The sequence below is a fragment of the Mizuhopecten yessoensis genome, unplaced genomic scaffold (assembly GCF_002113885.1).
Source record: "Mizuhopecten yessoensis strain PY_sf001 unplaced genomic scaffold, ASM211388v2 scaffold8151, whole genome shotgun sequence".
Lineage (NCBI taxonomy): Eukaryota > Metazoa > Mollusca > Bivalvia > Pectinida > Pectinidae > Mizuhopecten > Mizuhopecten yessoensis.
Genome location: NW_018407404.1, coordinates 203,194 through 265,696, shown reverse-complemented (window position 1 = coordinate 265,696; position 62,503 = coordinate 203,194). Strand labels below are relative to the sequence as shown.

The 62,503-nt window shown below is 35.1% G+C and overlaps 3 protein-coding genes and 1 long non-coding RNA gene across 4 annotated transcripts in view; 2 read left to right on the top strand and 2 right to left on the bottom strand.

Moving 5' to 3' along the window:
• Positions 1-6,400, bottom strand: part of LOC110455196 — a gene marked incomplete at its 3' end in the record, with an annotated part of 21,494 nt that extends 15,094 nt beyond the window's left edge. The window contains exons 1-2 of the mRNA XM_021505178.1: positions 6,201-6,400; positions 3,289-3,386 (exon numbers count right to left, since the gene is read on the bottom strand). The remainder of the gene's footprint in view (positions 1-3,288; positions 3,387-6,200) is intronic.
• A 4,529-nt stretch (positions 6,401-10,929) lies between these two features.
• Positions 10,930-27,027, top strand: LOC110455195 (sialin-like). Its single transcript, XM_021505177.1, has 11 exons — positions 10,930-11,066; positions 13,439-13,626; positions 15,401-15,634; positions 17,917-18,004; positions 19,243-19,338; positions 19,499-19,641; positions 20,467-20,616; positions 21,745-21,877; positions 22,767-22,922; positions 25,554-25,639; positions 26,839-27,027. Exons 1-11 carry the CDS (start codon positions 10,964-10,966, stop codon positions 27,025-27,027), a joined length of 1,566 nt encoding a protein of 521 aa, XP_021360852.1. The 5' UTR covers positions 10,930-10,963.
• Positions 27,028-29,337: 2,310 nt separating this feature from the next.
• Positions 29,338-32,827, top strand: LOC110455201. The gene is made up of 3 exons (XR_002463430.1): positions 29,338-29,500; positions 31,164-31,357; positions 32,596-32,827. It is a non-coding gene; the product is annotated as an uncharacterized LOC110455201 (long non-coding RNA).
• A 22,920-nt stretch (positions 32,828-55,747) lies between these two features.
• Positions 55,748-59,088, bottom strand: LOC110455194. The gene is made up of 3 exons (XM_021505176.1): positions 58,695-59,088; positions 58,139-58,257; positions 55,748-55,990 (listed from the first exon to the last, which is right to left on the bottom strand). Exons 1-3 carry the CDS (start codon positions 59,086-59,088, stop codon positions 55,748-55,750), a joined length of 756 nt encoding a protein of 251 aa, XP_021360851.1.
• Between the last annotated feature and the right edge of the window lie 3,415 nt (positions 59,089-62,503).

Here is a 62,503-nt window from a genome sequence, read left to right as displayed (position 1 = left end):
ACACATAACGCCGTAATCTAGGTTAGTTTTTGTCTGATCTAGACTTTAACATACTAGGCTGTACACCGTATACCGTACACATAACGCCATGATCTAGGTTTGGTTTTGTCTGATATAGACTATAACATACTAGGCTGTACACCGTATCCCGTACACATAACGCCGTAATCTATGTTAGTTTTTGTCTGATCTAGACTTTCGCATACTAGGCTGTACACCGCATATATAACGCCCTGTTCTAGGGTTGGTTTTGTCTGAGCTAGAATATAACATAATAGGCTGTACACCGTACACATACCGCCGTGATCTAGGTTTGGTTTTGTCTGATCTAGACTATCACATACTAGGCTGTACACCGTATATATAACGCCCTGATCTAGGGTTGGTTTTGTCTGAGCTAGACTATAACATAATAGGCTGTACACCGTACACATAAAACCCTGATCAAGGGTTGGTTTTGTCTGATCTAGACTATCACGTACTAGGCTGTACACCGTACACATAACGCCCTGATCTAGGTTTTGTTTTAGTCTGATCTAGACTATAACATAATAGCCTGTACACCGTACATATAACGCCCTGATCTAGGGTTGGTTTTGTCTGATCTAGACTATCACATACTAGGCTGTATACCGTATATATAACGCCCTGATCTAGGGTTGGGTTTGTCTGATCTATACTATAGCATAATAGGCTGTACACCGTACACATAAAACCCTGATCTAGGGTTGGTTTTGTCTGATCTAGACTATCACATTCTAGGCTGTACACCGTACATATAACGCCCTGATCTACGTTTGGTTTTGTCTGATTTAGACTATCACATACTAGTCTGTCCACCGTACACATAACGCCATGACCTAGGTTTGGTTTTGTCTGTTCTAGACTATCACATACTAGTTGTCTGATCTAAACTATCACATACTAGGCTATACACCGTACACATAACGCCTTGATCTAGGTTTGTTCTAGTCTGATCTAGACTATAACATACTAGGCTGTACACCGCAAACATAACGCCCTGATCCAGGTTTGGTTTTGTCTGATCTGGACTATCACATACTAGGCTATACACCGTACACATAACGCCCTGATCTGATCTAGACTATCACATACTAGGCTGTACACCGTACACATAACGACTTGATCTAGGTTTGTTTTAGTCTGATCTAGACTATCACATACTAGGCTGTACACCGTAAACATAACGCCCTGATCTAAGTTTCGTTTTGTCTGATCTAGACTATCACATACTAGGCTGTACACCGTACACATAACGCCCTGATCTAGAGTTGGTTTTGTCTGATCTAGACTATCACATACTAGGTTGTACACCGTACACATAACGCCCTGATCTAGGTTTGGTTTAGTCTGATCTAGACTATCACATACTAGGCTGTACACCGTACACATAACGCCGTAATCTAGGTTAGCTTTTGTCTGATCTAGACTATAACATACTAGGCTTTACACCGTATACCGTACACATAACGCCATGATCTATGTTTGGTTTTGTCTGATCTAGACTTTCACATACTAGGCTGTACACCGTACACATAACGCCGTAATCTAAGTTAGCTTTTGTCTGATCTAGACTATCACATACTAGGCTGTACACCGTACAGATAACGCCCTGATCTAGAGTTGGTTTTGTCTGATCTAGACTATCACATGCTAGGCTGTACACCGTACAGATAACGCCCTGATCTAGAGTTGGTTTTGTCTGATCTAGACTATCACATACCTAGGCTGTACACCGTACACATACCGCCGTGATCTAGGTTTGGTTTTGTCTGATCTAGACGATCACATACTAGGCTGTACACCGTACACATAAAGCCGTAATCTAAGTTAGCTTTTGTCTGATCTAGACTATCACATACTAGGCTGTACCCCGTACACATAACGCCGTAATCTAAGTTAGTTTTTGTCTGATCTAGACTATCACATACTAGGCTGTACTCCGTACACATAACGCCGTGATCTAGGTTTGGTTTTGTCTGATCTAGACTATCACATGCTAGGCTGTACACCGTACAGATAACGCCCTGATCTAGAGTTGGTTTTGTCTGATCTAGACTATCACATACTAGGCTGTACATCGTACACATAACGCCCTGATCTAGGTTTGGTTAATCTGATCTAGACTATCACATACTAGGCTGTACACCGTACACATAACGCCCTGATCCAGGTTTGGTTTTGTCTGATCTGGACTATCACATACTAGGCTGTCCACAGTCCACATAACGCCCTGATCTAGGTTTGGTTTTGTCTGACCTAGACTATCACATACTAGGCTGTACACCGTATACCGTACACATAACGCCATGACCTAGGTTTGGTTTTGTCTGATCTAGACTATCACATACCTAGGCTGTACACCGTACACATACCGCCGTGATCTAGGTTTGGTTTTGTCTGATCTAGACTATCACATACTAGGCTGTACACCGTACACATAACGCCGTGATCGAGGTTTGGTTTGTCTGATCTAGACTATTACATACTAGGCTGTACACCGTACACATAACGCCGTGATCGAGGTTTGGCTTGTCTGATCTAGACTATTACATACTGGGCTGTACACCGTACACATAACGCCCTGATCTAGGTTTGGTTTTGTACTGTTAAGGGTCCTGTGGACAGCTGAGGTAACTTAAGGACATGTCTCGAGGTGATTAACGCATGCGTGTTTGTATGTAATAATTACTGGAAGTGGTATGTTGATAGACAGAATTTTCCACCCCACTGAAATACCACACTAAAGACACTTAGCACAATATTCCACCCGATCACATTGCACTGAAAACGGGGAGACCATTTGTAGCCATTATCCAGAATGATGAACAGTTAGAAGATAATGCTGTATATAATTTACTTCCATTTAGGTAACACATTTGGTTTTTTTCAATTTCCAAATTCATATAGGGTGATAAATACATTTCCCATCATTCGATGTCTTCATTCATGAAGACAATCTAGTGTTAAACCATGTTAAATAGATAACCAAGAGAGGTTTGAAAAATTTAAAAATCCTAAGTAGCTTTAGATATTTACACAAACGATGTTGCAAACAGCAGCAAAAAGAAAAACCTTTTGACCTAAATTAGACATATTAAGCACAGATGAGAGATTTTTAATGCTAATTTCGAGTTGATATGCTTATCACTTGAAGTTTATTAAAGCAACGGACGAACGCATCCCGCAAATGTGAAACAATCTCAGAAAATTGTCGGATTTACCAAATAGTAAACTTCCAAGTAATTTAAGATTCCTCGGACTCACCTTCAAATCTAGACTCTTTCTGTGTTATATCTTCAAGGTTGTGGTCTCTGACAGTTTTTCCATAGTAAGGTAATACATCCATGGTAAGATATCAGCATCTAAATAATAGAAACAAAGTTATGTTGATATGAACATATAACACTTTTTCTAATAGGTCAATATTCGGGGGTATTTTCACTTCTAATCCTGCGCATGCTCGCACATCGTCATCACCCCTTAGGCGCAAAATGATTAGCCTAGCAAGTGCGTATTCCACTATTCTGTCTTTGTTTAATATACTGCTTGTTCGTATATGGATACATATATATATATTTACGTTTGTCCCTTCTTCTCCTTAGTTATTTCTGACTGCGTATAAATTAGCGTATACGCAATGAAAAAATACTCGGCGGATTGATATCTGTTTCGAATATGGCGCCGTTCACGTTTCAGCGCGATAACTGTTCGATGACAGCCATTGTTTGGTTCTTTCAATATCAAGAAACATGGAACATATGTTGTATTCACTATATCTAATGATACCGAAAAGGTATGCTGGCTAACTTCTTATTCCATGGATGCACATTCAAAATTCTTTGACGGTAAAGCAAACAATTGCGGCTTACTTTTGCGACATTCGATCGCATCATTACCAGAACAGTATGTCAATGCGTGTACATAACGGCCGTTATTTATGAATAAATATGTTCGAAGTGCTATTAATATCACTTAATTGAAAATACACAAGCGATCAATGGAGAAAAATAGTGTTGTTTACTGCGTATTTTCTAAATTTACCAATATATCGATGTACATTCACTGGAATTATATTATCCTAGCAAATCATGCTAACGCGCACCATATAAAATGTTCGTTGCCAACTGCGTTCATACTACCGTATACGCCGTCAAAATGAAGGCCAATCCTTAAATACATAGCACAGCAAGGGATATAACTCCTACGTCTTTTTAAAACACCTCATATTACATCATTGGAGACGTTTAAGAATTTTTGAGGAACAGTTTACCTAGAGCTTAAATAATTTAACACGCATTCTCAGATATATTGTACATATTTTATGTAATAAAAATGATGATTATACTAAAACTGAAATGATTTACCACGCAATATCATAATCATCATTATGCATAACACGACAGAATCTGTTTTACCTGGCTTTCAGTACTTTGGATTTTATCTAGATTGTCAGATAGTATTGTGCGTAAAAGTTTTGATCAAATGTCATCAACATAACCTTTTGACGACAGAACTTCTCAATAAGTTCAGCCGTGTGTGTTTAAATTCCTACACTACACTACCTAAGCTTCCATAAATTAAGTCATTGGCCTCTAATTGGTTATTTAACTTTCGTTTTAGTAACGTCAAGCTGTAGAAGTTTGTAAGTTTAATAAACCTCCTGACTATCATATTCTCTGAATAACTTTAGGAACACACATAAACAAAGAGAAGTAAAACACACAAAACTGAATCGACATTTCATGTAAACAAGGAAGTTAAATTCCACTGACTCACCTTTAGATATTGACTTTTGTTGAACCTTCCAAGGTAGGATTCAACCCCTCCACGACCACATATCTTTATCAAAGATATGGAGTCATTGTGAGAGGGGTCATAGTCGAGAGGAGGTAAATTATCATCTCACAATTATTTTCTATTGACGTAGGTCCGTGTCTAGTCCCAGTTAGTCTCGTTCCACCAGACTCTTGTTGCCTGCGCAATTTACGCCGAACAGAGAGTCTGGTAAAACCAAGTGCTTTCGTTTTGTGACATCATACCAAGGCTTACCAGGATTCTGGTAAATTATTTCATTGGTCAAAGGTTGACACACCCATTTCAACTTTTGAAGTCAGAATTTGAGTGTCGCAAAATTTCATTGAATATTTTACTTCATAAAAAACTTGATTTTACTGTTAACGAGAAAAATGTAAGAAAATGCTTCAAAAAGAATGATTTCATGTGTTTTCATTTGATATTTTACAATAATTTATGAAGCTAACAAGGCTATTGATACAAGTCAAGCCAGATAACCCGAGTGAGAACTTGTAAGTGTTTTGAATGGTGTACAGGTAAAATCTGACTTGCTTTGCATGCTTTTTAACCTCAGTCAGCCTTGTTGGCTTTGTGCTCAGTTATGATTTATTCAGTGGAAATGTATGGCATTATTCTGGAGATTTGACACATTTTCTTACATTGTTCTCGATACTAGTGAATACACGGGTACTTCAGGAATGCATGTATCGGAGATTTGTTTTCATTTATTGCATTATTCATTGAAATGTTTAATGACGTTGACATAACGTCCGAAAACGAAAGTAAAAGCACTGCCCTCTAGTGATGGTAATTTTAAAGTACTGTGTTTGACCCGACTCTTGAATTACAAGTGATCAAGCGTCCGGTTGAACGATACTAAGTCCAGTGGACTAGGGCGCCACTAGTACGGTTTCGGGTTACAACACTTGGTAAGGGGGAACAAATCGATTGTATCATGTACTAATAATACAGATTATCGGGGGCACATGCCACTATGCTGTGTTGTTCTTTCATGCGTTGATACATACAATATACCACGGCAAGGGATATAACCCCCGTGTGTGTTACATGTAGATAACACGACTCCCATTAACATACACAAACTATTAACTATCGCGGTAGATATTTGCAAATAGTGAATATATCTTTGGTATAACTTACATAATTTAGTGTATGTATATTAACTTTATATATATGATATATATGGTGGGGGGATTCAATTCGTTTTAATAACGTCAAGCTGTAGAAAATGTGCAAGTGTAATAAACCTCATGTCATTCCATGACTATCATCTTCTCTGAATAACTTTAGGAACACACATTAACAAAGAGAAGTAAAACACTCATAACTGTAAACAAGGAAGTTAAACTTCGCTGACTCACCTTGAGATCCTGACTGTTGTTGAACCTTCCAACTTATGATTCAACCCCTCCACGACCACATATCTTTATCAAAGATATGGAGTCATTGTGAGAGGGGTCATAGTCGAGTGGAGGTAAATTATCATCTCACAATCATTTTTTAGTGTCGTAGGTCCGTATCTCGTCTCAGTTCCTGGTAGTCTAGGTCAACAAGTGATCAAGCGTCTGGTTGAACGAGACTAGGTTTCGGGTTACAACACTTGGTTAGGGGGAACAACTCGATCGTACCCTGTATCATCGGGTGCACATGCCACTATGCTGTATTGTTCTTTCATGCGTGGAAACATACAATATACCACGGCAAGGGATATAACCCCCGTGTGTGTTACATGTAGATAACACGACTCACATACACAAACTATTAACTATCGCGTTAGATATTTGCGAATAGAGTATGTATCATTTTTATAACTTACATAATTTAGTGTATGTATATTTACTTAGGTTCAATGATTTAACACTCATTTTTTTGTGTAAATAAAATTACCAGACAAATTATTCAAAATCGGTTATAGGTAAATATAATATCGGTATCAAAACATCTGTATTCTTGGTGGCAAGAATAACTCATACAGAGCGATATTTATTTTTAGTCGTCCATATGACGGTAGATTTATAAACAAAACACACACCGAAGACTGGATTTCGCTAGTACTTTCGTCCATCTTGAGGCTCTTCAGACGAAAGTACTTGCGAAAATCAGTCTTCGGAGTGTTGTTTTATTTATATTTACATACATACATTATATGAAATAATATCAGAAATATGTTATACTATCATTATCCAGTATTGGGTGTATATTTAACATTTATCATACGTTATTTCTAGCATTGGTTTGGTTTGTTTGTGATTTACGTCCTATCATATATAATTACCAGCTATGGTCATTTAAGGGGGTGCCAGGTTTTGGTGGTGGAGGAAAACCGGAGTTCCCGGAGACAATCCACCAACCTACAGCCAGTACCTGGTGACTCTCCCACGTAGGTCTCGAACTCGCGACCCAGTGGTGGAGGGCTAGTGGTAGCAGAATGTTATACGCCTTTGGTCACCGCGGCCCACAAGTATTTCAAGCATGCAATTTGCAAGTCTCGTTTTAAATTACAACAAAACGTTACTGTATCTTTTTTATGTAAAATACATTTAAACTGCTATAAGTAAACAGCATTTAGTCTGTTATAAGTAAAATACATGTATTCTGTTATAAGTACAACACATTTACTCTGTTATAAGTACAATACATTTAGTCTGTTATAAGTAAGATACATTTTCTCTAACATGAGTAAAATACATTTACTCTATTATAAGTAAAAGTACATTTACTCTGTTATAAGTGCAATATATGTACACTAGCTGTTATAAGTAAACGATATTTACTTTGTTATAAATAAAATACAATTACTATGTTATAAACAAAATACAATTACTCTTTTATAAGTAAAATACACATGTTGTGTTATAAATAAAATGCATTTACTGTATCATACATTTAAGTAAATTTACTCTGTTAAAAGTAAAATACATTTACTCGGTTATAAATAAAAATAAGTTACTCTATTGTAAGTAAAATATATTATGTACTCTGTTATAAGTAAAAAAAACATTTACTATGTTATAAGTACATTACATCTAATCTATTATAAGTACAATACATTTCTTAAATACTTGATAATTGTTTGTATCTTTAATATACAATCTTATAATAATTGTAACTCACACATAACTATTTTGTAATTAACTCATTAAGTTCTTAATAAATAATACATGATGTCAGCTAAAAGAGGAAACAAATACGGAAAAATAGAACCACCGACAGGTATGGTCTGTGAATGTTATTCTGGCTGTGAATTGGAAACGGTTCAAAAGTCGGATTGGCTTTCCTGACAGTCGTCTAGATAAGTAAAATACGGAATCCGGATGGCGGATTCCGGAAAGTTTTCATATGGCGATAGTTATTGTTTGTATGCTGTTGTGCATATCCGGATAGGGCTAAGAACAATCAATTTAAGCATTGCTCAACAATAAAACTAAATCAATAACCTGGTGATTAAGTTAATCAATGTCTTTATGAAACGTTGTTTTAGTAGATGTTTGTCTAGTTTTAAACATAAGGACGTCACTCATGATATTTATGATAACCCATTTGAGGTAAGTCACGTAAACGTCGACAGAATTCAGTGAAGCGTAGCATTGTGCTTGACCCATAATATGCAGAGGAATTTGCACGTGTACAATGTATACAAAGTGTGTAAAGGACTCTTTTCTTGCTACCGGTTCACGTAGTCAGTCTATTCATGGAAACACGTCGTTGTGTTGGTGTCTAAGCTAAATCAGCAATGGCTCGGCTTGATGACGTAAGATGTGAAAGGATCAATGGTATGATACAGGGTGGAGTAAGATACGTTTAGGTCGCCGGGCGGTTTTGTGAATTTTTAAAACACGAGATGTATTGTTTTGACAACAACAAAATATCTGAATCAATCAGCGATTATGATATGAAACCACCTCAATATATATTTGCAGATTTGTGACCATACAATTGGAAAATCTTAGATAGGCTACTAGTCCCCGATGTGGCTGTAACCTTACAATCGAATTTATTATGACCGGGTTTACATGAAATATTAGTTTAAGAATAAAAAGTATGTTGTAGCCTAAAGTTGTTTATTTTTTATCGTTTAACGGGTTTGTCACGTAACTCCTATTTTGCTCTATCCTACATATGTTTTGGAACATATTAGACGTGTCGTACATTTTCATTTGTCCTTTGTTACCACTGATTAACCAAACATTGACGAAATGGCCAAACATAGCTGACTAAATTTACTTGGGCAATGTATATTCACCAACATTTTTCAATAGGTATTCCTCCTTTAACATTACAAGGCTATTAGTTTTGAGAGCAGATAAAAGATTGTGTCTTAGTCAGAATAAGATGTATTCACAAACCATCTTTTCACTCTTTAGTACATGTATCCCCTTCTTCCCCTTCGTCAGACACAAACGTGGTTATAAAGTTACGAAATTCACACACTTTACAGGTTATTAAATTAGGAATTCATAAGTACTCATTTAAATTTCTATATTCATAATTAAGGATTGTACACGACTGTCCCTCTGTTTATAAACCTTTTTGGCACCTAGCATCAACGATATCGGTCCTAGAAGGACGAAGCAGTAGTATGATGCAGTGTAATTCATTTTATCATATTTGATCTGTTACCCATTTTTGAGGTGCCATCACCTCTGCGTGTGAAATGTTCATCGTGCAGGTACAATGATGTTTTCCTTTTGTCACACAACGTCGTACATAATGTATTTGTTAGACTAAACAGCCTATATGAATACCAGGGCCTTTGTTTTGATAGTTAGTTTTTCTTCGGAAAATATTATCCCAATATCAATTTAGTACAGATAGGTTGTCAAAAAGCTCAATAAGTGGCTTATTAACAGTATTTTGTGTGCATGTATTAAGGTTTATAACAAATGATGATTCTCCTTATCACAAGCAGCCGGTTTGTAGACTGTATTAAGATTATACGTACAATGCAATTAGGTTCATAGTAAACGATTCTCCCTAATACTTACAACTGGCTGATATACTGTATTAAGCGTGTACTTATTAATGTGTACAATAACATATTCTCCATATCACTCAACAACCGTCTTATATACTGTATTAAGTGTGTACTTATTAATGTTTATAATAACATATTCTCCCTATCACCCAACAACCGTCTTACATACTGTATTAAGTGTGTACTTATTAATGTTTACAATAACATATTCTCCCTATCACTCAACAACCGTCATATATACTGTATTAGGTGTACGTATTAATGTTTATAATATCATATTCTCACTATCACTCAACAACCGTCTTATATACTGTATTAAGTGTGTACTTATTAATGTTTATAATAACATATTCTCCCTATCACCCAACAACCGTCTTACATACTGTATTAAGTGTGTACTTATTAATGTTTACAATAACATATTCTCCCTATCACTCAACAACCGTCATATATACTGTATTAGGTGTACGTATTAATGTTTATAATAACATATTCTCCCTATCACTCAACAACCGTCTTATATACTGTATTAAGTGTGTACGTATTTAAGTTTATAATAACATATTCTCCATATCACTCAACAACCGTCTGATATACTGTATTAAGAGTGTACTTATTAATGTTTATAATAACATATTCTCCCTATCACTCAACAACCGTCTTATATACTGTATTAGGTGTGTACTTATTAATGTTTATACTAACATATTCTCCCTATCACTCAACAACCGTCTTACATACTGTATTAAGTGTACTTATTAATGTTTATAATAACATATTCTCCCTATCACTCAAAAAACGTCTTATATACTGTATTAAGTGTGTACGTATTAATGTTTACAATAACATATTTTCCCTATCACCGAACAACCGTCTTATATACTGTATTTAGTGTGTACGTATTAATGTGTACAATAACATATTCTCACTATCACTCAACAACCGTCTTATATACTGTATTAAGTGTGTGTGTATTAAGGTTTATAATATCATCAATTAACAGCCGGTTTATATATTATATTATTAGTATGCACCTATTCAGTTTTATATCAACAGCTTATCCCTATATAAATATCAGTAATTTTTTGTCAGTCACATGCGGCTAATCAGCAGACGATACAAGTCAGATGATGAGCAGTAGAGACCAACATGTCCATCAATGCTGACGATGAAACGAGTAAACTTCTTCGATATGGAGCGTCTGAAAATGAAAAGAGTTTGGGGACTCGTAATAATGTTCCTCCTCACAAAGGTATGTGCTTTGTTTCATTTATATATAGTTCAGCTTATATGTGTTCGACAGTAACGCGCCTAACATCGTTTATAACTAACTGCTATGTTTGAGATATTTATATATATGAAACAAATTATTATTTGAAATCAAGTCATGGCATTTAACTGCATTTATAACATCATTTGATTGTATAGACTCTTGTTTGATTAACCTGACAAATCTACTATTCGATTTGCGTGGACAACTCGTAAATATTTTACACCTTTGTGTATATACGCTTCACTGGTCATTTGCCTGAATAAGGTGACAAGGTACATACCGTACTTGTAATCGAAATATCACATATACACACTTTTGGTTGTGTTACAGGAATCTTACCACAACCCAAACTTAACAACATGAAACAAATGTTTAGAAAAAATCAATCTTCTTATGAATGAACAAAACTAGTTCATGAATATTTGAAATATTTAATCAAGCTGCCTATGCTTACGTGGTTCAGACTCGACCGTGGGCTTCCTATCTGTAATAGATAATCAAATCTTGATACATAAAGTTTAAAGGTTAAATTGTTGATTTCCCACATCAGCTTAACATCATGTTAATGCAGTACATTTTAATTGATTTTTCGGGGAAAACAATGAATTCAAATCAAAACGACACGTTTAAAGTATTTCCATTGATAAAAATGTAATTTAGAATGTTAATTTATGCATTGTTTAGTGATTATTTCAAACATTTTTATTGCAAATCAATATACCATTTGGTGCTTGTCGTTAAGTTGATATAAATTTCAACAACTGCACTTTGTTATTGTTGATAAATTCAGGCCAACTTTGAAAAAAAATATGTTCCTCTTTCGACCATTATATTTCGGTGGGTATAAAAATAAACTTAGTGATAAAGTGACAAATTTTACGCTTTATGTGATTTTAAATTTACCAGTGCTGCTCCATAGTTTGAAATTCGTAAAATATAGGGCTTTAAAAAATTGCAGTAATAAGATTTCGTTGAATTGTTAATGTATTGTTAGCGAGGCAATATAAATGTAATCAACAAGGAAGAAAATCGGATTTGTTAGCACAAACAGTACACACTTTCCTGTACATTTGAAATTCCTATTACTAAAATGTTTCATCCACATCCCCTTCAGTTGCAACAGTAGTTAAGACAAAACATTCATTGTTGATATACTCTATAACGAAATTTTGAAGGTGCTATCACATGTGTGTGTCTAACATCCATCTGTAAAATGTATTGCTCACTAAAACATATTTATAAAATATCTAATAAGGGTTATAAGAAATGCTCAAGACAGCACAAATATTTTTACAAATTGTACACTGTTAGATGTTCAATATAAACAAACGAAGTTTTAAGATATTAACTGAAAGTGAAACATAATAGTTTTAATTTGTGACAGTTAGAACATTTAATGATGTAATATATGGCGGTATACTACAAGGTTCAATCTTTGCATTATTACTTTATCTATCAACAGATAAAGGTAGAACCCCTTACCTTTTGTTTCCTTCGGACTTTTCGGTATAATTTCGTACTAATCACTTGATGAAACAGACAGATGATCGAAAATGAAATTGCAAAAAATCCAAACACTGGACAGACACATGCGTTGTAACATTCCATCCCAAAAATGAAGTGTTTTTATTACTTATACTAATTGATTAAAAAAAGTCAATAATGTTAGCATTACATTTAAAACAAATCTACAATTTTACTGGTATTTCATGTTCAAATCGCAAAGGAAAACTATCATAAAGTTCGAATCTAAACCTAAAATTTGTAGAAACATACCTTTGTATAATAACCTATAAATATTTCAGAAATTTAAGAAAAAAAACACCAAATTAATGATTAGTATCACCTACCAGATCAGGTGTCTTTCTCTGGGTACTCCGGTTTCCTCTCCCCGCCATCATCCAGGTCAACACGAATGATTAATATAAGTCGCAATGACTTATTCATAATTATTGTAAAATATATAGCGTTTATGTTCAACGATTATTATTATATCACGACGAGATATGGAACGGATATGACTGTGATGATAATACCTAGCAAATATAACAAGTATGTAATTATTGAGGCCGATATAGGTATAGGGGTATACAATTACAATGCCGGAAAAATATAGCAAATAAAAAGTAAAATACATTGTTAATTGTCTACTTCGTATACTATGATTTTGCACCGACTTATATATGTTAGTATTCACGCTAGAAGGAAAGTAAGTATATCCATAACTATATAAACAGTTCCTTGTATATTGTAATTTTGATAGATATTTGTTAATATGGGTGTATGTTTGATGATTTCCCTAATAACAAGTCCTCTCTTCGATAAGAAAACGTATTTTGTTATCATGCTAGGATACGGAGCCCGCCACACCCTAGCTGTCCTCGCATTCCTGGGGTGTTTTAACACCTATGCCATGAGATTCAATCTCAGCGTTGCTATGGTTGCGATGACAAACCATACGGATATTCGATCTGATTCGAATCTTACAACCGGAAGTGAATGTTCAAGCATGAATCAAACAAAGAAGGCAGTAAATCAGGTAAGCTTTGTAAACAAATTCATGTTCGAAATCCAAGGATTGCGATCTCAGCAGACATCCTCACCTCAACCCGGGGAAAATATCATAAATAGATAAATACATCTACAAATATATTTTATAAAGGTTCTGACAAAAATAAAGCATGCAGTTAGTTATTTGATTTATGTAAGGTGTAAGAAACTGGCCAGTTGTCATGCTGATTTCTGGACTTCAAAGTCAGTCATTGTTACGGTTATGCTCCCTTTCGGTTCTATGGATGTTCACCAAAGAGTCAAACTAGCCTGCCGGTACATGTTTCATCAAGATACAACCAGATATTACAAAAACGTATATAACCAGATATTCCATAACCTGTATATATAACCAGATATCCCATAATCCGTATATAACCAAACATCTCATAGCCCGTATGTAACCAGATACCCCATAATCCGTGCATAAAAAAAGATACCCCATTACCCGTATTTAACAAGATACCCCATAACCCGTATATAACCAGATACCCCGTAATCCGTATATAACCAGACATCCCATAACCCGTATGTAACCAGATACCCCATAACCCGTACATAACAAGATACCCCATAATCCGTATTTAACAAGATATCCCATAACTCGTATATAACCAGATACCCCGTCACCCGTACATAACCAGATATCCCATAACCTATACATAGCTAGATATCCCATAACCCGTATACATAACCAGATATGAGATAAACAGATTTCATTGTATTTCACGGCAAATGTTTACAGCAAGTATTGCAGTTTTTCAAAACTCCCTCCTTCAAATGTAATAATAATGTTAAAAAAATACATGAAATAAATATGTATTTGTACAATGGTATGGAAGTGAAGAAAACCTATCATATAGAAGGTAGCAGAATCACAATTTTAATTCTTGTGGGATGATATATAACAAATATATAGCTAGATATTTAAAGCTATGCATACTTTTTCCAACTTACTGAAAGATAATAACAAATAAAGATTTATAGAACACTTCGTCTATATTTGTGTAAAGCCTGAAATCAAACAAAACAGTCAAATAATTGAACTATGGACCTCTAAATTGTAGACAGACGTTATTTGATAGAATGATACCTCTTTCAAAAATCCTGTAGTCTGATTGGTTGAGGCAAATTATTCATTTCACACTATCACACTCGCTTTAACATTGAGTCGATGGCAGGGTCCTTTCGAACGCCCTAGCAACGAGTGACAGTGTGTGACAGAGCAAAATAGTGACCGTGCAATATAGTGAAGAAATTGCGCATACGGTTCGTGTCAGCCGCCATGCGTTTGCATTCCGAATCATTGCGCATGAACAACTATGAAGGTCCGAAGAAACATAATTTGTTACAAATTTAAAACTTTGTTTATTATTGACTTTTGGTAAAATAAAATGAATACTACATTACTTACGATAGGGTGAAAGTGATACCCTCATGATGACATTAGGAACTATCACACTCTGATGAATGCAGTATTTATATACAAGTGTAATAATACATGTTTCAATCCACAAAAGTGGTAATTGGCTAAGACCCCAATTAAGAAGTTTTTTAATGTAGCGCAAAAGGACTATTTTTTCACTGACATATTCCCCACATTTCATCACACAGTAAAGAACTTGGATACTACTTAAATTGTTCTTCTAGCGAAACAAAAACAAAAATCAAATTAAGCATCAATTTCCTTATGAATTGTACATCTATACGTTCGACACTACGTCCCATTCTGTTTTCAATTTTGTTTTGTTTTGGTATAACAGGCTCCAGAATTTGATTGGGATGAGGCGACGCAGGGATTCATATTGAGCTCGTTTTTCTACGGGTATGTCGTCACTCAGATACCTGGGGGTTGGCTAGCAGGACGATTTGGCGGAAAACAACTTTTCGGACTGAGTGTCTTGATACCGGGGATTCTGACTCTTCTCACACCCCTGGTTACAAAACTAGGACCAGCTGCGCTCATAGTTACCCGGGTTTTAGAGGGATTAGCTGGCGTAAGTATTACTTGAGAGGATAGGGTTAAGTGACCTATCAACAGCTAAGGTGAATTAATGACGTTTTGGTAAAGGTAAACAAAAATTCACAGCGCCCGCGGACAAGGGCACAACTCATAAAAAAACCTCATTATAATATTCAATATTGATCAATTGGAATAAAAATAATGGCTGAGCTTTATCTCCATTTTATCATATTTATTGCAATTTATCCGTACTACAATGTTTAGACTTTTCTTAAGATTAATTCGAAATGGTATGCGAAAAGATATTCGCAGCAAGCTTTTGAGTACTGAATCAACTGAAACATGAAAACACCATAAATAGGTGATAAGGGGTATCGCTACCAAGAAAATGAAAAATTACTATCGGAAAGTTAATCGTACAGCTAAGCAACAAGCTGTCCACATTGATAATTTTGTTCGTAAAGATTGAGGAATGCAACTAAAGAATACATTGTATGAAGTGTCCTTGATTCTAAGCCCTGGAGGATATATTACGATCGATGGTGCTCTATTTTTTTTAAGATATTCAAAGACAGCACATCGTCAATATATCTGCTTTGCTTGGTTTTTGTAACCAGCCCTGATAAGCGTATCGATAAATTCACCTTTATGTGAAAACAAAACCAAATCGGCAAAAAGATGGTCACAGTTTGTTCCCTAAGAAATGCATAATCTGCTAGGAATCTTGTAATCGAACTCAACAAAGATGTTGTCAATCATGAATTAATTCATTACCACAATACCATTCTCAGTATATATCATTTTGGCCCTATGTGTACTCTTCACAAAACTTGCTCCAAATGTGTACAAAAACAAGTTACAACCTCCTATTTATATATGAAGGTTCGCCTTTTTCTTGAAAAGGATGCTTTCGTAACTGGAAAACGAATGCGTTCCTTGTTTGGTATTAGGAAAGGTAGTGTAAATGGTCGAAAATCTAACAATTTGTTAGACGCAACAATTTTCAAAAGAGGATGATTAAGATTCATCGAAAAATCTTTTGATTTCTTCAGCATTCTATTTATTTCACTTCTAAAGTGTCATAATACGACCCAAATTATATAGTAATGAGAATTGTACAGGTAACTGAGAGGTTTAGCTAATTGATTGGCTGAGCAACTAGAAAAGTTAGCGATAAAACGGTATCCATAAGAATTATATTGGAAGGTTTGGAATCCAATACAAAAGAGGTAGGTCTATATATTATTCATTGGTGGCTATTTGGAAATATTGTCATACATAACTGTGCTCGTATTTCGTCATTCGAAAAATTCGAAAATGTGTAAAGATTTTTTGGGGATTATTTCTTTCTCGAAACAGGTTATGTAATCGGGTTTGCAGACACACATTATGCTATTATATGCTTTGTCTGCAGAAACAATTTCAATCATCTAATTCTTTTTAGAATGATGAACCTGATGGATTTGACCCTCTATGAACACGGGAATCCAATTCAACATGCTCTCGATTTGCCCATTGTCTGGCGTAGTCTTCCACAGAATGCATAAGTATATTGAAATTATCATTCCAATTGATAGTAGGGTTTCTCGATACTTATGACACTTCTTGGAAGGCTCCCTTATCTTTACATAATGGATAATATTTAGATCGCCAGTTACTACGTTTCCAGGCGAACCATGGTGATAATGGGACGTCGAGTAAAAACATGCTGAGGGGGAGTTATTCTAAGGTCATCTAAGATCGGGCTAAAAATAAACCGTGATTCTTAGTAAACGTAAGATGAACATGTGAAAACTGGAAAAAGGAGACAGTGGCACAGATTTGAAAATGTGCTTCCCCGATTGGTTGAATAACGACTACATAATGAATCATGTATAGTTTCGCCTATTTGTTAAATACAAAACACTGAAAACACTCTGCTTAAAAGAGTGTGTTTTGTTTCTCTTACAACATCAAATTACGAGGAATGGAGCTGTTTCTTTTCACATTTTATCTTTCTTACATAAGAAAGTATGCATTATTTTGAATACACTTTGTCACGGATGCATACATTGTTCACACGGATAATTATCACGTGTGCAAAAATAGGAACTTTTATATTAATAAAATATGTTTTATATTAGGAGGATAATTGTCCTTCTTATTTAAAACAAATATATGCACACAAGTATATCACTTTATTTACATATATGTCTTAAGAAGTATATATAATTTCTTTATAGAATATCAGTCGTAAACAGTTTTTGGTGGTCAGCTATGTCCCAAAGTGTGTCATATTGTAAGTAAAATATTATATTGATTTATTTTAAAAATAAGGGATTGACTTTCCCAGCACTCGCCTCCATGCTTGGACAATGGGTACCGGAAATGGAAAGGACCATAATTCCAATGTTCATTTTTGCAGGTAAAACATATTAGGCGAGCATTTATGTCAATGGTCTGCTGTATAGAGAGATTTCTCCGCTGTTACGTTAAAACTGTGATTTTTGAAGTAAATGATATATCTGCGAAGTCAAAAATTTACCAAATACCAAAAGTTATAGACAATTGTAAAAAGGCAGTACGCCAGATACACTTTTTTTCGAAACAATTCAAAAATAACAATGCACACAATCGAAGTTATGTACAGTAACGGCTACGCTCCAATGTTTTGATCCTATTCCTTATAATAATATTGAAACACATCCAAAGAACTGTCGTAAACCTATACTTTATAGCAACAATGCAACACATCCAACATTTTATATGGCTCGTAATTTAGATTTTTTTATAATGAATAAACAATTTGAAGGTTGTTTTGATAATTACGGGGGCCTAAACATTTTAAAGAACAAAATTTGTAAAAAAAAAAACATTTACAATTCTTAAATTGTTTTCAATGAGGAATACTTTGAGAGTGTAAAACATAATTAAGACTTTTCGTTAGTGAGGAATATTTAAGATACATGAAAAAAAGATAGCTTAGCTTGTCTTCGTAGTGAGGGATACTTATGGAACATCATCATTGATCATGTTATGTTAAAGTGATTAATACCAATGGGGAAAAAATTACATGCTGATATACTATGCATACCTATTGTAAACTGTTATCTTTTTGAATTTGAAAGTTTATCATTCACCAATATAACTTTCCATTAAAAATGTTTAGAGCAGTGTAAATATATTCGATAATCTTAGTGAATGAGTGAAATAGCTAAAAGGAACAGTGTAATACATTTTGGCCTTTTGCATCTTTTACCTACTGTTGAAGGTTCAGTCACAGGTGTGTGTTACTTTCATCCTTCCAGATACAAAGGTATAAATATAGTAGACACTGCTGGTAGACATGTTCACTGTATACCAGGACATTTTTACCCAGTCAAATTTTCACTCTTTTGCGGTAAAACATATTTTCGCCTAATGTTAATTCGCACTTCACATTTAATTACTATGCATAGTATGCTGTTTACAAACGTTTGCTGTGATTATAAATTGCCCTCATTCGAGGGGTTAAAAATGGCGAAAAGTAAACTGCAGCGAAAAATTCCTGGTACACAGTTTATCAATATAGCAATGGACCAAAATATCCATGTCCATATTTGATATGATTTTTTTTAAAGTTTATATCATGATTAACGTTGGTTTTGTGTCAAAACGTCACAGGTTGTAGTCTAGGAAATACTGTTTGTCTACCAATAGTGGGTTATTTGTCTACATCTGAATCGATGGGTGGATGGCCGTCAGGCTTCTACATATTTGGTGAGCATTATTTCATTATTTCAAACAGCATATGGAGCAAGTACATGTACCATATCCAATTATTCAACGTACTCCTTCAATACAAATTCAAATACTTGTACCACAAATAAACTTTTCAATCAGTCTGGGATTTTAATATTTCATATGTTTTATGTTCTAGGCGGGCTGGCGTGCGTTTGGTATTTATTTTGGCAGTTTTTAGTACACAACACTCCCGCGCAGCATCCCACAATATCCAAAGCGGAGCGGGATTATATACAAAGTACAACCGGAGCTACGACAGCAGTGAAAACGTCAAGTAAAGTACGACATCAACGTTACTAACACTGTCAAAGACATTTTAGTAGCACCCTATATTGAAAAGAAGTTTAATACTTATGCTTCTAAAAAAATATATTTAAAAATATAATTAGATAAGAATCCCATTCAAATTCAGACTCTTAGTAATGGTTAAATGATGGAACAGCCTAATACCACGTGCCTTTTCCTGTTACTATTAAATAAACTCAAATAGAGACCGTGGGAAAAAGCATAGTGAACAATAATTAGGTCATACAAAATGTATAATTTTATGTTACATGTATATTTTGTTATTATTTCAATCAAAAATAGTAAAACAAATACCATTATAGATGAATAAATCAATCAATAAATCGTCTGTTGATCAGGATGATTATTAACATAATAGGTTACAATAACTACGTCACGGTTTGAAATGTATTAAAAGTTGGACGTAAAACAGATAGGCCGACATAAGAAGTGACCTTTTCACTACTACATGAAGCAGTATTGCACATACAAAACTACTCCTATCACAGACAATGATATGATCAGATAATTTAAATATGTTAATGGTCAAATGGTATCAATAAATGGTGTAGACTTTAATTGTAAATTGCAGTAAAGTCGCCTTCTCGTTCCGCACTTTATTCTTATAAACTCTCTTATGATTTTCATGTTTATATCGTTTATTTCCAAGGTCTGCAATTCCCAAACAATAAATGTGAAGATCTGCCATGTTTTTATATCTCGGGTAAGCCATTGTGTCCTAGTACAGGAGGATAATTGTATGTCATTTAGCTCATTTGCTTTTTCGAAAAAAATAATATGTTTTTGTTATTCCGGTAGGATTACATCGTGCCATGGCGAGCTATACTGACGTCATCAGCCGTGTGGGCAGTAGTCGTTCTGAACTTTACGGCGTCATGGGGGTATTTTGTCACGCTGACGTCACTTCCTACATACATGAACAAAATACAGAAATACGATATCGCACAGGTAAGTTAAAACCTTTGATCTCTAGGTGCAATACTAATGAATTGTTATTTTTGTTGACCTTCTACAAAGTTTTTTTTAACCACCATTTTAGATCTATAATATAAATATGGGAAGTTGCCATCGGAAACGTGGGATTTTTTTCATCAGTGATATCAAATATCGGTGGTATTTTTGTAAGTTACATAAGTAACTAATGGTTGTTAGTTGTGATCAATAATTAATAACAATGACCTACGTTCATGGTCATCCTGGTAAACCAGTGTCCATATCACAGAACTATGTCGAATAAATCTACCAGATAAGAAATAGCATACATCCAATATAGGACAGAAACATTAAAACCCTTAGAACGTATAACACAGTAACATCAAAAACTCTTAGAACAGTATTTAAATATAATATAGTATACACTTAATTTATTTTAAAAATATTTAAAGAATAGTGCTTAAATCAAGTCAATGCTATTTATAGCAAGAATGTGTCAAAATGGTTTAACAGCAAAACAAAATTATCTTGTTTATGCCGATACATCCGTTTTGTATCACACGTGTTGAATGAAGTTTAATTTTCATCTACACCGATTATCTCAGACATAATCTTCATATCTTACAATGTAAAACACCTGTTAAGTATCACCTCTCGCAATTAAATATTACATATCTTTACCTTAACGGTAAAATATGTAACAAAAAAGGATACCTTCTACATGTAAATGATTTCGCTCTCACTCAAAGTGAAAATATTTTACATCCAGAAATTTGGAAAAAATGATACAATGTAAATATCTTATCTCACATACATAGAAAAACGATCTAAACATCCACAATTATACCAAAATTTTCTCTTGCCATCAAAGTGGGTAGTGCTTTATTTTAACAGTCAGATATATTTTATTTTTTACCTTTTCAATATTTTTTTCTCTAAATGAAAGCGGAAATTTGTTAATATCATTTTTTTTTTAAAAGGTAATCATATTCCTTATAGTAATATTGGCACATCAAACGTATATCTGTAATTATTATCATATTTCAACACATCCAACGTAAAGTTAATAAAGTAAAGAAATAAACATTCTGACACTTTTTCTAAGGACATTAATATTGTTTTTGTTATAATTTAATGGTACAGGATGGCCTATTTGTTGCACTTCCTGATCTCGTCAACCTTATATTAGGACTCATCACAAGCTGGATATCAGACTACCTACGTCAAAAAGGGTATCTGTCGACAGTAGCCGTCCGAAAACTCACAACTTTAATTGGTAAATTTTAATGTTTGTTACATAGATTAAGTTATTTTTCATTGATTGGATTCTTACTTAGTAATTACTGTACATTTCATATTTTGGTCCATAGAGATTTTTAATGAATTAACTTGTAATTCGATATAGAGGATACACATCTTTGAAATTTTAATTATGAAACTCGAATAATTGAAAGCTATCTTAAATAAGATTCCGAAATAAAAAGAATTAAATACATGTATGAATAGAAAAAAACAAAACCAAGATTTTTTCTTTGTGATCACGTAGCGCAAAATGTACAGTCATACAATTAACAAATCTTAATGCTAGTAAGTCATTTTCCAATTTCACAATTTGATACCAGACTAAAGTTCTTTGTAATGAGTGTACCGTTTACTAAGCATTATGTTTTAATGCCAAGTGAAATTTTTCTGCTGAGCCTGTATTTATGAAACCATTCTCATGCTTAAGCCTACTTTCTTGTTTCGGTTATATATGATTTAAACAAACTTATTTAGTCAAAGTTTTAGAAAAGAATTTGAAGAAGCCGAATACTGTTTTCAATATTTACAATTGACTTTTTGATCGTCGACATGATTAAGGCGAGTTACAAGAAAGCTGGCTAGAGCACATAATCCATGCTTGAGCATGAGAACGTTTTCATGAATAGGGGCCCTGAAATTAACTGAATGAATGAACTCTGACACAGAAGCTTAAACTTGACCTGGATGAGTGAACTCGGCAATGCTTTTTAAACTTTAATCCGAGTTTTGAATTCGGACTGTGTTGAGTCAGGTCTGATGGGAAAGGGTGAACTAGATCGGGGAGATGTAAACTCAGACCTGTATTATTGAAATACCCTGACAAAACAAGTAAGTTGACATTGTGATTAATATTTATGTTCCAGGACTGTCGGCGGCCGCCGTAGTGCTTCCGTTCATCACTCTTGCCGGATGTAACCACGTGGTAGTCGTGGTACTTATTGTGGCCGGGAACGGAATGCTGGGAGTTTCCTGGACAGGCCTTGGCTCAAACATATACGACATAGGCCATAACTATGCAGGTGATTTAGGATAGATATGTAGCACTATTTACAAGATAATGGCGTGTTTTTATATATCTTCAGGATCTTAGGTTTTGTTAAAGAGACTTCATAGATTGTTTTACCAAAACTGGCATATTTTTTTTAAAAACCTCCTTGCATATTATGGAAAGGGAAACCCATGTTCTGTTTCATATCACTTTGCTTTATCAATAAAGTTTCAAGCCAATGTATTGTACACATTTTCAAATACAATGTATTCAGTGTATCTTTCTTTAAAGATATCTTTTATTTATCATGGCTAAATATGTATTACCCCATTTTAAGTTGTATGATATATCAGATCCTCCAACTAGTCTATCCAATGAGTATCCCAGTGGCTATTAGAATATACCTGAGTAATAGATAAACTTTATTTATCACATAACTGACCCATTTTACTGTGTCATATGGCCATGCTATAAATATGGAATTGCAAACCTATGATAAAACCTAAAGATTCTGCGATTGGTCAAAACCGTGGGAACTTATTCCTACGCCACAATTTATTTACCACATGATTCATACACTGTTATTTTGTCATTATTAATTTCGTTGCATTTAAAACTGTTCATTATTTAAAACAAATCTGGAACTACTTTGTACTGTGCGGAACGACAATACTATGAACAGAGTACTTTGGTTTTGACTATAGAAAATTCAGCTGATAACACATAATCGTGTTTGAAGTTCATTTTTCAACTTATGAATTATATGTGATAAATGTAATCTCTAATGTGTGTCAATGTCATATTGTATTTATTAAGCTAGTTCAATAAATTAATATAACTGGAGCCTTCAAATTATTAAACTCGTTTTATAAATTCAATAAAACATGGACACTCATGTAAGATCCTCTATTTATTCATTCTACAACAATTATGAAACACGTTATATAAACTTATCTTAATCACCTTCTCTTGTTGGCTTGGATGTAAGCGTACAGGCTGCGGTTACCCCAATGTTGATTTGAGATAACCAGTTGCTAGGAAAATGTTTAAGATATAAATGCAAAAAAAATAAGAACATCTAACATCGTTTCACTGATACAGATGGGATGAAACAAGTAAGATTAGTGTGTTTTTAACAGCATTTTCAATTTTTCAAAAAACACTGATTCATGGTAACCAGCTTTGACTAAACAGGGCCTGAGCTTCTTGGGTCTAAATATGGAGGCAAACCATAGTACCAGGCCAAAACACCTACGTGGTTCGGCAGGTGACCCAATTCCTTTTCACGTCCGATCTGGGAATCGAACCTCGATCGTCTTCGTGAAAGGCGAGTGCGTTATCCTCTGCGCCACTCGGGCGACCGTTGTTGACGATTACATGTGACGGCTATTAATGTTCTAAGACAGTCGTTTTTCCATTAAAAAATATTCAAGAATATTTGCAAATCTGTTCCTTAAAAACATATCTAACATATAATACAAACAAATTATACCAGGAATATTTCCGGTAAGGCCCCTTTAAAACACCATACATTTTACTGGTTTGGTCATCCCGATTGTAATATTTGAAAGAAATGAATTGCTTTCATTTTTTTTGCATTCGTTTTGAAATTATTTGCAATAATTTTTCAGATTCGATGTTATATGAATATTACAGTTATTTGAGTTCATTGTATTATTTCTATCAGATCATTGTTTCTGCGATACTGCTGTTTCGAGGGGTTATTATATGTCAGATTTATCCAGATATTACAATTATATTTTCTATTCTGCTCAAGATATTACGTACAATGTATTTACTAAGCAACAACAAATTCACTACACAAGTTCTAATTCAAGAGCTGAAAATTCGTTCGTCTTTTCAATTGGAAGAACACATAGGAAACCACCCCGATTTTGTAGGGTTTTCTCCATTAGTCTCATTTTACAATCGCATTCTGTAGGTCGATCAAGTCTTCCCCCACAATCTCTAGAGCAATATACTGGAGGCGTGGTAGTCTAGTGGTAGGACGCCGGGCTCGTGACCGAAGGGTTGCGGGCTCGAGTCATGTCACGTCACGGCACTGTGTTGTATCTTTGGACAAGATACTTCACTCCGCTTGTTCCAGCCTACTCAGCTGTAAATAAGTACGTGGTTGGGCAGTGCTAGAATTGTTGAATGCTAGCTAGCTGTAAGCGCCGAAATGGCAGCACCGGCTGAATGCTCCCCAGGGAGTTGGCTGAGAATGATATCTGCTGGTTGCAACGGTCCTATAACCACGGATAGTAATTTGTGAACCACTTTGAGACGACCTAGGTTGTGATGAAGTGGTATATCAGAACCTCGAATTATTATTATTATTTCATGTACAGGAGATATCTCAATATTTCAAGCTAAGCCTGCACCAAAACATGTAACAATATTATGCAATTACTTTGAAAATCCTGCTATTTGTTTTTGAGATTATAGCGATGATTTAATAATTTATAAAAAAATACTACATAGAATATATTAAATAAAAATAAACCAATCAATGAAAATAGAAAAAAAGTGTGATCAGGAAAAACTGCTATTATATATATTTAATTTAAAAATCATGGAAAGATATAAAATAATTTTACATATCCATAATTTATGTACGTCTACTATAATATATGCAAAAATGCATGTTTTATATTCACAGGTACACTTTCTGGAATCTCCAATTTCTTCGGGAATATACCTGGGATAATAGCACCTTACGCTGTTGGCCTTATCACAAATAATCAGGTTAGTTATGGAGATTATTCACGTTTATAACATTAGTTCACAATGTATGAGTCAAGTTCCATGTTTGACCCCAGACTCACTACAATACGTCATTAAAAGATATAACATACTTTCTGCGTCAAATTTACAAAAAAGATCTGGAACACAGATATTACGTTCAGGTAATCAAATATCAATAAATTGTCACATATTCCACTTGCCTTAATCTGTTGAAATTTTTCTGATTGGTTGATACATTTCATATCATAAATATAACTACAGTAGTTCTTACTATCTTGGTAATTTGGGTCAATATACTTTATGTTTTACCTAACAGTATAAACATGAATTAATTTTTTCGAACCTACTATTGATGATTGCTTTTAATTATATATCTACAAATAGCCACTTGACGGGTTTCTTAAACATTGCACATTCTTTGTGTATCAAGTAAAACGTTGTTTTGAGGGGTTGTCATGAGAACAATTTTTGTCATCGCGAGCACGTGGATAACATCGCGAGGTCACCGCACGTGAGAGCGATACCAAAATAATCGAGCAGCAAACCCTGAAAACATTGTGCGATAAGCTGTTTTTTCCAAAATGACTTCTAGACTCAATGATCCTCAATCGCAAGGTCCTCGGTTGTGATAAGTGTTAACAAACAGAAATTTTGCGCGGAGGAATACCATAAACTTAACACTATGTAGGACAATATTTTAGATACAATTTTACCGCCATTGGCTTCTCCACACGCACAGGTACGCTTAAAATGGTGTTGTCATCCTCACAATATTTTTCGTAACTTTATTTTGATTTGATTAAGACGGACTAATTTCTTATGCGGATCACTTTTGTGCAAATACTCTTTCGTGTTCATGACGTCACCTGGCGCCTATAGGCGTTTTCTTTTTAAAAAATACCATTCAAAATGGGAAAATCAGTTCTCCCAGATGAATAGATGAAAAGATGTTCTCTGCTATTTTAAATTAACGAAGTTAAAGCGATCGTCGCGACTATGTTGTTTGTAAAATGTCTGATGCAATTATTTCTCCATCAAAATACGAACATTAAACAGTTACAAGAAGCACTACATTGTATATAAAACAATATAGAGATATATAGTTTTTATCCTTTTGTATCAAAATATAAGTGTTTTATGATAATAATAATAATGCACATACACATTTTAAATAATATATTTGTTGCTGTTATGGACAGGAAACCATGGCGAGATGGGAGATAGTTTTCTACATATCCATAAATATCTGTATTTATTTGGACTTGTCACGTTTCTCATATTTGGCAAAGGATCAGAACAGCCTTGGAACAGGGTTCCCAAAGAAACGACACACTATACCTAAACTAAGGAGCAATAACTATAACTTAACTGTTTTAAATCTACATTAGGTCTGTACTGATTTTGTCAAGGAAACTTCCATTGCCACTTTAATTTACGTAGATAAGGATTGATTAACAAAGATAGAAGACGAAACGTTCAATCTGATAAGGTTACATTAGATGGACGTTTCGTCTCCTATCTGCGTGTAAAATATGTGTTGTTATGATTTTTGTTTTTGTTAATAAATGATGCTAATAAGACCACGTTGGTACATTATATTTGTCATTTTCAATGTATGCATATTACAAAGAACGTGATTTAATCTTACTTTATCATTTATTTCCAAGCAATGGAATCTGGCAGGTTTTCGTCCCTTGTGTCAGCCTATGTACAACATGTGTCTTTATATTGGAGGATGTTCGTTCGCCATTCAAATATACTGTTACATACTCATTCATTCAAATCAAAGTCTTGCATACCAATGAATATATACCATTCATACTATATAATAAAAAGGTCATTCACTAAATTGTGTCACCACACACCTCCCGTACGAACGGGCAATACAATAGTATAGTACCTTTACACATGTAAAAGTATTTAAAGAATAATGAACGTGCAAAAAGTTTAATGAAAAATATTGAAAAACTACGTTGATTGTTACTCAAGAAAGCTACCCGGGAAGAGACCTGTGTCTATTACTTATAACCCCAGAAATTTGATACTGCTGAAATAAGTTCTTTTACAGTAAACATTTTTAAGAATAAACATGGTTTCGTCATAGAATACAAAGCCACGCATTATTGAATGAGCATATGTATATTATTGAATACACAATCATACGTTGTTGAATACACATTTCTATATCAAAGAATACAAAAATAATTAAAAAACTAATTTTATACCTAATAAAGTACCAAAGTATAGAACAGAAAAACAATTATCGGATGCAAAGCATGCTATTTGAAAACAAACATGCGTTTCCCTATTATTGACAAACAAAGGTGTTTCCGAATACAAACATCTATAATATATATAATACAAGACGTATACGTCATAAAAGGAACATGCGCTTGTTCTGACATCAATGAATAGCAAACGTAAATATCATTAAAGTTATAATTTCCTCCGTATTTCCTTTGGTTGATTCTTTACAGGTGCCCAGTTATCATATTTGGTCTTACCATACAAATACGTCCCAGCTTCAGGTCACGAGGACACCAGCTTCATGTCACAAGGACAACGTATACGACAACTAAACCACATACCAGACAGCGTCAAAACACACACGAGCAAATAAATGCCACAGCGTCAAGTCTAAAGAGTATCATAACTCAAAGTCTGCGAAATAACGTAACAGCAGGAAAACATCATAAGAAGACAGCCTCAACGTACAAGCATGTAAATCGCTAGCTATATATACCACAAGATAACGCTGTTAATCATAATACAATGGCAATCCATAGGTCACATTAGGTCATGAGTACCGTTGCACACCCTTCAAATAAAAACATCTCCGGAAGTGGATCGGATAATCACACTGTATTCGTAGTTATGAATCGATTGGCTATTTCATTGCATCATTTGAAGGCGATGCATTATGTTTATTAATGTAGCTGGTGTTTCGATGTCATACCCTGCAATACCTGGAATTAAATTTATTCATAATGACGGGTGTTGTATGGAACATTTGGTCTTTTTCTCCTTGTACTTTATTTGCAAAGGTTTCTTCACTAATCTCCCCTTTGTTCATTTTTGACCTCAGCCTTCTTGATTTTAAGTTCGAACTTCGGTTATGTTGACATTTCGGTATACTCTTTGACTGTCCTCAAAATCAGTAGATTCAAATAATGTTACAAACTGAAGATAACTTCTTTATCACTTTACTACATCAGCACTCTGGGACACATTATTTGCCGAGAACAATTCAAACGAAACGCAAAAATACATGTGTATACCCTATTTACACTTAACTGATTGATATGGTACGGGATGTTATATTTGATATCAATTTATGATGTCTGGCCTTGTTATCTTTGCTGGTCCAGGTAGATAACAATGTTTATACGTATACGTGTCATAACGTTTTAAAGCTACTTGGTCGGTGCCACTATATTAAATGTGTATCTTGTTCCATGTCTTTAAGCTAGAAATACTTTATATAATGTAAAACCAGCCTATTCTTATTGAATTAGTATCAAATTGGGCTTACTTGATTCTTCACAACACTAGTAACATTGGTATAAAGATGCTGCACAATGGAAATTGGTAATTCACAATATTGAGCAGGTGTCCTTAAACACAATATTATTAGATAAGTGAATAGAATTAGTTTGTGTGCGTATATATATAGTATGATATATATTAGGTATGTAAGTACGAGAAATCACTGTACTAGCAGGATGAGAGACATAACGGTATTGTGTTAGTATACTGACAACAGAAATGCAGGCATGCCGTCTATAAATAACACTGATGAGACAAGTAAATTATTAAAGACAAGTACACTATACAGGAGACGTGATGTCCAACCACATAAAGGTAAGTATTCACTACTGTATAAATATACCTATAGGATGCACTGTATTACGTCATATCTGTGACTCGTAAAAATAGTTAGACAGGTATGTTCAATGATACTATACTGTAAGCAAAACAGTCTGATGGTTTAACAGAACGTTCGATAGTGATGTTACTTTAATGTTAACGATAACACATATATGGCTTAACACAACGTTTGGTAGTGATGCTTCTATACTGTTAACGATAGCAGATAGATTGCGTAAAACAACGTTCGATAGTGATGTTACTTTAATGTTAACGATAACACATAGATGACGTAAAACAACGTTCGGTAGTGATGCTACTTTAATGTAAACGATAACACATAGATTGCGTAAAGCAACGTTCGGTAGTGATGCTTCTACATCATCATCATCATCATCATCATCATCATCATCATCATCATCATCATCATCATCATCATCATCATCCTGGCATAATGCTTAACATTATCATCTTCATCACCATCATCTGACATCATCATCATCGTCATTATCAGACATCATCATCATATAAGATATTAATCTTAACATTAACATCATAATCATCTGACATCATATGACATCCTATGACATCATCAACATAATCTGTCATCATCATCTCAATCATCACAATCATCATCATCCTGACATTTTTCTAAACATCATCATCATCACTATCATCTTACATTATTATCATCATCATCACCATCATCATCATCATCATCCTGACATAATTCTTAGCATCATCATCCCCATCATTATCTTCCTCATACCCATCATCATCATATAAGATAGTATTCTTAATATTCTCATCTGACATCATATTATCATCATCACCATTATCATCATCAGCCATCATTATCCTATGTCATCATTTTCATCCGATATTAACATATGTACATACATAAAGACATATACACTGAAACATTGATGCAACATCAAAAGGGGTTCGTGACAAATGTCTGACTCACTTCAAACGCTATCAGTTTCACGCGTCTCGCATCCATGGTTCCTCAGTTTCTGACGACATGTCAAATAATGACGCTGTTATAGAGTCTACCGACTGTTGCCAGGTTCCCATACAATCAACAAATAAATTCACGCCTGGATTCTTCACAAAATGAGCAAAGGGAAAAGTTCGAATTATCTTCCAAAAATAACTCCCTCGTGGAGGGCAAGCGCGCATTATGTTGTTTGCTTGCAAAGCTGTGTCGTTTAAATAGATCATAAATACCATACAAAAACAGTTCAATGCTTAAATATATAAACCTATAACATCAAACAGACAAGAGCAAAACCAAATAAACTGTAACAGAAAGGAAAAAAAAGAAAAAAAAAAAAAAAAAACCCAAAAAACAAAACACATCGGTAGTGATGTTACTATACTATTAACGATAACAGATAGATGGCGTGAACACAACGTTCGGCAGTGATGTTACTGTACTGGAAAGGATAACAGTCTATTTGATATGATCAAATTTACTGAAATATTCCATAACCACATTTCAAAATGAAGTATCATGTCTTTGATTTCAATTATGTAATTCAAAGAACTAAAAATCCGTAATATGCAACTATTGATACGGTTTGTATCCGTTTGCTTATATGCAATGCAGCGAACGTATTTTCTAACTAAAATATGTATTCTACATTAATCACAGGATATGGCGCCCGACACACATTCACAATCCTGTCATTTATTGGATATTTCCATCTATATGCCCTTCGTTTTAACCTCAGCGTTGCCATAGTTTCCATGGCAAACTACACAGATACCAATTCCTACCAAAATTACACAGACAGCGGTGTGTGCCCAGGACCAGCTCTAGACAGTTCAAAAACAACAACCAATCAGGTACATTGTTTTATATATGCTAAGCTAATCAGGGTGTTTGGTTCAAAAGGAAGGGTGTGATTAATAATTGAAATGACCCAAATATCATTGAAAAGTGTTAAGCCTGACTACCGTTTAGTATTTACTATATATTTTTAAAATGAATCACCATTTAGTGATTTTATGATATTTTGAATTAAAAACCAAACAAATGACGTAATAAATTAAGGACAGGTATTAACTGGATTAGTTCGATAAGGTTCAAATATAACGAATGTCATTTAAATACCCAGATATTTAAAATTAAGTAGTCCGACTGACATGTTTTATATCTATATACGTATGTATGCAGCTACGTTGCCACTCAAATACGTACTTATGTATATGTTTATTGTGTTAACATGAAGATTTTTCTATAACAGGTTAATTAAGCTTCTTTATTAAACATTTTGCACTAACATTTTGTTTTTTATATCATGGTTGAAAGATCCATTCGTTATCATTTATGTATAACTTATCTGATATTATAATATCCCTCACTTGAGCTGTACAAGTATTTGAGTAGTTGAGATATAGACAGGCATAAGGAGTAATCAAGACATTTGTTGTTATTCGAAAAATGAAGTATGCTTTTATGTTCCTTTGAAAGAATTTAAAGTTCTGCTTCAATAGTAATTACCACACAACGGAAATATTTCATTAAAACATACACGTTTCTGTAATGTGCAGTGTCTAAACAAAAACCACAATTTGAACTTACAATCAATGTCATGAAAAACAACAAAACACTACCGCAGTGTCACAAGAAACCATACTTCGAACTTTAAATTGATAAAACTAATGTCACTATACCCAAATCGGTACACTTTTTAGATAACTATCAATGTTCTATATACCATACTATCAGTTCCAAAAAAAAATGTTAATTTTTCATAAAAAGATATTATCAACTTTCATTTCTATCACAATTTGATATATTGGGGGCTTGGTTCTATAAAAAAACGCGAACTTTTATCAGAGTTACGTATGCCCTTGGACCGGCGTTACTGTACCCTGAAAGTGACACTTCCGGTATTTGGGCAAATATTTTGGGGAAAACGATCAATATCGGCAGAACATATGCACTGTTAAAATATTTCAGAGTCAACCAGGGTTCTGATTAAACCGGGGTAGTGGAAACAAAACAGCAAGGCACATTTGTAAACCGACCTAATACGAATATCTTAGCACACATATATAGTATGTTCTCATTCGTCCAGGCTGTAAAATTTGACTGGGATGAGCGTACACAGTGACTTATTCTCAGCTCTTTTTTCTACGGCTACGTTGCCACACAAATACCGGGAGGTTACTTGGCTACAAAGTTTGGAGGACAGTGTATTTTTGGATACGGCGTGTTGATCACTGCCATTCTGACCTTGGTAACTCCTGTTGTTGCAAAAGTTGGGACTTGGGCACTGATTATTGTTAGGATTATTGACGGATTGGCAGAGGTAGGTGTTACATTGTATTCCAGTTAAGGTCACAATAAGGTGACTTGATGTCGACGTTTGAACACTTATAGATGGTCAAGTAGCATCCCAAACTAAATGTAAATTATTTGCAGGAGTAATTTGACCAGTAAGAGAAGATTGAAACAATGAAATGTCGTATGTTGATAATGGACATAAATAAATCTATCTTATCTTAATGGATTCCATGTCTTGGCCTACCCATTTCAAGTAAATTTAAAACCCACATATTAATATTTATATTCAACGGTTTAGAAGGTTAGAAGGTCTTATTGAAATGGTTTATATTAATAAAACCAAAATATATTTATTTATATATAATTTGAAAGCTATGTTTAATTTTATATTGAAAGGAATGACCTTTCCAGCTATTTCGGAAATGCAAGGAAAATGGACTCCAGAGATGGAACGAACTACTTTACCCCATGTAATCACGTGTTAAAGTGTATTTAGCGTTATGTTACCACATAATTCGCTGTAAATAGCGTGCGTACAGTCGTGCAATTTTGCATTCGTTCGCCCCGTGTTGAGCTAGTATAGACACAAATGTGTTATTTGGTAGCACTGGTTGTTCAATATTACGAAATGGAAAAAATATGGAAGACTGGCATGGCAGTACATATTACAGCTACCGTATAACTGTCAAGAATGGAGCCTGAATTCCAGGTTATGAAACAGAACAGCGAAATAGCATTTTGATAAACGAACAAGAGGTTTGCCTGGCCTGTGCTAGGATTGACGAGTTACATATGTATGTAAGTGCCCCGGATAATAAATGTTGGCCCAGGTGCAATACGGCTAGGGTTAGCTGTGTACGTATTTGTATATGGGACTGTTGGCGTTGGAAAGTGTACATGTGTCGATCAAGGCCGTTAAACAAAATCTGACAACCCAATTTCTAAATTAAATTAAACATGACAGAAGAAAATCTTATAAATTTAGCTTCAATTTTGTAACAAACTAAGAAATAAATATTTGGGTTGAAAACGAAATCAAATTTAGTTTTACTTCATTTCTTAATTAACAACAAACACGTTTGCTATCGCAATTTGCATTCATCTTCCACACATATATGCGCAAGTTATGATCGTTATCCTACCTCACATCATGTAACATTGTGCGATCTCATAATTATATTTGCTTGTTGATAAAGCAGCTGTTCAATGAAACAGTGGGTAAATATAGTTTGCTCTAGACTAACATGTTTGACTAGGGTTCGAGCCCGTGTGTGATGAAAATATGTCAATGTAATTATTTGGATTTTAATAAGGAGGAAACGGATATTCAGTGATAAAGTGAGTTAAAAATTGTGTTCGATATAAACAAAGGACTATTATAGTGAAACAGGCTCTGATTCTAGTCGGCGTAACTTATTATTGCTAACTTAGCAACAAAAAGTAGCGTATTGCCTCCCAAGCTGCGATAAAAATATTCTGATGCACAAGTTTCATCATTGTGTAAAAAAACATTGTTGCGAAGCTAAAGGTGGAAATTAAGTTTGTTTAAGACTGGAAAAGACCCTACTCTGATTTAACTTGCAGCAAAATCCTTGAAAACTGATTCGAAAACGCATACCTTTGTAACGTTTTTCACCCCGTCGTCGTTTTTCTTGTCAATTTTTGTGGTGAACACTGAATGGGAGAAATAGCGAAACAGAGCGGGTTACATAAATTCAGGTTCGCTCCTGTCTAGTGTCTTGGAATGTAAAAGATTATTACTTACAATAAAATGTGATGAGCAGTACCGCAATGTAAACACTATTGACGGTATTCGAGAGAAGTCTGGTAGTTAGAAATCTCAATAGAATTAGTAACTTATCCTTAGCTCGATTTGCTTCCCTTGGCTCGTGAATAACAATTAGCTTCTCTATAAATGGTATGTTATCAATTTAGAAGATATTTTTCCCTCTTTGGTCATATCGTGTGCTTTTGTGAAAAAATATCCTTCATCTACCGTTAGTACCTCAAATACCAAAAACTCGGGCAATAACAATAATTGCACCTGTGTGAAATGCCTACCCAACGCTTTTGTGGTATTGACGACATTTCTGACGTGTGGATCTGGTTTGTAGAGCTTAAGGCAGTGACCGTCTAAACTGCTCGATGTCAGTCAGAGAAATGAGTCGGTTGTTGCTGATTGATTGATTATTTGATTGGTTTTACGTCCACTTCACTACCGAGTAGTTCGGTTATCTCGCATACGAAGAAAAGACGGAAAATGGGTAGAAGGGATAAAGAATGAGATGAAGGAATAGGAAAGAGAGACAGGGAGAGAAGGAGACGTGTATCCTTTATGTATATTTTGTAAGACGGTTCCTAGGCCTAATGTGTGCCTTAACCTATCACTAGTCGTTTAACAGCACCAAGCTTGAATCGGAGGTGAGGTACTGAACAGCTACGAACTACACCAGCTCCTGACTACTCTGTACATTTTGTTTGGTACATATATTTTAGAAGACCTTCTAAATATCTTGTTAAGAGAACCTAGTTCTAATGGCCGAATTAATGTTAACCCTATCCTCCGTGTCGACTACTCTTTTGCACACGGGCTACCATTTATAGTCCCATCGACGGACTGTGTGTTAGTGGATAGTGGTTAGAGTCATGCATGTGCTGTTTATTGTTGTCCGTTCATGCAAAACCAAAGCTGACTGTTCATTATCAATGTCCTTTTTCTTATAAACCTCATCATGTGTTCTACTCATCGTTCCGACATTTTAAAATTTTTAGTGTATAGTGTGATTATTAGTAAAGGAACACATACAAAAATTGGAGGATGTAATTGTTACGAGTTATTACGTGGGTGGGGAAAGGTAAGGGGTTGGGGATGGACAGAAGTGAAGGGTACTAAAGAGATGTGCCGATAGTTGTATGGACCGGGAATCGGCTGAGGTGCAATATCGCTGTGCTGTTTGATTTATAAAATTGGTGTGAGTATTTTAATTTATTGTATATTATTGATAACTTTTTTGGCTGTTTCAGATAAACAGATATTTATTATTTATTCAAAATTCGTTTATCCCGTTATTCCTGCCTAAAAATAGCACCGTCGGCTTCCCTCCCTTATCCGCGCCAGCCCTGTAGGGTTTTACGCCAAATGGGTTGTATTAGACAGTTTATAGCGGTAAAAATATTGAATTCCTATCCTTGTTTTTGTCCATCGGTTTAGGCCTTGTACAGTCTAAAAGCTTCGTACCGCTTCAGACTTATCATCGCCTACCTAATTATTAGGTCCATATAGCACTACCGGCTTCCCTCCTTTACTCATTTTCAGGTTTGCATCACGAAGCCTTGTGAGGACTTGCCTGATATTGTCCAAGAGAACAGAAAAGGTTTTTGAGAAGATGATAATGTCATCCTGCAGCTAAACCATACATATTTTCAAGGAAAGTTTTGAGAGTACTTTTTCCATTTTTACCATTTTAGTAACTAGGCTTACCACATCTAATGAAGCAACAATATAGTTGTTTCTGTATAATTTACTGTTTTCCTCTTTCATATTTAGGATTCTTAATGTCTCTGTCCCCAAACTAGGGCCTACAACAGGCTTTGCTACCGACACCTGGTCTATCATAACCATAGCGTTATTGGTTCCGCAATTACCATATTATCTCTAAATAATGGCTTATAGTCTTCCCAAAAACAATAGTTTCGCAATTTGGAGGTAATACTATATCCTCGTATATAGCAACTCTGCTACACGCAGGTTCAATTTCATTTTGAAATCGTAAACACTGGACGTTCCTCCCCTTCGAGAGAATACTAAATGTTTGCTCATGGAATAAAGACCTAATATTCCACTCAGTTTTATGTCTCCAATGAGAAATTCATGTCTCAACATTTCACAATTTAGATCAATATCTAAACAACATATTCCAAGAAATGCTTTATTTTCCTCTCTCACAATTATTAAGTTCAGTGATATTGGTTGTACTGCTATATTGTTATCAGGGTCTAGCTTTCCAAGGTGCTCTTTACTTAGAATGATGATTGATGCACTAGTGTCTACAAGTAAATGTAATCAACATGTTCCTATATCAATAATAAACCCGTCTTAAGTGTAACCTGTACGGGCTATTGTGATATTTTAGGGTCTTTCCTGGGATGACACTGACTTTTGACCTGTTAAAAGTATTCGTTACTATTTTGACCAGTGGACTGATTAGTACTTGAGTTTGTGTTTGGGAATCATTTTAACGTTGTCTCCCTTGTCTCTGGAATAGATGTCCTTGAGACTGACTAGATTTTTTTTTCTGACTACCTTGTTTGTTTTGATAATGTGACCTATGGGGGTTTACCCTGCCATTGATTATCTTCTCTTGGCAAATTTTGTAATTAGTTTTGGTTTATATGTTTACCATTTCCATTCTCCGTCTTTCAAGATTGTGAATACTTCCTGTTAATGAACCAATATGCATTTGTTCTCCATCAATTTTAATGAATTGTGGAGCCTGAGTTTGTGCTTGGCGGACTGACCTTTGATTATGCCTTACAGCATAGGTTTCTGCTTCATTGCTTTGTGTAGGTAATAGTTCCCTTATTCGCAGTCTAACATCTGGATCTGGGATAGAATAAATGAAATGATCTAGTGCCAAACTATTCATTAGTGAGGACTCTGCAGTGGGGTAGGCTCGCTAGTTCATTTACGAATGGATTGTACTAATTCTGACTGAGTTTCATCTCTATCTCTTGTTTTAGTTTGGAGTCTTGTCCGAAACAGTTCAGAGCGTTCAATAGACCCATACCTGATGTTTAAAATGATAACCAGACAATTACTTATTTCAACGGGACTTAACTCTGTGAGAATGGCTCTAGCAGTTCCACTGAGACAACCTGCTAAATACAGAGAGTTCACCCAGTAGTACTAATTATTGATATCTGCAATTATTTCAAATTAGGAGATATACTCTTCAAACTCTTCATTTACATCATATGTTTGGGGTTTTAATTTTGTGTAAGATTTCCCTATATTTTTGTGGACATTTGGGTTTGTATGTCTATGTGTGAGCCTTGATACTGTGTGGTTTTCATTTATGTTTGAACTATGAAAAAGGGAGCTGTGGTTCACTTGACTTCGTATATCAGGTACAAAAATGTACATCTTCATCACCAATGATAAGAGGTTTTTGGTTATCTATTCTACCTTCAATATGGTGAATATGATTTTTCATAGCATTTGTTTCTTCAGAAAGAACATGTAACTATTCACCAATCTGAAAATTGCTCTTAAAAGTCCATCATTATTTAACTTTCAGATGGAAAACCAATTCCCAAAGGTTGGTTATTTGAGGTTTTCCGTTTTTTGGGACAAATTGAGCTGATCTAAGACACGAAATGTGAGAGAGCAAAATCTTGACCTTTGGATGATAATTGTATCCATTATTTTTCAAAATATGTTTCAGTTATGTTTTTACCTTCTTTTTTTCCAACTAGATACAGGAGATACCAATGAACAATTTTTCAAAATTTATCGGTTCACACCCGTCGCCGTATTTCTGGCCAATATGTTGTGGTGAGCACGTTATGAGAGAAATAGAGATACAGATGTTATGATAAACATCGTATGTGTATCATAGCAATAACCATGTCATTTTTATCAATATAACCATCATTTATGTATGTAGCAGGAAGGTATTTCTGGCCAATATGTTGTGGTGAACATGTTATGAGAGAAACAAGGCGGGTTGCATAAATTCAGGTTCGCCCCAGTCCAGTAAACAGACGTTATGATAAACATCGTATGTGTATCATAGCAATAACCATGTCTTTTTCAACAATTTAACCATCATTTATGTATGTAACAGGAAGATATTTCTGGCCAATATGTTGTGGTGAGCACATTATGAGAGAACCAAGGCGGGTTGCATAATTTCAGGTTCGCTCCAGTCCAGTAAACAGATGCTATGATAAACATCATATGTGTATCATAGCAATAACCAGGTCTTTTTTACAGTTCGTGCATCTAAAGGTATTCATCAATGTAACCATCATTTATGTATGTAACAGGAAGACGGTGGCTACCTGTTTTAATTACATTACATTCAGGTATACATTTGATCTCTTTCACCGTGACGCGTCAAACAGTCATATGTTTGATCGCTATCACCCAATGCATTTGTCAGTCGTTAGTTCGCATGTTTTTCAAACTTGATTAATGTTCCTGATACGTTTACCGTGCATTGTGATCATTAATGCTTTACGTTTCGACGACTGCTGTCAAACAAGACAAAGAGCTTCAACGATGATAATCTACAACTCTACTATGAAGTCAAAAGAAATGCAAGAATCAATGTTTCCGTCCGTCTGTTCATAAGTACTTCCGTCTCTATAGCTGCATATTTTCAATGATTCTGAGCACGAAAATGTCAAAACGACTATCAGGTATATTGAACAATTCAATTCAGAATCATCTTGTGCATTTTACATTGATTTATTTCTGAGATTTTGTTTAAACTTTGTTTTATTTAACTTTTGGGTAATACATTGAAATACAAATTGTACGTTTTATAGAATAGAAAAGGAAACAAAAAGAAGTGCCGTGACACTTATGTCAATTTGTTACCTGCTTAATAATCTATATTTTTAACACTACCTATAGGAATAAAGTAATATGAACAAGGAACAAATACGGGAATATGGGAGCAAAACAAAAAGAACAGTAACAACGAAAATTAAGTTTTCGTAATGATTTCCATACTCAAACTTTCCATTTCACCATGATCGGTATGGCGCCAATACAGCTGTTGTGTAGTTTCATTGACATGAAATTATCATTTAGAAAACCCATTAAAACACAGTTTTCTATCGTAGACAACAAACAAAAGAAAAACAAAATAATTTTGTCTTTATGATGGACAACTTCACGACTTATGTATTTTAAGGTGATACAAACTTTAAAAAAGCCAGATTTAGCCCTATTCACTTCATTGGTTAGACATATAAAACATTTTTAAAAATATCTGAATTGTGAGGTAAGCTTTTTAATTTATCACTTCTAAAAGCAGTGTATTGCTTAAATATACGTCATATAGGACCGGTATCGCGATATTCGTTTTATTCGTTATTGATGTTCTGTCATCAAACGACGCCTGTAACAGGAGTCGTTCTCTATGTAGTGCTGAGACAATTTTCGAAGTACCATTGTCATTAACTGATGATATTTTCAACAGAACTCTTTACTACAAGACTAATGTTGATTTTGATATGTTTACCGGTAGATGACATTTCATACGATAGTGATATTAAGTTAAATGACATTTGTAACACAATTTTATTTATCGAGAAAATATTCTTAAAGCGAGGTTATTTAAATGATATCCGCTATACGACACTGACTATTTATCACATTCTTAACGAGAGACTATACAAATGACATCCGCTCTACGACACTGACTATTCATCAAAGTCGTAACGCGAGAATAACATCCACTCTACGACACTGACTATTTATCAAATTCGTAAGGCGAGACTATTTAAATGGCATCTGCTTTACGACACTGACTATTTACGACATTCTTAAAGTGGGATTATTAAAATGACATCCGCTATTCAACACTGATTATTTACGACATTCTTAGCTTGATACTATTTAAATGACATCCGCTATACAACACTGACCTTTTACGACTTTCTCAAATTGACATTATTTAAATGACATCCGCTGTATGACACTGACTATTTACGGCATTCTTCAAGTTGGATTATTTAAATGATATCTGTCCTACGACACTGACTATTTATCGCATTCTTAACGCGAAAATATTAAAATGACATCCGCTTTACGACACTGACTACTTACGACTTTCTTAAAGTGAAATTATTTAAATGACATCCGCTATACGACACCGGTTATAAACAACATTCTTAACGCGAGATTATCTAAATATCCACCGCTGTACGACACCGACTATTTACGACATGTTAAAGGGAGGATATTTAAATGACATCCGCTATACGACAACGACTTTTTACAACATTCTCAAAGTGACATTATTTAAATGACATCCGCTGAATGACACTGACTATTGACGGCACTCTTCAAGTTGGAATATTCAAATGACACTGATAATTTACGACATTCTTATCGCGAGATAATTTAAATGACATCCGCTATACGACACTGACTATTTCCAACATTCTCAAGGTGAGATTATTTAAATGACATCCGCTATTGCGACACTGATTATTTACGACATTCTTAACGCGATACTTTTTAAATGATGCGCTATTCGAAACTGACTATTTATGAGGCAATGATGTATGTCGTTTAAAAGACGTTATTAGTCCCATACCTGTTAAAACGGGGGAGGGGGGGGGGGGGACTATAGTTTTCCTCTCCGTCCGTCTGTGTACGTACGGAACACAAGGTTTGTCAGCGTTCTAGCTGTTTATTCCTTGAGGGATTTTGATCAAACTTTGCACAAATACAAAGGACCATTATATATCGGATAAGTTTGAGTTTCAGGGTTGTCGGGTCAAGGTCACCGTTACTATTTTAAGAACCGATAGGGGACATGTATTGCTTTAGCAAATACGTATATACTCAGGATGCTTCTTTTAATAAGATTTTATTCATATTTATTACGTCCTTACCGAGAAAAATTAAGAGTTCCTGATAATCATCAACGTGATGCCATGCTAGTACAACGCGAGGATATTTTTTAACTGAAATGCTTAGTCCTTAGTAATAATGTTACGGTAATCATATGATATTCCTATGTTTATGCTTAAGTCCTAAGCGAGAGTTATTTTTATTAATAAATACCCCCTCTCAAAAAAATCTAACCTTGGTATCATCACGGTGAATAGTTACAATGAGCACAGATGAATAGAAACAACTAAACTAGATTCCACCACTAACGAATAATAACAAATATTCCGAAACTCGCCCGGGCATATGGTGAAATGTTAGTCCTCTAGTCAGCTCCTTGAAGTATGTAGCTTTCAACATGCACTAGGGTTGTATCGTTGGAGTTTGGCTCATTATGACCTGCCCTGACTTTTACCACTTTGGTTTTTAACGTCTCCTATCAGATACCCTAGGAACGGGATCCGGTTTTCCAGGACTGTTCGGCATTACTCGATGCCGCCTCCTCCTCTCACTGGGAAATAAAGTCCACCTGAGGTTGAGACAAATGGATCTCTACTATATAGTTCTGATCGTCGTCAGCACTGTCATCAGCTTCATTAAGTACCGATACGTACCTAGAGTAGTGACAAAATACCAATGTTATATGCATTTTGCCCCCCCCCCCCCCAACGCCATATTGTCTTGTCTCTTAAACACATCATGCTTGTAAATAAGGTATAATAATCCTCTATGTTTGATGGAGACCAGGTGTGTTACCGACTGACTGCAATCTGAACGCTATACGTATTTATGTTAGTGCTTTCTAACTGCATTTGAAACCGCACGTAACATGGAAGGCACTCATAATTGTCACATCTCAAAAAAAAAATAGCAATCGATGGCGCGACGTCGAACATTTCTGATGAGACAGAGGAGACGAGATTATTTGAGGATGAGTCCGAGTTCTTGCTTTGTCGTCCTGGTGTTCAAGTCGTTTATACCGTCATCGTGGAGAACGCTTCGCTGACGCATGCTTAATCGATTGAGATTTATTTTTGGGTGGATTAGTTATGGTCCGGGAGAGGATCTGTTATTGTGTGAAATCACATTTAATTGTATTGCAGGGCATATTAACGGATGTAAGATACCCGAGACCGGTGTCAGCAGATTTCAATTTCCAATACTAACGGTACCTTCCTATGAACTGCAATTCCTAAAACTTTGGTTCAGTAAATACCGAAATTTTGGTATTTTTTTAATGAAAGATGACTCTTAACAGCCGTATGAACATCTTATACAAAACAACGTTTACATACCATTCTTCAAAATGTTATAAACATTTATCCTGCATTGTTTTCCCCTTTAGGATATGTTATTTAACCACTTCGGTCTGAATTACTAGTATTTAACCTAGCGCATGCTTTTGAATTACGTATATCACTGCAATACTTATTCGCAATATGATTGATTTTTAGCGGACATGCGCAGACAAGTGTTTGATTAGATTGGTAAGGCGCAATTAACAGGTGTTAGTCTAGACCATGTAATGAATTACATGTGTGCGTTTCAGGAAATATTTTGTTTTGATATGTGCCAGACAAATCTGACCATTAATTGAAGGAACACTGAAGATTGATCGAGGTAAGTGTCAACTTTTTATGTCAGGGAAGCAGCAAATGTACTTGAACCACCTACGGTGTGGAAAACTGTTTTAATTTGAAAATTCCGGAAGGGGTCAGGTGAGTTGAACGTATGGTGTGGCGTTTGCCTTCCCGGACTCTGTTCATAGTCCGTCTGTCTGGCTCACACTTACTTTTGACCAGCTTCGTAGGCATATAGTAATTCCCTTTGACCAAAGCAAACTAGGATAAATGGTTATAAGGTGTGTTCATTGGTAAGGTCACAGTGATTAAAATATTTAAAGTAATATATTATTTTTCTTACAATTAACAAAAAAGACTCGGGGTGATGTTATTCGGCCAGTAAAATGTTAGTGTGAAAGACTAAAATATGGTAAAAATGGACCTCGACCAAATGGTAAGGTCACAGGGACAAAATGTATAAAAAACACATCAAAATGACTTTTACTGAATAACAAAATGCTACGGATCATCCTATCTGACCTGTAGGATGTTTGGATAAAGGAATATAGATACTTTTCAACTGGATTATGTTGACCTGCTTCCAATGTCATAGATTTGTTAAAAACTTAATATTAATTCTTCTGATTAATTAAGAGATTTACGATGATGATATATATTTGGCCAGGAACGCATTGTTGCATATGAAGTGCTACGTATATTTATTTGTTCAAATGAATGACCTCCACCAACTTTCAATGACAGTTGCAGTTTTTTTCTAACCATTGAGACGACCTCCTCTAAAAAACAACAAGAAACTTATGGTGATGATGTTTGTCAAGTACCATGCTTGGATAAAGTGTTAAAGTATCAAGTTTATTTAAATGAATATCATTTGAACAGACTATCGTGAGTGTTCAAATGAATGTCATAGGCCCACTATCAAGGTCACAAGGGTCTCAGTCAAATATAAGACATATGCATGAAACATTGCGACATGTCAAAGGCGAAACCCCATGTGAGAGGTCTAAGACAATGTTATACGTTAAAGGCAATTCAACATATCAGAGGTACTGATACATGTAGGTCTAGGAACATGACAGAGACCTAGGAACATGCCATAATTCTAGGTAAACGACAGAGATCTAGGAAAATGACATAAATCTAGGAACATGACAAAAGACTAGCGTCATGGCAGAGGTGTAGCCACATAACCGAGGTGTACCAAAATAGCACAGGTGTAGCCACATGACAGAGGTGTAACCCCATGGCAGTGGTGTAGCCAAATAGCAGAGGTGTAGCTACAAGGCAGAGGGCAAGGAACATGACAAAGGTGTAGCCACATGACAGAGGACAAGGAACATGACAAAGGTGTAGTTACATGACAAAGGTGTAGCTGCATGACAGAGGTGTAGCCACATGGCAGAGGGCAAGGAACATGACAAAGGTGTAGTTACGTGGCAGAGGTGTAGCCACATAGCAGAGATGTAGCCACATGACAAAGGGCAATGGACATGATTGAAGAGTAGCCACATGACAGATGTGTAGCCACATGGCAGAAGACAATGGACATGATTGAGGTGTATCCACATGGCAGAGGGCAAGGAACATGACAAAGATGTAGTTACATGGCAGAGGTATAGCCACATAGCAGAGATGTAGCCACATGACAAAGGGCAATGGACATGATGGAAGAGTAGCCACATGACAGATGTGTAGCCACATGACAGAGGTGTAGTCACATGGAAGACGACAATGGACATGATTAATGTGTAGCCACATGACATAGGTGTAAACACATGACAGAAGTCTAGCCACATATCAGAGGTGTATCCACATGGCAGAGGCACTTGACAAAGGTGTAGTTACATTGCAGAGGTGTAGCCAAATATAAGAGGTGTAGCCAAATGGCAGAGGACAATGCACATGATTGACGTGTAGCCACATGACAGAGGTGTAGCCACATGGCAGATGTGTAGCAGGATGGCAGTGGTGTAGCCACATGACAGAGGGCAAATAAAATGACAGAGGTGTAGCAACATGACAGAGGTATATCCACATTACAGTGGTGTAGCCACATTGCAGAGGTGTAGCTACATGGCAGGGGCGCCGAGCATGACACACAAGGCACAAGGCAAAGAACATGACAGAGATAAAATGTTAAAGTATTAGGTTTATTTCAATGAATATCTTTTGAACAGACTATCGTGATTGTTCAAATGAATGGCATAGGCCCACTATTAAGGTCACAAAGGTCTCAGTTAAATATAAGACATATGCATGAAACATTGCGAGTTGTCAAAGCCTCATGTGAGAGGTCTATAACAATGTGATACGTTAAAGGCAATTCAACATATCAGAGTTTCAGCTAAATGTAGGTCTAAGAACATTATGGAATTCTAGGAATATGACAGAGACTTAGAAAAATCACAAAATTGTAGGAACATGACAGAAGTCTAGCCAAATGGCAATAGTGTAGCCACATAACAGAGGTGTAGTCACATGACAGCGGTGTAGCCAAATGGTAGTAGTGTAGCATTATGGAACAGATATATCCACATGGCAGAGATGTAGCCACATGTCATTGGTGTAGCCACATGGCAGAGGGCAATAAACATGGAACAGGTGTAGCCACATGGCAGTTATGTAGCTACATGACAAAGGGCAAACACATTGACAAAGGTTAAGCAACATGGCAAATGTTTAGCAACAAGGAAAATGACCCAGGTGTAGCCACACATGGCAGTGAAGTAGCCAAATGGCAGAGGTGTAGCCACATGGCAGATATGTAGCACAATGACAATTGTGTAGCCACATGGCAGAGGGCAAAGAACATGACAGAGGTGTAGCCGCATGGCAGCGGTGTATCCACATAACAGATGTGACAAAATCAACATAGACACACATCAACATAGACACATACATAGACACTTAAACATAGAGACATACTGTACATAGACACATACATAGAAACATATATAGACACAAACAAAGACACATACATAGACACATACATAGACACATAAATAGACACATACATGGACACATATATAGACACATACATAGACACATTCATAGACACATACATAAACACATACCTTTATTTAAACACATACAAATACACATACATAGACACATACATAGACACATATATAGACACATACATAGACACATACATAGATACATATAAAGACACATACATAGACACACACATAGACACATATATAGCCACAAACAAAGACACATACATAGACACATACATAGACACATAAATAGACACATACATGGACACATATATAGACACATACATAGACACATTCATAGACACATACATAAACAAATACCTTTATTTAAACACATACAAATACACATACATAGACACATACATAGACACATATATAGACACATACATAGACACATACATAGATACATATAAAGACACATACATAGACACACACATAGACACATATATAGCCACAAACAAAGACACATACATAGACACATACATAGACACATAAATAGACACATACATGGACACATATATAGACACATACATAGACACATTCATAGACACATACATAAACAAATACCTTTATTTAAACACATACAAATACACATACATAGACACATACATAGACACATATATAGACACATACATAGACACATACATAGATACATATAAAGACACATACATAGACACATACATAGACACATACATAGACACATATAAAAACAAATAAATAGACACGTATATAGATACATACACACACGCACATATAAAGACATACACACATATACATAGAAGCACATACGTTGACACATTTGCATTGACACACATACATAGAAAACTATATAGACACATACATAGACTCACATACATGGACACATACAGACACACATACATATACACATATATAAACACATATTCATAGAGACATAGATAGACAAATACGTAAACACACACATAAACACTTATACTTAGACACATGTATAGATATTTATGTTATACCCAGTGACACCTATACTTAGACATCTACTTTATCAGATATATAATAATTGATATGTACACTGTTTGTCTATGAAAAAGAAACTTAATATACTTCATTTCCTATTTTACACCGGGGTATAATGATCTAGTGCGCATACGTATAGTTTATAGACGCTGACTTGCTGTGAACTCTCTGACAGGAGATCGGAAAAAATACTTTGCAACTGTTTAGCAACAAGTCGGTGTTGTCGCTGTTAAAGCGCTGGCCTGTCATCATATCATTACTTCCAAAGATCAAAATCCTTATCGAAACCGATTGCCCCACAGTGGAAACTAATGTGCGGTTGTGATACAACATGTCGTAAGACTATCAGGGATCAATGACATTTTAGCTGACATAATCGACTTTGTGCATGTTAAAAAGAAAAGAGAAATTATCCCTAGCCGAGTCGGTAGGTGCAGCTAGTTATTTACCATGTTGCCACCGTTTTAGTAACACAACATTAATATTAATTTAACATCACGCCGAACCACCGAATCAGGGGCATAGCTCTGTTTAACAGCGCATGCGTTGTAATTCAAAAAACACTTGATATATCTTATGTCTTCGTCAATTATTCAGATATTTATTCCACAATTTGTTTTAAAATGTTCAGCGAATTTGATAGGCTCCTATTGTATTTTACACGAACACGACAGGCATCATGAGGGGTTGTCTAGATCTCAGTGGTAGGGATTAGGTCGGTTGGGGGACAGTTTAACAAAGACAGACAGACAGACAGACAGACATTCTTTATTTTTCAATTTCTTACTCTTTATTGATATACGTTAGTGACGCGTCATAAGCCTTTCAAGATACGTCATTTCTCCATTGCATCTATCAGCATTTTCTCAATAAATTTCATGAATTTGTTTGACATCCGATTTTTATACTTAACGTCCTGCCAGAAAATTACACGTTGTTCTTGCTAGTAGTATTTATATGTACATAATTCTCTAAGGTTCTGTTATTGAGATCTCCGTATCAAATTTACTGTTGGCGTCTTTCTAATAGGACACAATGGCTAATTAACTCATTATGATTTAAAAACTAAGAAATGGGTGATAACATTAACCTTATTAACGAAAGCTTTGGATAATTTTGCAGATGTACGCAAAATGTCGTTAAAATGGATCAAACAACGAAGCCAGGGGAAATTATTGGAAAGCCCCCCAGTAAAATAACATACAACCCAATGGGATAATGACGTAACGTTGAAGACTTACATGTACGGCACGTCATTGCATACAACATCTTTCATACATTTCTACACATTTTTCTTTAAATCATCTTTAAGTTAATCGGAAATGTTATAAAAACAAAATTTGATATACCGTGAAATAGAATTTCCCACATTTTTATTTCATATTAATTTTATACTTTTTCTTAAAATCAGAGACGTATACGTCTCTGTTAAAATGGTAGCAAATTTGCAGAAATTCATTTTTTCTGATATAATCAGGTTAAACATAAAAAACGACCTGCATAGCATAATTATTAAGCTAAATATTATATCATATCTTCAAAATCAGCTAACGAAATAATATTGCAGTCTTTTGAAATAAATATCATCATTTATGAAATAAAATTTCGTTCAATTTCATAACAAAACTCATCATTAAAAATCATGAAATATATCTAGAAATGCAAGGAATATATAGCCGTCGCTGTTACCATCCAAGTAAAAAATTTGGGAAAATACTGTACTTTTGGCCCCTACTTGTGATTTGTTGGTTTAGACACACCCATCCCCTATGTAATGCCCACTGGAGTTTATTTATTTAACACGACACAATACGGCAGTCATTTGTTTCCTTTTATGACGTCTGAACGTAAACTTACGTGTGGTTTACGGCAGGTATTTGTTGGCGTAAGTTACGTGAGGTTTGGGGCGTAACTTACGGGTACCCGTAACTTATTTACGTGCACTCGTAACTTACGTGTGCGTCGTGAAACGGACCAAAAAACTTACGTACGGTTTACGGGTACCCGTAACTTTATGTACGCGTCGTGAAACGGCACCCAGAAAAAACTCAATAACAAACAACAACTTGAACAAAGTTTTACAAAAAAAAGAAAATGAAAGAGAAAATGAAGGGAAAGAGTCCTCCTGTGTGCGGCTATATGATGTAAGAGGGATGGACCCGCCCNTTTGAACCTAAAAAAAAAAAAAAATATATATCACTTGTTGGATCAGACTAAAACGAAAAAAAGGAGCAGTTATACCTTAATTGGATAATTAGACTTTTAAAAAGAAATGAGTCCAATGCCTACACACTTAAGAGGGGATGTCACGAACCATCAAGCTTCAATTGGTAACTTAAAAAATTTCGTTTTATATTTTTTAACTTTATATGGACCATTTTAATAGTAATAATTTGTTGCTGCCCTTTGGATTAAATTTTATTATGTTTTTGTTACTTTTGTTGAAAATTATAGTTGTTACCATATTACGAAAATAAACTCAATTTTCATGATTTTCAAGTAGATTTTATTGGCATTTTCTACTGTTCAACATATTTTAATTTATAAGTATATTAATGTAACATGTATAAAGTTTCAAAACAAATTTATTTAAAAAAGTATCGCATTGTAATTATGTTGCTATGGTATCCAATATTGGACCTACTTTAAAAAAAAGCACAATTCTACAAACAAAAATGACATTAAAGTGATTATTTCAACTCCACAACAAGATAGCCGTAAAATGCAAAGTGTTTACAATTGAGCAAGAGTGTCCTGACTATAATCATAAACAAGAAGCCCAATGGGCGTGCATCGCTCACCTGGTATTAATCTCACACTTATAATCTTAAAAGTGGACTAAGATACAGCTACAGGCAGAATATCAGTATTTGATTTATAAGAACCTATTAAAAGATTTGAACACATGCCGCCTGTGACCTTGATTGTCGAACAAAGACATTAGGTTGAAAGTGGATCAAGGTCATTCATTTGAACAAAATTGGTAGCCCTTGATCCCAGCATACTACAGGCCTAATATCAGTACCCTGGACCTTTTGGTTATTGAGAAGAAGTGGTTTGAAGAGTTAACGACATTTGACCCCTGTGACCTTGAAAGTTGGTCAAGGTCATTCATTTGAACAAACTTGGTAGCCCCTCTTCCCAACATGATACAGGCCCAATATCAGTACCCTTGACCTTTTGGTTATTAAGACGAAGTCGTTCATAGTTTTTTTGACATTTGACCCCTGTGACCTTGAAAATTGGTCAAGGTCATTCATTTTAACAAACTTGGTAGCCCGCTATCCCAGCATACTACAGGCCGAATATCAGTACCTTGGGCCTTTTGGTTATTAAGAAGAAGTGGTTTGAAGCTTTTTTTAGACATTTAACCCCTGTGACCTTGAAAGTGAGTCAAGGTCATTCCTTTGAACAAACTTGGTAGCCCTTCATCCCAGCATGCTACAGACCCAATATAAGTACCCTGGGCCTTTTGGTTAGTAAGGAGAAGTTGTTTGAAGAGTTTAAGATATTTAACCCCTGTGACCTTGAAAATGGTTCAAGGTCCTTCATTTGAACAAATTTAGTAGCTCTCAATCCAGCATGCTACAGACCCAATATCAGTACCCTGGGTCTTTAGAGATTATTGAGAAGTAATTGTTTAAAGTAAAAAGTTGACGCCGGACAGACGACGAACGACCGAGAAACATTTTTTGTTAAATAAATCATAGACATAGGTTTGCATAGGATTATTTGCATTATGATAACCTAGAGAAATAAGTGATAAATTTGCCAAAATACCCCTTTAGCAACCAGTTTTATACCTGAGCAACCAATTGTATCCCTTAGCAACAGCATCAACAATGGCATTTTTGTAAGCTATCATTATTTTTTTGTATTCTTGAAAGAACATATAGTACTATATTTAGAAATAAATAATTAATTTACCAAATTACTCCTCAGCAACCAGTTTAATACCTTAGCAACCACTTTTATCCCTTAGCAACAGCATTAAAAAATGATTTCTTAACTATTAAACATTTATTTTTCATTACTGAAAGAATATATATTGTGACACTGAGGACAAAATTAAAAGTTTGCCAAAGTACTACTTGCGACCAAGTTAATGCCTTAGCAACAGCATTAAAAATCTCCTAGTTGTTCATTTAAAGAGAACATACATTCATGAACAATTTCGTTCACAAAAATCCTTACAATCGCAAAAAACTATTATTCTATTATTGACCCTCCCGAGGGAACTGTTCACCTATAGTGTTGTCACCGCATCGGTAGCTCAGTAGATAAAGCGTCCGCTTCCAGTGCGGAAGGTCGTGGGTTCGCGCCCCGGTCAGGCCCTATCTAAGATATTTTAAAATTGGTAGTTGGCCTTGCCAAGTGCTCAGCATTTCGAGGATAGAGCAACGACTGGTGTGCTCGATGTCAGTACCATGTGACTGAATGGGGTATTCATGTCTATCTGCGGCATGGTACTTCAGTGTGCTAGCACTATAAAAACCACCTGGTCTGGCTTGTACAAGCAGATCACTCGCACAAACTCACACGCTCATAAAATGTGTCTTAGATTAATCCTTAGATATTTATAAACTAGTTATCGTCACTAATAGCTGATAAATTACTGATGCGACATTAAACACCAACACAACAACACCACAATAGATGTATCTGAGGTGTATAGTTCCAGAGGAGTAGTGCACACAAGAAATAGTTATAGACAGACAGACGGCCAGACGGACGACAGATGGCAGGGCTTCACATGAGCTCGACTGGTCTCGACCAGTAGAGCTAAATCTATATACCCCATGCAAGATATAATCAATTTATATTCTTCACAAGGCTCCCGATATCAATGAGATTGTTTTCGAACTCTTCTGCGACAAAGGCTTCATTTTGATAGTTATTTTGTGCTGTTTTCCTTTTGCTGAAATAGCTTGAAATTTGCGATGAAGTAAAAAATTGTTCTTGGGAAAACCGCCTTTTTCCATCTTTTTGTATTGTTCTCATCGTGACTGATACTTCCTCAGGGTCATATTTGGGTCCAGTTGCTTCACCTTTTTGGAATAATTCCTTAAGAAAACTACTTTGTTCACTGGAAAATCTTTCCACTGAACGCTTTGACTTCAGAGCCCATCCTCTTGGTGAGGTAGAACAACCAGAAGAACTGTTTAAAGAGCTTTTTACAAGCGTTGACCTCTTTGTATATATTTGCTGAACATATTCTAACTTAGCTTTGTCTGGGAGGGATGTTATGTCTTGATGTACATTGATGATCCCATTTATCCAGATGGTTATTTAAATTTCAATATTTCATGAAAGTGAGGAGGTAATGTGGTTCTGGACATGTAAATATAGAAGTATTGTCAGTAATATCCTCGCTTTGTGGATTGTTTACAACATCTGTATTGTTTCATATGCTGCCTGGTATAACTTCTACTCCAGGTTATGATACAGGAACCAGTTTGGAAGTCTTTACAACTTCATCTGTTGAGTTTGATTTTAGAACTGTAATCGTTGGAAAATTGTCATTTACCTGAAAAATGCTGTTGACATGATCATCATGATAGTGAAAGTTGTTTCAAGTTGTAATAACTTTAACTGCTTTTTTTTTACAATTCCACATGGCGGAGTAGCCGTAACAACTTCAACTTTCTTTATGTTTGACTTGACGACAGCATTCAAAAATTCACTAGAAGTGGTGACATTATCGCTTTTATTCACAAAACTTCTAATAGACCCTTTGAAAAGTACAGCCCTTCGGTCACTTATACTTTTTCCACCTTGTGGGTCAGCAAAATCTACTTGTACCACTTTTAGAACACACTCTTCATTCAAACATGGAACAATGAGATTGCCTCTACACTATGAAAACAACCAGTGTTGTCTAATCTGATAAAAGCTATTAAATTTAGGTTTTTCGCTTTTAACCTCAAAATAGAATCTTTGAGAATGGCGTTTGATGTTGTAGCATCTTTATTCGCATTGTCAAATATATGGACAATAGTGTGACAATGAAGATCTCAATTTTTTTTGTATGTGCCAACAGTTACATGTATGTGCCAATTTAGGCCTCTTTTCGCAAACAATTTTTATTGGGACTCCCTATAAATCATTGGAATAAGTTTCATTGCCCAATCTCTTTCTAGTAGAACATCGCCATCAGCTAAGTTTTATAGTATGGCACTTCCTGCTCTGTCTTGATTCACTGATCTTAATAAGAGGTTCTTCCAATCTTCCAATGCCTTCACACTATGAAAAACAAAAAATCAAATACATGTATTACTGTCATTTTTGCCATTATAATGAACCATTTCACTTTTTTGTTTAAGAAATTATTGACACAGAGATGAGTTTATGATAATTTTAACACAGTTACTTCCTTAATGTCAGATATTTTACCAAAGGCAATAACAAATTTGTTTGACTATATATTGATTATAGTTAAAGTGGGTTGTCTTCTTTTGCGGATGATCATGATGATCGTTTCACTTTAATCTATGATTATACATATACTATTGTTGTGCACCTTTCCATGGTCAGGAATATGATAGTCCTTGATGTTTCCTTGTAGTGTCTAATTTTTAGTTTACAAAATGATGTGTCAGCACTGTGCCGTGCCTATGAATGTGTTACTGTTAAGGATCATTCGGAGTTCTCTTTGCTCTCTTTGTCGTGTGGGTCCCAACACAGTGAAGACTGTGGTGGTGTGACCTCTGAAAGTGTATAGTTGTTGTTGGTGGAGTTGGGTGCGTTTATGACATTGGACTCAGATTGTTCATTTTCCAAATAATACCTGTATAAAAGCCCTGAAGTACATCTGTGTGACCTTATATGCAGCAAACACAATACAGTTGTAATACATGTTTTATGTCCATCCTCGTAGAAGGCGGGGCATATTGCTTTGCAACTGTCGGTCGGTATGTTTGTCGGTCGGTCTCGCTCAACATCTTTTGCAACTGATAACTTGAGAACACTTTGTCTCACATACTTTATACTTGGTAGGCTAATACACATCAACATGCATATGATCCTTATTGATAAGAATGTCTGTATGTCAAAGGTCAACGTCACTTCCAGGCCCGACAGGGGCTATGCACTTAGTGCAACAGATAACTGGATAATGCTTTACCGCACAAATGTAATACTTGGTAGACTGATAAACTTTAACATGCCGATGATCCATATTGGTAGACAGGTCAGTGTGTCAAAGGTCAAGGTCACCGCCAGGCCCAACATGTTCTGTTCACTGACTGCATCTTGTGCAACAGATAACTGGAGAATGATGTATACCACAAACTTCATACTTGGTAAGCTGATACACATCATCACGCCAAATATCCCATTGATGGGCAGATTAGTATGTTAAAGGTCAAGGTTGCTGCCAGGCCTGATATGTTGGGGAAGGGAGCATATATGTTTTACAAAAATTTCTTATAAAATACAGAAATGCATAGTGGTTCGCTCACCTAGCAAACGTGGACTAAAATAAAACTAGCAGTGATATGATTGATTGATTGATTGAATGGGATTTAACGTCCCTGTCAAGATTATTACACTTATATCGTGATGTCATCAGATATAGGTGAAGGTGCAGAAACTAGGCCTATGCAATGCACTTATGGCGTATGCAGTGAGTGTTCTTTATCGTGCCAATGCCTGCTGTGACAGGGAATCACGGTTTAAAGTCTCACCCGAAAGACCAAGTGGTGTCAGGAGATGATAAATCATCATTATATCAATCGGGTAAAGTTTGGATCAAATCCACCAAGTAGTTTCATATATTTGAACAAGAAGCCCAATAGGCCTTAATGCTCATCTGAGTATAACTGAATATGACAGATATAAAATTATAGATATTATGCGATTGTCAAATGATCTTGAACAAAGATCAAAGTAAAATATTTCACAAATGTGTTAGCCTTTCAAGAATAGAATGAAAATATGAAGTTTCAAACTACCAAGCCTTTTTGATTGTGAGAAAATAAATTTATTGCGCAAATATTTTTGCAAACTTTGTTAGGCCTCATGAGAAGATGCTACGTAAGACATTTCAAGCGTCTAAGCCTTTTTGTGTGTGAGAAGAAGTCCTTTAGAGGAGTTTACCCCATATAGTCATTGTGACCTTGAACGAAAGTCAAGGTACAATATTTTTGCAAACTTTATTAGGCTTTACGAGTAGTTTTTATATACATGTATGAAGTGACAAGCTTCTAAGTCTTTTCGTTTGTTAGAAATGGTTGTGTTAAGGATGTTACCAAATATGGTCACTGTGACCTTGAATGAAGGTGAAGATCAACTATATTTTGCAATTTTTGTAGCCCTTAAAGTGTATATGATATACATGAATTTTGGTGCTTCCAGGCCAACTGGTTCATGAGAGAAGTTGTTTAAAGATTGTCACATTTAAGGTCACTGTGACCTTGAATGCAGGTCAAAGCAAACTTTTTTCACGTACTTTGAAGGGATTGGCTCATTGAGGCTTCCTCTAAAGTTGCTTCAAAATTGGCATAGTGGGTCTGTAGGAGAAGTCGTTTGAGTAATTGTTTACGGAACAACAACAGCTCACATGAGCCTTCGGATTGATTAATTATGTATAGTGGTTCTTAAGAGATGAGAATGTAACGATAACAGACTATAGATAATAGGTGCAAAGTGATCGCAATAGCTCAGAATGGTCTTTGTCCAGGTGAGCTGAAAAGTTGTATGTTTCTTTAAACCTAATCAAACAAACCTTATAATCAAGCTTCAAATACTGTTTACAACTGGATAAGCGTTTGCCTTTGCTCCCTCTGCCACATAGTTATCAAGGCCTTTCATACTTTTCCTAATATGAGGTTCAATTGTCTCTAATATTCTCATATTTGATCTATCACTTGCAACATCAGTAATTCCCGATTCCCAACAACAAGTCTGGTACTGTTCTACAACAATTTTCAAAAAATGATATATCAACTCACAACAAGCAACTTCGTGGAATGTATATCCCCGCTTGCAGGACATATTGTAGGTTAACATTATTTGGGTTAGGTTTAAACATGTGAGTATCGTGCTGTTGAGACATAATGTATAGTTTGAAACTTGAAGAAGAAAAATAAGCCCTATACCTCATTGATTATTCATAAATCTGCACAAATCACACCGGTTGGCAAACTTAGCATGAGTCGGATGTGCATACGGAATTTGGTTGAAACATTTGAAACATTTGAACAATATCGACAGCTATTATCACATGAAAACCAAAGAGTGCCCGAGATGGGTGGAAAGACAGAGGAACAAAAACATTGTTATCAAGTTTGATGAAAATTGGCTAATATTTGCTAGAGTTATTAAGTGGAAACTACTGAAAATAACGTTTTTCGTTAATCAAGGGCCATAACTCTGCCAAATGGAGTCTGATCAAAGTGGTTGTCAAACGTGGCCGAGGCCTTAATGTGGTGAACCCTGTTACTAAGTTTGACGACAATCGGATAATATTTGCGAGAGTTGATGAACAGAAACAGCAGATAATGATGTTTTTCGTTATTCAAGGGGCAATAACTCCTCTAAATGAGGTCCGCTGATAGTGGTTATCGCGCTTGACCGAGCTAAGGCATTTAACCCTGTGACCAAGTTTGAAGAAAATTGGTTAACATTTGTTGTAATTATTGCACGAAAACAATTTCAAGGGGCCATAACTCCACCAAATGGGGTTCGCTGAAAATGATCGTCGAACTGAGTTGAGCCCTTAAAGCATTTAACACTGTGACCAAGTTTGAAGAAAATTGGTTTTAATTTGTTGTATTTATTGCACGGAAACGAAGCGCGGCAGAAAAAGACGTTTTTCATTATTCTAGGGGCCATATCTCATCTAAATGGGGTCCGCTGAAAGTGGTCATTGAAATTGGCTGAGCCCTTAAAGCATTTAACCCTGTGACCAAGTTTGACGAAAATTGGTTAAACAGTTGTTGTAGTTATTGGACGAAATCGAAGACAGACAGGCCCAAATTTAAAATCATTGAAATGTAAAACCCTTACCACTTGAACATTTCCTTATCATGTTCTGGATGTATGTAAGATTTCAAGAAAATCTATAAAAGTATGTAGGAGGAGTTGAAGACACAATGTGTCCAGGTAGGTAACACACATTTATAATTTCAAAGGTGCATAACTCTCACACAAATTGTTAGGATAAAAAAATAATTTGTGTCAAAAGCTTAACTCATAAAGCTGAATAAGTATACAACGTTTGAGAGTTTACAATGTAGTTCAGACAGACGACCGACTGATTCCTATATACCACGAACTTTGTTTGGAGGGTGTATATCATGTATAATAAAGCAAGACATATACAATATTCATGAAATAAGTACATGTACATGCATTATCAGTGTATAAGATGAGGAGGTGGCACCATCTTCATTGTGAATATATTCTTTCCCTTGAAGAGGTGATCCATCAATGAACCTCCTCGTTGTTGTTTCCTGTTTAAATGAACCATACATTTAAGCCTTTAAAATTTTATATTAATCAAGCTTCATAATGTTACAGATAGATTATATCACACCACCCTGTTGGTTATGATATGTATCCACTCCAACTCCAGATACATGTGCAATGTAGTTAAAAAAACAAATTCAAATGCATGGCAAGCCTCACATTTTTGAATTTTGACAATATAACTAAGTGGATATTTATCGTAATCAACAGGGTAAAGTGGAAGAATCTTTTTCTCTAATGAACTAATGTAAAATGCTGAGTCTAACTTTCCGAATGGAGAAATCAAAATGTATCACACAGTTTTTTGTTGTTGTGTCGTCTGTTATTTATGGTATTTTTTACAGATTGCTCTGTTTGTTTTGTATATTTCAATTACTAATTGAATATAGTAACGAAAAGACAAGGTTCATTGTCTTCCCTTTTTTAAATTCAAAATGTTGTACATGTAAATTGAGCTCCACATACATACATGAATATCATACATGTTTTTTAATAAAAGGGTAAAACTGTCTTTGAGATATGATTAATCCCACATTGATGTATATTACTTTAAAGTTCACCTTTCCTAAAGTAAACATATATTTTACCATGCCATAATTCCTTTCACAGTGATATACCTAGATTCACATAAAATGTCTGCTATTGTAATAGAATTATTACCACTTCTGAGACCGCAGCAATTGCATTTTCTTCAGAAATATTATTTACAGGTGGCCATAGTGGAGAGTTATCCTCTTCCCAGATGGCATGTACCATATCACTCCTAAATTTTTGACATACTCTAGTAATACAAAAAGCTACAATACCATTAAGATAGTTTAATTAGTAGAAAGTGTGTACAACATATTTCATGTTCTTGAAAACTGAACAGCTAATGCCAGTATGTTATCATGGTTAAGTCTGTTTTTTGTAACAATGTAATGACACCTTTGTCAGGAAGGGAATATATTCTCAGAAGGTGACTGTTTAATAGATGATTTAGTTGGACTTCAGACATGTTGGACAGGTGTCCCTAGTCTGACATATATAGTAAAATGTCCCTACCTGTACTACATTTTTTTGTAAAACTGGGTTTACTTATGAGTTTGTCTATTTATTCTATTATGTTGGAATCGAAATGAAAATGCAAAATGGGCAGATAATCCTTAAATCTGAGTTTGACTTCAATGGTAAAACCATAACCCAATCGTTAACCTTAAAAATAAAATATATTTACAAGCTCCTACAGGAAAAAGAATCCCAAACTTTCCATGTATAGCTCTGGACTGCTGTATAGAAACTGAGGCCCTCTCTATTGTCCTCTTACCATTGCAAATTTGAAGGGTTTTTTTCATCATACAAAGTTTTGATGACCTCCATCCTTTACGCAAGTTGAAGCGGTGGTTAGGACAAATTGTTAAACGGTCAGTGTCGTGTTCAAAAATTCCAGCACGAAATTTAATAAGTTGTAGCTCATTATAAACTGATGATGGGTTGATTCTGTATTGTGAAAGGTTTGCATTAACGTTGTCAAGACAAGAATGGAAGAAACATATCTGGGATGATGGTTTGATGTTAAAACTAGTATTACAAGGGATATACCTGGAAAAATTGGCAAAGGAACACCCCATCTATAAGAGCATGAACCACCCTAAAGAAAATAAAATAATTAATGCTGTTGCTGTCTGTCGTCTGCTGATGTGGAGGCTGCCATCTTTAAAACTATCTTCCCTGCACTTACTATTGAAGAGCTCCTTCAAGGGAGATAATTTCACACCCAAATTATGTTAATTGGTGCTCTAGATTATCATTGTTTCCCGAACCGCTGTTATTAGGCTTCTCAATTTTATTCGCGATCGAAATTGAGTAGGGACGGTACTTTCCGGATATATATAATTTATACAATTCTATTGGTGCAGAGCTAAGACAAAAACAGTTGAAAGAGTTGGTTTTTTTTCAGAATATTTTATTGTACTGATCTTTTGTACAAAAGGAATTGGGCAACAGGCATAGCCTATATAAGCCCTCTCCTTACAAAACATAACAGTATATACATAACATATAAATGTTACTTTTACAGATGTTTCTTTAAGTATTAAAATAAGAGATTATTTGTACTTGTGATTGGAAACCATAAATAAAAGTTTGGGTATTGAGTGGAATAGCATCACTTATCGCTGACAGAGAGTTAAGTAATATTAGTCGTTGGTTAGAAAAAAAAGGACAGTGCAAGAAAAAAAAGATCACGATCTTCGAAGGGGGAGCCACATATACAAGCAGGGCTATCATTTAGATGTGCATTAAATCTGAATTTAAATTAATTGCAGAATTTCTTAACTGACATAATGTTATGTTAATTTTTCTATCACCGTGATATTTACAAATGTTACTACATATTGGGTGAACATCATCCATATGGGATGAACGTAAACATTCCTTTTTCAGAGCTCCAAGAGATGTCATAGTGGGAAACAGACAGGCTGGGTTGTTCCATTCTGACATCAGTTTTGGAAAATAACTAGAGTTATATAAATGCGTTCTTGGTATTGGAATGTCAAATAACCTATTATGTCGAAAGTTGTAATGTTCAAAGTTATTAAGAAAGGGCAGTATCAAGTCTGAGACATGAGATGGACAATTGTTATTAAAGAATTTAAAAAATGCAATATTTTGATGTAAATGTCTTCTTTTATAAAGTTTAACAAAGCCAGTCTCCCAAAATAAAATGTTATGGTTCGTTCCTCGTCTTAAACCAGAAATAATGCGTGCTGCTTCAAGTTGGATTGACTCTAAGACGTTGCACTCTCTCTGGGAACAGTTAGCCCATACAATATCAGCATATTCGAGGATTGGACGAACATATGATATATATATTGTTTCAAGGGATGTTCTATCAATCTTAAATTGTAACATTCTAAGTATATTCAGTCTTTGTATATGCTTTTTCATAAATATATTTTATATGAGTTGACCAGTTGGCTTTGCCATTGAAAATAAGACCAAGGTGTTCATGATTAATAACATTATTAATAACTGCATTATTAAAAAAATAGATTAGGATGCAACGTCTCAGAGTCGACCCGCCTTGAGAAAAGTAGAGCCTCCGTTTTATCCGGATTAAAGATGATACCCCATTTATCAGCCCAGATAGAGATTTTACGCAAGTCTTCATTTAGTATGTCAGCAGCTTCCTGTCTGTTTTCCTCTATCAATGCATATAAAGATGTGTCGTCAGCGAAAAGCTTGACATTAGAGATTAAATTTTCTCCGATATCATTTATGTACAGTAAAAATAAAAATGGCCCTAAAACTGACCCCTGTGATACCCCCGCCTTTAACGTTTTCCAGTTAGATTTATATCCATCAAAGACCACCTTCTGTCTCCTATCAATTAAATACGAAGAAAACCATTTCAAAATATTACCGCAAAACCCTCTTCTTTTTTTAATTTGAAAATTAAACCATCATGCCAGACCCTGTCGAAAGCTTTGCTGATGTCACAAAATATCATTCTAGCTTCTTTACCTTTATCCAAGTGCTTTACAATTGCATCATATATAACTAATAATTGGTAGACAGTTGAATCTTTAGGTAGAAACCCTGATTGATTCTTAGAAACAATATTATATCTTGAGAGATAATTAAACATATATTTAAAAACAATTTTTTCAAGAAGTTTACTAAAAATAGGAGTAACAGAGATTGGTCTATAATTAGATGGGTTACTTCTTGCACCCTTGCACTTGTACACGGGTGTAACATGAGCATTTTTCCATGCAGAATGGAGAATACCGGAGGAAATAGATTTACTGAAGATTAGTAACAGAGGTCTTAATATAGATTGAGATACCCATTTAATAAATTTTGGAGGGATGGAATCAGTGCCTTGGGGTTTATTAGTATTGAGTTGGTGAAACTGGTCAATGATGTCCTGTTCTGTAATGTCAAATGTCGAGAAGCTGTGCTCTGGCCGGTTACAGTCGGTTGGCAAATCATCAGCATTCTTTCCGGTTTCAGATATTGATGAAAAATAATCGTTAAAAGATTCAGCTATGTTGACGGGATGTATTTTGAGTGTGCCATTAATAACCAGAGGAGAGTCAATTTCACATTTATTTTTAAGATTCATAACAGATTTTGCAACACGCCACCATTTCCTCGGGGGTATGGATTTGTCTATTAGAGAAGATTGTAATTTTGAAAGATATTTTTCTTTGGCCTCATGTATTAATACAATTACTTCATTCCGAATAGTTCTAAATTTGTTCCAGGAGGCTGGAGTATTGTATAATTTGGATTTAGAATGCTGACGATTTCGTTGTCTTATATTCAGTCTTATGTCATTAGTCATCCAAATTTTATCGTTAGACCTAATAGTTACAGTTTTATGAGGAACAAATTGATCTAAGGCAGATAGGATTTTGTCAGAAAGAAAACAAATCATGTTTTCAATATCCCCATGTAGTTCAACATCCCAGTCAATTGAATTTAGATAAGTATTGGCTCCGTCAAAGTCAGTATTATTAAAGTAAAGTAATGTTTTCTTGTATGCACGTTTCTTTAAGGTTTTGAAGTTTAGGTCAGCACTGACAGGACAGTGATCACTGCAGGAAGGAGGATGGACTGTGCTGTTAGTTACAAAGTTTATGTTATTAGTTATTATGATATCAAATGATGTTGAAGATAAAGGAGTAATCCTGGTAGGTTCAGAGACAGTATTTTCAAAACCATATTTTAATAATAGTCGATGAAAATGAGAGTTTGGATTAAGATTTAACATGTTAACATTTATATCTCCTACCAGCACAACGTCTTTTTGCAGATCAACAATACTGTCAAAATTGTTGTCAAGTCTATCCCAAAAGCCTACGAGAGAGTTAGGGTGTCTGTATATACAACCAAGAAGAATGGGTTTATTATTAGTGGTTACCTCAATCCATATTAGTTCAAGATCATCTGAATCTAAATCAACTCTACGTTTAATATTTATGTTATTTTTGGTATAAATAAGTACCCCGCCTCCACAATTATTAGTCCTATCCTTTT

What these genes read in the sequence shown, in the direction of transcription:
- LOC110455194 (XM_021505176.1), bottom strand. Translation starts at nt 59,088, where the DNA reads ATGGGGTGTTCCTTTGCCAATTTTTCCAGGTATATCCCTTGTAATACT. An exon ending in TCTTTTTCCTGTAGGAGCTT is followed by an intron (nt 58,258 to 58,694) that starts GTAAATATATTT and finishes GTATTACTAGAG; the next exon opens with TATGTCAAAAATTTAGGAGT. An exon ending in TTGCTGCGGTCTCAGAAGTG is followed by an intron (nt 55,991 to 58,138) that starts GTAATAATTCTA and finishes ATGTCCTGCAAG; the next exon opens with CGGGGATATACATTCCACGA.
- LOC110455195 (XM_021505177.1), top strand. Translation starts at nt 10,964, where the DNA reads ATGTCCATCAATGCTGACGATGAAACGAGTAAACTTCTTCGATATGGA. An exon ending in AAAACTCACAACTTTAATTG is followed by an intron (nt 21,878 to 22,766) that starts GTAAATTTTAAT and finishes TTTATGTTCCAG; the next exon opens with GACTGTCGGCGGCCGCCGTA. An exon ending in CATAGGCCATAACTATGCAG is followed by an intron (nt 22,923 to 25,553) that starts GTGATTTAGGAT and finishes TTATATTCACAG; the next exon opens with GTACACTTTCTGGAATCTCC.